The sequence below is a fragment of the Glandiceps talaboti genome, chromosome 1, assembly GCF_964340395.1.
Source record: "Glandiceps talaboti chromosome 1, keGlaTala1.1, whole genome shotgun sequence".
NCBI lineage: Eukaryota > Metazoa > Hemichordata > Enteropneusta > Spengelidae > Glandiceps > Glandiceps talaboti.
The window spans coordinates 19,352,342-19,410,832 of NC_135549.1; the positions used below are offsets into that span (position 1 = coordinate 19,352,342).

Here is a 58,491-nt window from a genome sequence, read left to right on the forward strand (position 1 = left end):
TGGAAGTGGTGTAGCGCATGATGGGTAAAAATAACTGTGAAAGCTCATTACGCAGTGAGCCTCCATTGTGTACACTTCGAACGTGTAGTACGTTTACAATGGTGGCTGGCTCATCAGTGCTCACCAGCCGTAGTTTGGGGCATCAACTCGCCGTAACTTTCACAATAATTCATCATATACAAATAGAAACAAAAAACTCCAGATCTGCCAGGGGGAAAACCCTTGGACTCCCTCACCCCAGAGGCAACTCATTCGTTAAACCAACAATAACATTCCCCAAAATTGGTAAAAAAAACAAACAAACCGTGAAACTTCAAAAGCTTCTAGGGGAGACCCCTAGGACACCCATAAGAGGTAGACATGTCCCAGTCTCAAATCAAAGTTCTTCCCTCCACCTCTTACAGTCAAGATGCTGTGAAACTTTATTTCAAAAATGTTTCAACCTTATGTAGTTGCTTTTTACATGTTAGAGCTGTCTTGTAAAGTTTGCAAATTATTGTCTGAAAGTGTCTGTGAATAGCCTGAAAATTGACTTTAAGAGTAAAAATCCTCCAGAACTATATATATATATATATATATATATATATATATATATATATATATATATATATATATATATATATATATATATATATATACCGGGTATATATATATATATATATATATATATATATATATATATATATATATATATATATATATATATATATATATATATATATATATATATATATATATATATGTACCACAGGCCAACGAAACTGACTGGTCCCTGACATGTGTTTGAAAATGTTTGTCATGATCTGACAAGTGTCCTGGTTGGAGAGGTACGAGCAGGTTGAACAGTACACTCGAACTTGTGCATACTTTCCCTGCCAAGATATTTTTTTTCTAGCAGCAGTGGTCCATCTTTTTTTCCATCACCCACTCATATCCGGATTTTTTTCAAGCAACTCCAGTTGGCATCTTTTTTTCCCCCCGAAATCTTACAAGCCCCCCCCCCCCCAGGATATCAAATGGTCTACCCCTAACCAATTCTTTGTAGGTTAAAGGTCTGTCAAATAAGTTTACATGAAGCGACCATTGCAGGGAACAGATCTACCAGATAGTCCAGCCCTTATATATCAGCCATTACCACGAAAAGCAAAGACAACAGATGCCAATATAACACAACACTATTAGACGACCACGGCCATATGATTGTCATCCAGTCACACGGGTAAATAGGAGTGAGGGCCCCAAATCCACAACAATATATAACACTCACACTCTCACTATATTTAACTAGATGAAATATATGCAGTTGTCGTTGCATAGACACATTGATATTGAATTGAAGTGAATTGAATTGATATATATATATATATATATATATATATATATATATATATATATATATATATATATATATATATATATATATATTGAATATCGTTATAGAATCACATTATCTTTCATATCTGTTATCTATGTCAATGATGATAAGTTTGTTTATTCGGTAGTGTTATGTAACAATTCAAGACTAAGGCCGACTGGGTCATTCTCTGCCGTTATATATTAAAAAGGCAAAACATATGTCGCGCACTTTTTATTTGCACCCTTTCTCTTTGCAGAACCTAGCTTTCTTCTTCTTTTTCATTCAGACACCACTCATTCACTCACTCACTCACTCACTCACTCACTCACTCACTAGTCAGTAGTCACTGTCCTTCAGTTTTCTCGGAGTTTACATGTAGGACAGCGTTATCGACTAGCGACTTGAACACGGTCATTTATAGTAGTTTCATGGAATTGCCACATTGTCATGGTTAAACATTCGTATGAAAGATAAGATAATACTAAGAGTTTTAAATTTGGTGTTGGTTTTGAGAGCACTGAAAAATGTCGTCTGCCACAACAATAGAAGTTGCCAGCATTATTTAGCGAAAATATGTTACAACATTGCTAAAATATCATTGTAATAATATGAGTAATGTTCTTTGATACACAACCAAGTTACTTTAAAATTTGTTCATGTCTACTACGTTTCGGCAACATGCATATGACTGTTGTCTTCCTCAGCTAGACAAACTGATGATGATTACTGTTCACCACTAGATGGCGGTGTGGTGAATAAATTGTCCCATAATTATAAGTGACTGAGTCGGAAACCCCTTCGTCCCTATTTTCATCATTGGGGAGGATTTGAGTCCTTATCCTGATGGCCTCCCTCATACATCGCATATCTTCCTGTCCTCATCACTCTTTCAACAACTTTGCCACCTTCCCAGTCTATAACACAATTCCTTCTGCTGGCATGATCTGTGACAGCCAATTTATTTAGAATTAAAATTAGGTCTGGAGAACACGTACAATTATATATTCCTATCTACATGTAATGCGCATGATTTAAACACTAACCTGTGATTGAAACTGTGGCCTTCAAAATGGACGGACGATAGCTGTGAACCGCGTTATCAACTGGGACCAGACTAGCTCGGTAAAATACATTCACACTTCATAAACAGTGATCCGTTAATACGACTAATCTAGTCCCTCAATCAACCTTCTCTGGTGTTCCTGAATTGTGATTGTGAAATCTCATTATGTCATAAAAAAGAAATTTAAAATAAGCTATCTCGAAACGCATAACACTAAGAGTTTCTTTTAACCGACTTTGATATTGTTATTTAATATAATATATAAAGAATAAAAAAGACACAACATATCATGATATTATAAATCACAACTTTTATTCAACTTAAATTTAGCAGAAGTATGAGAAAAGAATGCGTACAACTTCGATTCACAGGATCGTTCGTTCCCGTCTACAACGAGTTTTCAACAAATTCTGGATAAAAAATTGTGGTGGTAAAGCACTATGCGACTTGAACCGAAAAACCTGCATTACAACCAACCAATCAACAAGATCTTCAAGCGTACAGAGTATGACTGAGTGTCTAATTAGCTAGATAACTTTAAATTTACCATTTCTAAAAATAGACTGTACAGTGCAGGCGTTGGTGGCGCTCCACACATTGAGTGGACGGTCTGAAATCATACCTCCAAAGATATGTTACATCCGCATCATACGATCTAATATATATGTAGGCCTCTATTCTCAGAATTGCATGTTCGGTTGGCAGAAACCGCAGTTTATCCGTTTTCCTGCAATGACAAATCGTAGGATATAGACACCAATACTGCTACTCAGATCTGAACTATACAGACTCATCATTTCAACATTTCTAACACAGTGACTTTTTCCGTGTTCTAATGTACATACAAATTACCGATCTTCTTTTACCCTGGAAAAACTATCAGAATTATGAATTTAGAAAATAATTGTCAATTTTCTATTTAATCTAATTTTGTGTTTGTAAGAAAACATCAAGAGAGTTCGATCTACAAAATAGTGGCCATTGACGACATCATAATGGAGGGGGGAAGTACAAAAAACAGGTAATTATGTATTTTTATAATTCTTCATGGCCAGCTTCTTTTCCAGTTGTTGCTTCTTCGTGACTGGCTTCCTTGTCACTGGTTGCTTCATCAACAGCTTCACTTTTGTCATCACAAGCTGAATCTGTAAGATAAGGAACCATATTCTGATTTTAGACAAAGATAAAAGACAACGAAATATACTTACAAGCTAGGCCAACGTAGGTTTTCACCACAGGTAAGCAGACAGATTAACATAACTTACTTTAAATGTTGTGGGTTTTTTTAAATATAGCGTCCTCTAACAGGCATGTCCGCTAATTGTCTACTGCCATCTATTTGAGACATTGACTTGATATTTGAATATGACATCTAAATACGTGCTATTTTATTGATAGGTACTCACCACTTTGCTTCATTAAAGTCGGTACAAGTTGATTCCAGAATGCACATTCCTTGGCTTTCAAGGCTCTTTTAGTTGGCATGGATGGAGATAGTTCTTTGTACTGCAGCTCAGGAACGGTGAATTTAGGCCACTCGATGTCAGTAGCAGTGCCATCTTCATTCAAGTTTGGATTACTGTTGATATACAGCAATAAAGATATGTCACAATGTATGAGTTTGATGCAGTTGACATAAGGACTGATCAGTAATACATCGAAACCGTCAGAAAATCGTTACCTCAGTGAGAAATATAGAGGAGTGGTTGTGAGAATGGAGCATTTTTACCAACGATTTCCAGTCTTTATTTTTCACTTCCAACCCACACCAGGTACAAAGACACAGCGGACACAGTTGACACATACGCTAAATCGGATATCTACATTGCTGTCGTCAACTACTGTGTTAAACTTTTATCTTAACAAACAGTGAATAGAAAATCGAACAACGACATTCATAGTAAACTACAAAAAGTGATCAGGAATATATATTTCGGATCGCATGGTTGTTAAGGTTTTGATAAAATTACAGGGAGAACAAGTTGAAATTGTAGATATCGGTGTAATATTATAATGTCGTATACATACCCAGTTTTAGCAAAATTTGTAAAATATGTCATTATCTGAGAAGTCATCGCAGCTTCTTCATCAGTAACGGTCCACTTATCGATTGCGTCGTCTCCTGGTCGAATCTGAGCTATCAAATCATTACTGAACTGGTATTGCATTTCTTCACCATGAGCTGCTTTACACCACTTGGCTGGATAAAGTGATGTTGATGGATGGTGATCGAACTGGTACAGATACACGTTCAGTCCGGCTTCATAGTGTGCACGTGCAGTTGCATCTGCTGGGCATACGAACATTTGATCGCCAACTATCTGACTAAATGATTCAGCGTAATTAGCTTCTGTTGAATCTGCTTCTTCCCAGTTGGTGTACAACATCTTGGCTGAGTCTACAACCATTGGATAATTGCCAGGGGGTTTGAGTACAGACGGCGAGAGCATGGCGTCAAATGTTGCTTCGTCCATCATGACCTCACTGTCGTTTGCTTGATGTGCTAATGCCATCACGACGAACATCATTCCTTCATCTGCCGTTGTTCCGATCATAGTATCCACCTTGTTGAATGTTTTCTCGGAGATTGTTGTTTTTGGATGTTCTTTTACAATATGTCCATCAACAAATGGTAAGAAATAGGCATCGTGTCTTCCAGTTATATTGGCCAATGCTCCCTAAAGAGAGGAAAGTGTAAACGTGTAAGAAATCTACTTGCTTAAATAAGTGTGTAGTGAACATAATGCATCGTTATTGTCTGTTTTTGGAATGAGGGAGGCTTTTGAATAATGTCTAGATCACACGCATTTTTAACATTTGATACCATACAATACTGAACTTTCCTTATAGAAACGATCTTTCACCTGCATCGGACATGTAATAAAAAAAAACATTTCACCACTGTCCAAACTAAATACACTCAAAACTGTTAATAACAGTGACACACAATGCATATAAACCTTTGGCATTTAAAGTTAGTGAACAAATAGCAACCTATTATTTATGGATATGCTGATCAATTGTTAGTCTATGAAGATAGTAACTGTTATGAATGGTGTATCTACCAAAGCTGGGTCCTGTACGACTGAAAAATCCTCAACTGGTACTTGTCTCAGGCATTCCAGAAGTTCTTCAGAACTATCCTTATCGCATCCAACAAGTTTTCCAATACCATGGGCTTTGATATTTTCCATCTCTGCATCGTCCAACACAGAATTGTCCATAAAAGCAGATCCACTCTGAGATAATAACAAAAAAAAAACATGATTCAGAGTTTGTATTTACTTGATGAGTTCAGGGGCATCCTTCATCCTTGTCAATCGAATTAAAAGAGGTCTTATTGTGTATATTGTGAAGGTATACGTATTACATGTTTTAGCGCTAATGCATTGCATGCACACAACCAACCGCTGAGGAGGTAAGGCTTATGCTTACTGAAAACTATCAAACAAACCTTAAATGTATCAACATTGACAAAGATGATATATAAACTACACATATTACTATTAAGGTGTCTGTGGAAATATATTGTAGTCAGCGTAGAATAATATTTGTCTTGATGTCACCCAGCCTGTTCAATGGTGGGCTTCACAAACAAATCCACTCGAAGACATGAGCTTGTGGTCTGTACCAACGGACGAAGGTACCTGTGTTTTTTCACTAACCAATTCTTTATTGGTTAAAGATCTCAGTCAAATAAGTTCACATGAAGCGACCATTGCAGGGGACAGATCTACCAGATAGCCCAGCCCTTATATGTCAGCCATTACCACGAAAAGCAAAGACAACAGATGTCAATATAACACAACACTACTAGACGACCACGGCCATATGATTGTCATCCAGTCACACGGGTAAATAGGAGTGAGGGCCCCGCCAAATCCACAACAGTAGTATAACACTCACACTCTCACTATATTTAACTAGATGAAATATATGCAGTTGTCGTTGCATATACACATTGATATTAATTGAAGTGAATTGAATTGATATATATATTTTGAATATCGGTATAGAATCACATTATCTTTCATATCTGTTATCTATGTCAATGTTGATAAGTTTGTTTATTCGACAGTGTTACGTAACAATTCAAGACTAAGGCCGCTCTGTGGTTCAACTAGCAACTTTCATATTTTGAGGATTTTGAAGAAAAAAATGTTTAGCTTACGTTGATGGTTATTCGTCAGCATACGCCCTGTGTCATATTGTGCATGTCCGAATTGGGGAAAAAAATATGGAATTTATACCGCCTATATCAATGATTGGACAAATATTGGAGATTATTATATCTAGATCTTACCTCCATTATAGCCCGTTGAAATAGTCCGGTTGAAAGAGGTGACACGACATGAAAATGAACACTGAATGACCCTGCACTCTGTCCAAAGATGGTTATTCGGTCTTTATCCCCTCCAAATGCTGTCGAAAAAGTATTTGAACTTCAATTTCTACTGCCTGTACATTGATAACTACTGAATGGTTCACCTGTGGTAGCCTCCACAGGTACTCGATTCAATCTGTATGATTATAAAAAAAGTATGTATGGTAAATTTTTTTTTTAAAATCATACAGATTGATTCGAGTACCTGTGGTAGCCTCTGTGTATCTCCTGACTAGACCCTGTAACTCCACAACAGTCGTTAACTATCTGGTTATGCATACAATTATCTACTACTAAAATGGCAGTGGACTTCTCTTGAATTACTTAAAAAGATTTATTTGGAGCTCTCCCATAGCCCTACTAATCTCCCTTTTATTATTGAATGAATGAATGAATGAATGAATGAATGATTGGATGACTGACAGACTGACTGACTGACTGACTGAATGAATGAACGAACGAACGAACGAACGAACCAATGAACGAACGAACGAATGAATTAATGAATGAATGTGCTTTGTCCACGTGGTCATTCCTTTATCGAATTACATATTCAGATCCATCATCTGGGCTACTTCTTTTATGGAAACCGTTTTTTTTTTTAAATTTGAAACAGCATCGCCAGGGGCAACTATAACCTTACAATACACAACTTTATTTTTCTTGCGTGTGTTATCATTTTATTTAAGCATACAGGTCATAGTAAAATAACTTGTAGTGTAACAATTTATACTTTAATGACTATTCCAGTATTTCAAACATTGTCCGAATCAGAACAAATGTTTAAAACAAATTACAGTAAAGTGTAAGAAAATGGCATCAAACGCAAAGAAAATGTAGCAACGTAAGTATAAATTTTATCAGGGAAGATGACGCTCCATTTCAGGTATAAATGCTTTTCGTTGTATATGGCATTAATAATATTTAGTTAGCAACCTTACCAGCAATATTCTCGTTTACCCATTTCAGGGCCTGTATCTGGTCAGAGAGTCCATAATTTCCACTTGCCACAGAGTCACCTAAAATAACAATTGTATAATGACATTAGTCAAACTCTAAATTTCACATAAAAACTTCGAAACAAACAAACAAACAAACAAACAAACAAACAAACAAACAAACAAGGAGCAAACATATACACATGCACACGCTAGTATGTATGTATGTATGTATGTATGTATGTATGTATGTATATATGTATGTATGTATGCAATCTGATTAAAATCCGATGTGGTGAAAGCGGCTAGATGTCCTTATTTACCTCTATTCATCGTGTTGTGACGTTTGTTTTGTTCGGAGTGATCGCCGCCTTCGAAGGCGGCGATCACTCCGAACAAAACAAACGTCACAACACGATGAATAGAGGTAAATAAGGACATCTAGCCGCTTTCACCACATCGGATTTTAATCAGATTGGTATGTATGTATTGTATGTGTGTGTGTGTGTGTGTGTGTGTGTGTGTGTGTGTGTGTGTGTGTGTGTGTGTGTGTGTGTGTGTGTGTGTGTGTGTGCGTGTGTGTCACTTTCGATATATTGAAACATCACCTTGCATAAATTATTTGAATACTTGTGTTTACTTCTGACTAGAGTGATTACCTTTGTTTAACCACTCTGTTTATAAATCATAACAGACTTTTCACACATTCAAAAATCAGTTTTTGGGTCTATCACCTTTAAAATGAGTCACAAACTTCTCATGTAGTCTGAACATAGTATCTACTACGTTTAGACTACAAGTGTGAGTTTCACTCTGAGATGACACAAAAGAAGTGAAACTAATAAGTTGGATTTGGCACTCCATTCACACTGAATTTTGTACTTGACACATATCACATACCAAAGCCATCCAATATAAAGCATTGTTTTTCATGTAGCAGCAACGACGAACTTTAACCATGGAACCCTCTTTATCTAGAAAATTAAATACACTTATGTAATCAATTGGAATTTTGTGTCAGACACTAAACCACCATTGTATCTGACCTAAATGTAATCCGACTCAGTCGACGTACATACTTGGGAAGGGGGGGGGGGTATGTTATGTAAGGCTAGAGTCAACTCAACTGGCTACGTGAGAACCCTAGACTTGTTTCATGTTGTTGGGTTTTTTAAGCAGAAAAACACACTTAAATTGTATTGCTTATTGAAAACGCAAATATTTGGTGTGCTATCAATGTACCTGTGGATAAGAGTCCAAAGAGTCCAAGACGATAGTTGATAGAGACAAAGATGACGTCATTAAGAGCAGCCAATGGCGATGCTTCATAAAGTATATTGGAACCAGATCCGTAGTGGAGCGCCCCACCATGTATCCAGAACATGACGGCGGCTTTTGTTGGCTGCAGGTAAAAAGAAAGTGAAAAATAAGGGACGGTTAGTATAGGAACGCTACAAATTATGAGAAACCAGACCTAAACTGAATGCGTGTAAATCCATGTGAAAATGGTTGCTACTAAACACTGCTGCTATGGTCTGTGTCGTTGAGATCCTAGATACAGCCACCTTGAAAGAATAAAAGGTGTTTACTTCTTGCCTCTTGCAAATTAAAACCGTAAACAGGTATCGACAAAGCAACACGATGGGTGAATGCACGCGCACGCGGCAGGGATGATTTTTCAGTCAACAAGATCACCAAACATACACATATTTGTTCTCTCCACTTTGTTGGAGGAAAAGGGTCAACATTGGAAAACCAAGATCCAATTCCTGCGACAGCATCATTGGAAAGGGTATGAGACAACTAGTTGAATTACGATACATTTTGACATCATGTGGAATGTATAACCGTTAATGTGATAATATTTTGTAGCATAAATAATTCAAACTATTAAAGGAAATTGATTGTTGAAACGTTGTCGCTGTAATAACTTGGTCATGTGAAAAGTGTACAGTATTTCTTTTATATTTGTGACAAATAAAACAAAAGTGAGACTAAGAAAGTGTTTTTTTGCTTTGTTTAATATATACATTTTATTATATATACACAATGTGTTACGATTGCACAGCATTGTAAATATCTCAACGTTTTACTACAACTTAGCCTACGTACGCTGATATAAATTAATTGTGAAATCACCAGGTAGTACAAATTAATATGTTGACAAGTGTAAGTCGTGATCATATCTCGATGTTTGGAAAACTTTTATATCTACTCAAGATGTAGTGGTGGAAGGCGTCTTGGTATTATCATTTCAAAATATTCTGAACACATGCAGGTAAGTGTGGTTGAAAATATTCAACTTCACCTTTAAACGTTACCATAATTCTCTGTTATTAAATGAAATTTTTTGATAACAAACCCTATCTTTGACCATACAACAAAATATCCATGCGTAAGACCCGTAACCCCCATCTGCATTTGTATTTGATAATAATAGGCATGGTTTTCTTTCAAAAACATCTCATTATTTTTCCTCTTTAAGGCAGAAACCCGCCCATACGGTTTCGCTGACAGCTTTTTCTTGGCATCTTTGAGATGAATGTTTTCGAGGACCATTGGGCATTTTAATTCTAGAACTGAATATTTGTCAATGGTGTGTGATGGATCTAAGCATACAACATCTAGACTGGCGGCTAGTTCTGAGTTGGATGGGTTCACCCACATCCCCCGTTGATATGACACTGTATCCTGGATTGACTTTGTTGATTTCTTCAAAGAATGCTTTTCTTGTGTTTTCTTCATTTTGATGGCCGTACATCATAGCAGATGCCTTCGCAAGAAATTACAACTGTGCGACGCCGATTTCGTAGTGTATATTTCACTTCATGTTGATGCTGTCAAACGTACAGATCTCTCGAAATGCCACTATGTCGTACCCTGTAACAACCTGAAACGGAATAGTAGAATATATGTGTTCTGGAACCAAATTATTACATCGGAATAGATCATACAAGAAAAAATCCTCAACATATCATGTGGACAAACTATACTACGATTGATTTCCAGTGACAACTCTTATTTTTCAATAACAGTTTACTATCTTTCATGTCGACGATTTCGATTAGAGACAGAACTTTCAAATTCGAAAACAGTAAAAGTGTGAACTATACATAAAATTGTGAAGTTCATTTGGTGTATACATAAAAGCATAGACCCTACACGAAACCCGGTCGGGCGATTAGCAATCTTTACAAAAAACTCGGAAGCTGGATTATGTCGTCGGGCTTCTGTACTTGAGAAGGGAGTGCGGAAATTCCGAACGTTCGAACATGGCCAGAAATATTTGTTCATGTTAGCGTCATACTTACAGAGAAATATGACATCTCTATACCATCTCTGAATAACTTAATATCTTGCATTGCAGACTACTTGAAACAGAACTTACGCAATTTATAATGAATGGGTTAAGTTTACCAAGTCGAGAGGAACCGGGAATTTAGCATCTGCTTTTGAAAAAAAGACGCCGGGTGTCCGACTGTCTGGTGACTGTTTCAGTGAAGGGGACGCGACGCGGAGAAATGAAACGATCGGATTTTATATTAGTTCAATATGGACAAAAAGCAACAACACTGAAACATAACAAATCTATAACAAATTATATCCAGGTAAATACAAATGGCTACACATATCGAGCTATAGATCTCGGTATGAAAGAGTAGAGAAAACGAAATAGATAACATCAAACCACGGCAGTTCCGCCCACTAAAAATCTTTGGACGGACTACGACGATCGGCTTCATCATGATGCGCCAGTACTATACGTCACTTTTCCCATATAATTAAATTTTTAAAAGCATGCAGTTTGAAGGAAAATTATGATGCATATGGTGATTCTAATAACTAAAAACATTAAAAACATCAAAGGATAGGAAAATCGTGTAATTTGCACCAACTCTTACCTTTTCTCTAATGTTGCTTTATTTTCTGACACTGGCAAACCCCTGCATTCCAGATATCGCCACAATTGTTATACAGAGTTACTTTCAACATTACTAGTAAAGTGTGGCAATCTTGCTCCTGGGACGCTACTTTCTCGTAACTTTACTTGGAGAAATGGTTTTGTTGCAACATACATGTACGACCACATGGCATGGACCAATGTTTTTCCGACCTTGGCATTACCTCATGGCTCATGAATAAAACATTACAGGGCGTCATTTTTGTGACATCAATGCTGAACTCCGCTAAACCATAGACATGATAGACCCTCCATTAGTCGGATCAGTGGATGTTTACACTCACAGCATAATTCGTGGGCAAATAGTGAGTTTGTTCTAGCAAGCTATTAATGCAAACCTGATCAACTCAGAAAGAGTATTTAAAACTTTATTTGAAATATACAGAAAATAATATTAGAAATCCGGAAAATCGCGAGAACAAAATTGATTATTTGTCCTTTTCCCTATGTCTAAACTTTAGTCGTCGCTACGCTCCAATTCGGCGCAACACTGCTGCAGTACTAGTGTAATCGCATACTGATATAGAGGGCCGAAGGCCCGACAGATCGTGGACCAAAGGCCCGAGCCTTTGGCCCTGGATATCAGTATGCGATTAAAGTAGTATTGCGCCGGATCGGAGCGTAGCGACCACTTAAGTTTAGATAAAATGTAGGAAAAAAAAAGGCGCGAGCGACTGTCGACAGTCTATATCCATATAGGGAATGTTTATATTTTGGTGATTACTTGCCAGTGAGTCATCACAAGTTCTCCACCCCAAACATACAGTTAGTCATATGCAAAATAGGGTCCCAGGCACAGGCAGTCGTACCTTTAAAACAATACTATATTTGGTCATGGATGTGTTATCCATGATTTGGTATAGCCTGCAATAAACCGTTGCATTACTATTATATGTACCCATGGACGTATATATCCATGATGTATCTTACATCTGGGTGAACAACCGTCTAGTATATTTGTACAGTAACCAGTGCTTGTTCAGTCATAAGACCTACAGTATATACTGTGGCTAATGGGATGCATAGTTAATGTTCAAAAGAGAGGTCTACCCCCCCCCCACCCCCACCCCAACTCCCAGACTAGCACATACGTACCTATCAAATACTTACTTTTGGTTGTGGAACGTAGACATTTAGGTAAAGACAGTCTTCGTCCCGAGGTTCTAGATCGGGTGGAAAGATTGGCATATCTGGTTGCATACACACGTTCCTGAAGTACGTAGCATTATATTCGCCACTCCAGGGGGATTTTGGTACAGGTGGTCGAAATCTTAGGTTACCTATCGGTGGTTCAGCGTACGGTATCCCTCTGTAGACATGGACCGTATGTTGGATATCTTTATGAGTGAACTGCACAGTTGAGCCGACCAGTTTACCTGTGTTGGTTTCAACAGTAGGCGCTTCATCTTCGATAGACTGGACGACCGTTACAAATGCATATACTAATATTACTCGGCGTATCTGTACTAAAAGATGTTTCATGTTTAGTTGACCTATACCTTCACGATTACACGGAGAACAGGTAGAACATGTGTTACTGTCGGGGTCTTAGGCTCGTGTGTACATTGCTCAGATCAAAGATAACTAGCTCCCAGGGTTCCAGGTGTCGTCAGTCACGTGATCTGAGTAACCACAGGTCACAGTTATTTTTAGTCCGCCGTAAAATAGTTTCAGGTATATCACATGCGCGTGCTCTGGTAAAGCCCCTCCCCCCCCCCCCCACAGGCATTTGTTTCCCGAGTTATGGCTCAGAATATTTTCTATCAGAATACAATAAAATGACGATAATATCGTTAATATTGACGTATTAAACCAACACTATATGAAAGGGGTAAAATTACACATGTTTCTGTGATCGCGCAGTTTCACTAAATGACGTACTGTAATGTTTTATTCATGAGCCATGACGTAATGCCAAGGTCGGACAAACGAAGGTCATACGTACCATGGATGTACATCCATGGTCGTATAGATGCTACTGCCGCTGCGTTATGGCTGCAACAAAGACCATTTCTCCAAGTAAAGTTACGAGAAAGTGGCGTCCCAAGAGCAAGATTGCCACACTTTACTAGAAATGTTGAAAGTAACTCTGTATAACACTTACGGTGATATCTGGAATGCAGGGGTTTGCCAGTGTCAGAAAATAAAGAAAAGGTAAGAGTTGGTGCAAATTACACGATTTTCCTATCCTTTGATGTTTTAAATGTTTTTTAGTTATTAGAATCACCATATGCATCATACTTTTCCTTCAAACTGCATGCTTTTTAAAATCTAATTCTATGGGAACAGTGACGTATTGTGCATCATGATGAAGCCGATCGTCGTAGTCCGTCCAAAGATTTATAGTGGGCGGTACTGCTGTGGTTTGATGTTATCTATTTCATTTTCTCTACTCTTCCATACCGAGATCTATAATTTGTTAAACTTATAGATTTGCTATGTTTCAGTGTTGTTGCTTTTTGTCCATATTGAACTAAAATCCGATCGTTTCATATCTCCGCGTCGCGTCCCTTTCACTACTGAAACAGTTACACGACACCCGGCGTCTTTTTTCAAAAGCAGATGCTAAGGGACCGGACAGAATTTACGGCAGGGGGGGCCTGGGGAGAAATTGGGGGGGGGCATGAAAAAAATGGGAGGCTTGAAGGGGGGGGGCCTGAAAATTCTCATGGTTTGAAAGGGGGGCGAGCGAAATATTTCAAGTTGTCATTGAAAAAAATTAATATGTTAGAAAATTTAGCATTGCATGAGATAGCACTTGATATCGCCTTTAATATTGAATGTCTACACTTTCATTTATGTATTAAAATGGAAGTGTGTACGTTTGTATGTACCTATTTAGTGAAGCATAAAAAACACTACTCAAGATTAATTTGATACACCCTGAATTACTCTTATATACTCCAAGTTGTTCACACACACACACACACACACATGTATACATACATACATACATACATACATACATTTTAGCACTGGAAACAGGTTCAGTGTGTAATTAATTACCATCAAGTATATATATATATATATATATATATATATATATATATATATATATATATATATATATATATATATATATATATATATATATATATAGCATAGGACCTGCAATTTATGTGATACATTTGTATATATATATATATATATATATATATATATATATATATATATATATACATATATATATATATATATATATATATATATATATATATATATATATATATATATATATATATATATATATACATGTTTTACGGTTCTCAAATATTTGAAATATACAGAAAATAATATTAGAAATCCGGAAAATCGCGAAAACAAAATTGATTATTTGTCCTTTTCCCTGTGGTTGTAACAAGGAGTTAAAAGTTTTATAAAAATTGTGTATTTAATTTGTCTAACACCGAAATATCAGTATGCCATGGTACACTTGATGATTCAGAATTGATTTGAATCTAATAACAAAGGTATCGACAAAAGTACTTATTAAGGCTTTACACCTATTTCCTTCTTTTGCCAGGCAACTTGTAAGTTACACAGGGATAACTAGTGATTGTTTTAAAGCGACACAAGCTGGAGATAATGAGGTTCATACATGTATATGTAATTGCTTCATTAGCAGCTAAATCATTCTCGCAAAAACTGGAATGCCCCTTGAATTCTTTTTTTTTTCTTTTTAGGCGTAATAAAAAAAATGGTGTGGTTCCGATTACACTCAATTTTAGAATAGGTAGGGTTGGTAGGTTTTTTTTCATGTGTGTGTGTGTCTAGGTTCGGTAATTATGTGTTTTCAAAATGGTCTCTGTGTTTTTGGTTTCTTCCCATCTTATGTACAGCCATTACAGATGATAGGAAGAAGTTTTTTTATTGTCTTTTATTAGTTAATGTCAGTTTCCGTGTCCACTATTTCTGGCGAGACTTTACAATGTTCGTGATTTTGTTATTTTTATTCTCTCGAACATGTAAAAAAAAAAGTTTAAAAATAACCCAATCAAACTTCATAAATTGAAAAGCCTGATCGGCAGGGGGCGCTGTAACCTTAACCAGGAGTTAAACTATAATTACGATGTTAAGAATTCTCCAATGGATATAAGTACAGATACTACTTCTACTCATACTTTCAAGGCAGCCGTCATCCATTCGTAGGTTTTCAAATTGCTGCTGCTGCCTCTTGTATGCAAGAAGGAGTTTTCCAGTTTGCACAGGTAAGTATTAAAGTTGATGAGTTCTTATGATAACAATCGATTCACTATTTGAAATAAGGGAAACCCGAATTTCGTTTATAATGAAAACTAATTCAGTGTTTCTCTTAAGAGCTTGATACCGTAATCTGTTGGGTTGTATTCGGTCAATTGATACGTCATTGGTAATTTTTTACAGCAATATCGGGTTGATACATTATTGGTTCTTTATACATTATCAGTTGTAACAAGTCCCTCCTAGTTATGGTTCGCGAGTTTTGCTAAATTGAATGAAAGAGTTCTAGCCAAACCCTAATTTCTATCTCCCATTTTCAGTCATTCTGACAACGGATGTCGGGGGAGGGACATATTTTAATGTCTAACTTTAACATGCGCAGTTGCCAACGTAACACTCCTGATTGGCTACTCAAAAGCGGGAGCTTCAAACGAGATTTTCAATTACACAGGGTCAGATGTGGGAAGGCAGCGATCACCTGGAACAAAACAAACAACACAGAATGGTGGACATAAAGGTAAATACAGACATCTGGCCGTTTTCACCACATCAGATTGTAATCAGATTAGTTAGCATGCCAAACTACAGTTACCCTAGAAAGTGTTACGATATATGATTTATGTGATATTTACATGAGAATTCTAATATAAATTCGATCAAGACGAACTTGGGTGACAGGTATTAAACCTGCACTAGCTGCTCATAGGCCATTTTTGTTTTTCAAATAACCAAAGACATAAACTAAAATATTGGTCAATTACTCATAAAAAGACATTGTATCTGTTAATTAGTGGTCAATATAATCTGAAGGTAGCAAGTTTAAATCTTGAGCGAAAGCTTGAATTTGAAGTTGTGGCCATGTTAAAACTGTGCAAGATGAAACTGGTTAACACTCACCCTGGGTTTGGGTCGGTCATAGAAAAATCCCCTGTTTCCAGTGGGATTTGAACCCGTGACCTCCCGACTGCTTACCACTACGCTACAGGGAGCCGGTGTAACAAAGTGTTATAAAAGCCAAGAAAAAAAAGTTGTTTGGTAACGCCACCTAGTTTTGCCTGCCGACCCTGATTGAAACCCACTCATCACGTAGTTTACGGATTTGAACAGTTTCCAAAACAAACAGAAGACAATATTTATGCCGGTAGTCATTCAATGTGTCCTAGTATTTCAAAAGTTGATATTCGTTTTGTTCAACACGATTATCAGGCGCCACGTTTGATTTGTTGGCTATATCATGATCATAAACCGAACTCCCTAGCTCTTTGGAAAGGTATATGAGGGTTAAACATTATAATTACTGCAATTGGTCTTCGGAAATTTGTAAACGTTTTGATGAGTTGAATTTAAATGCATATTTTGATGTTTCTTTTTCCTCTTGATTTATCGTAAATTAGAACAGCATTTACGTCATCAGCATCAGTTAGTTTGGGTCAAAAATATCATTATCAACGAAAACCTTAAGCTTCGTACATACGTTATTTTCAAAGATACTTACATCACAGAACTATGCGTTTCTATGAGTCTTTCACGAAGTCAGCTATCTTTCATGGCAAAGTTTCGATCAGGGTTTTTAACCACTACGATTAGAAACTGGAAGATATAGAAACGAACCAGTGGCCGATAGACTTTGTGTATTTTGTGTCCGAAATGCTATAGAAAACTAGATTCATCTTATTTTATTTTACATTGAAGTCTTTATGATGACATACGTAATACTTATTACATTAACACAGAAAATAACATTGAATATATCACACTGCCAGACAATGAAATGTTAAAGTACTTGGTGACAAATCAGGTTACGAATACAGCAAAAGTCATTGAAGTCATTTTTAAAGACGGAATACAACTTTGTACCGGAATTAATTTATTTTCTTCACTGAATATACAATACCAATTTAATTTCTTCACTGATTATACAATACCAAAGTTGTTTGGTTCCGGTTACCCGACCCACCTAGTTTTTTCACGCCGACCCTAAACTTTTTTTAAAATCGCGAAAATCGTAAAGTCTCGCAAGACTCCGAAATAGTGAGTGCGGAAACTGACATCAACTCAAAAAGACAATATAAAACTATTCTTCAAATCTGTAATGGCTGTACATCTGAGAGGAAGAAATAAACAACACAGAGACCATTTGAAAAATAATGGAAAACCTGAACTAGACACTCACACATGAAAAAATAAAATAAAATAAAAAATCTACCTACCACACCTATTTTAAAATTGCATGTAATCGGAACCACACAATTTTTTTTACGCCTAATGCCAATATAATAAAATAATCTACTACTATAAAATGGATCATTGCTGATTAGCTTTTTGTCGATCCAGACGTCAATTTGCAACCGTTTTATGGTTTGGGGACTACACGTCTAAAGAATCTATGGCTAGACTCATTTGAAAGCAGGTCGACTGTGAAGATAGAGCGTGGGAAACGGTGGATAGATAGAGAAGTCGTTAAACCTAATTATACTAGTATCTGTTATTTGTTGAAACCAGTAAACATTTTTTCCAGACGCGATCATCAGGTTTTTAAACTTACCTCAGCAAATTTCCGTTTTACGATAGGGGTCCCTTCGGATAGACGCTGGTCTTGAAAATGTAATTAGAATATTCTTCAAAGTTTTGAGATTGTCGTTCCTACAGACAATTTATTGTTGGAATACAACAGAACATATGCAATACGTTTTTTTTCTCATTGATTGCTATTTGCCAATTGCTGTTTAGTGATCCCCTGGCCAACCACAACATGTAATGTGAAGCTTTATAGAACGTTGTAGCATAGCACTCACCGTAGAAAGAGTTTTAAAGGGCAACAAAAAAAAAGAAAATTGTTTCTGGTCAGCGCCCATCACTTAAGTACCCCCTTCCCGCGTCAATTTTTTTTCCATGTTTGTCCAGCCAATTCAGTCTGCAGATGAAAGGGAAAACACAAAAGTAACTCTCCCTACATTAAGCAATTTAGGCTTGGAGAGTGACGTTACATGAAATTATGGTCGTCTAAAAAGCTATCTAGTTTCAACTCTAATCTATTAACTCGTTTCCAAACGAAAATATTTCTTGTAATTCTACAAAATAAATTGGGCAATTTAACTCGAATTGTCCATTTTGGTCATGACTAGAGCATGTCCATTCAGATAAACATTTGCACACGACTATTAACAGTTGGGTCAGTCTTGTCTATACTTTTGAAATTCCATACAAAACATAGAGCAGAAATTGGGCAACAATTAGTTTACTGAACTACACATGTAAACGTCAACACTTCTTACATTACATAAGATGACTGATCTCACGTTTCAGTCATGACGCCGATAAAAATGACTCAGTGTTGGTTTTTATTGTCATTGCGTTTGTCACATTCATTCATTCATTCATTCATTCATTCATTCATGCATGCATGTGTGTGTGTGTGTGTGTGTGTGTGTGTGCGCGTGTGTGCGTGCGTGCGTGCGTGCGTGCGTGTGTGTGTGTGTGTGTGAACAACTTGGAGTATATAAGAGTAATTCAGGGTGTATCAAATTAATCTTGAGTAGTGTTTTTATGCTTCACTAAATAGGTACATACAAACGTACACACTTCCATTTTAATACATAAATGAAAGTGTAGACATTCAATATTAAAGGCGATATCAAGTGCTATCTCATGCAATGCTAAATTTTCTAACATATTAATTTTTTTCAATGACAAAATATTTCGCGGCCCCCCTTTCAAACCATGAGAATTTTCATGCCCCCCCCTTCAAGCCTCCCATTTTTTTCATGCCCCCCCCCCCCAATTTCTCCCCAGGCCCCCCCCCCCCCTCTGCCGTAAATTCTGTCCGGTCCCTAAACTCGAGGAAACGAAGAGGAGAGAAAATAGAGGGCGACATTTCTGATATGTGACCGTCTCGACTATTCAATTATAGTATACAAACAGCTAGTGCAGAGGATCAGCCGATCACCCATTTCTACCTGTATGTGTCTCGTACGTTTACCTGGCCTTAGCTATTATTACATTTAAAGTTTAAAAAGAAACGACAACGTCAACGGAATATGATTCTGTTTGTTGGATTCTATAAAGTTTAGTTAGCCGTCTCTTTTCTACACTTAAAAAAACTAGGATTGAAATATTTGCTGCACTCCGGGCCGTCTGTAAGTTAAGTGTAACTGCCAGTGGGACGATTTAAAAAAAAACAACTGTTCTGTTAGGTCATGGTTAGATATTATGACTCGCTCGTAATACACACTATTTTAAATGCAAAATACATTATGGATTTATTGTACATCGATAATAACTGTGATTATGTATTGTTCTCGATCTCACATACATTTAAATGCATTAGTCCCATCGATCACAATATAAAAAAAACATCATGAACATAGGCTAAATGTTGAAAGAAACGCGGGCGACCGTATAACGTCATGCCATATTACCATGGTAACCACAGTCCAGCATGCGCTGCCTGCATGTATGCAGTACATGTGCAAAGAGTAAAGTCTGTGTGCACTGATCAGACCACGAAATTTTTGGCTTGAGGTGTACATGATATGTAAATAGTTTGGATAACATTTCCTGAGCAGCACATCATGCAATGAAAGAAGTTCTCCGAGAGCTCGTCATAGACACATGATTTGATAATGTCACTTATTGCAGTAGTAAGTATAGTTATGTAGTAACCTTACACTATCTGGTCGTCTACCGAGTTCAAGTGGACCCAAATAAACAAACAGAAAATTGGATAACATTACTTGGAAGAGTGTGAGAGGCCAGGTAGGGTGAGGCGCTTGTTCTCAAAATTCAGGAAGACCGTTCCCCGGCACGACCGCGGATTTACTTGTAAACATACATCATGTACATGCATAGGGAGCTCGTCTTCCAACAGTGAATATGTTGCAATAATAAATATATGATGTAGAATATACAATAAAATGAGATAAAATGAATTAATACTTAGTCTGGGTTCTTTTTTGATAGATCGAGAATGAGCGACTTGATTACACATGTATTTAAGATGGATGAAACGCGTTTACAAATAATGACGTATGTGCGCACGTGCATACTGGGTTAGTTATTTCTAGAACGCCGACACCATTTCCACAGTGATGATTCTGCTGGCACGCGCAACCGCAACGTTACTGTCACCTGTACACATATTATAAAAATATTTATACCATTAACAGCTTGGCGTCGTGATACCAGTCTTAGAGATATGGTGGTACGTACAGAACAACGTGAATTGGAAGTTAATGCTGGTTCTTTTCCGTGCGATCGTACTCGATGTGGTACATGTCGTTTCACTATTAATACTAATCATGTTTTTGGCCCTAAGAACAGTGTGCCTGTTACAAGTAGATTTACTTGTATTAGTACTAATGTAGTGTATTGCATTACATGTCAAAAATGTGGTTTTCTATATATAGGTTCAACTGTACGTCGTCTTGGTGATCGTTTCGTGGAACATCTCCGTTTGACCAGACAAAAGAATCGTAACTATCCCGTATCTATGCATTTTATTACAAACGATCATAATGTATCAGATATGTCCATTTCAGGAATTTGTAAGGTTTCTGCATAGGGAGCTCGTCTTCCAACAGTGAATAAGTTGCAATAATAAACAAGTGATGTAGAATATACAATACATGCGATAAAATGAATTAATACTTTGTCTGGGTTCTTTCTTTTTTTTTAAAAATAGATCGAGAATGTGCGACTTGATGGGTACAAATAATGACGCATGTGCGCATGTTCACAACGGGTTAGCTATTTATAGAACATCGACATCACTCCACAGTTGATGATGGCATGGGCACGCGCTTCAACAACACTGTCACCTGTACACAAATATATAAATGTAGGAAAGGGTTGAAGCTTCCCAGGCCAAACAATTCTAGTCAAACCACTACAAATCAAAAACCACAAAATCAAACCCCAAATACACAACACCTTACTATCGACAACATAATTGAGTAACATCACAACTAAAATAGATAACACCAAGGACGCAATTTTAAAAGATACGACCAAAAGTATACTAATTTTTACCCGATTTTAGGAACGTTCGGGCAATGGTCGAGCTCTGTACAACATCCGGGTCTTATACAGTGTTCAGCGCGTACAAAGACGCGCACGACTACATGTGTATTTGCGATACCCAAGGGCCATGAGATGTTATTTATTGCTGAACACGTCAACATAAAGTCGTAGGAAGTTATAATTCCTTATAAGTTGTGGAAAAATCAACTAAATTGAACAATAGTGCAAATGTGCAACCTTGCTAGTAGCCATGGTGATTTGATAGAACATTCGCCATGGTAACTGTTCAACAGAGTAAACAGTACATCACAACTCAATTTTTACGCAACTATCATCATGCTTTAAGGAATTATAACTTCCTACGACTTTATGTTGACGTGTTCAGCAATAAATAACATCTCATGGCCCTTGGGTATCGCAAATACACATGTAGTCGTGCGCGTCTTTGTACGCGCTGAACACTGTATAAGACCCGGATGTTGTACAGAGCTCGACCATTGCCCGAACGTTCCTAAAATCGGGTAAAAATTAGTATACTTTTGGTCGTATCTTTTAAAATTGCGTCCTTGGTGTTATCTATTTTAGTTGTGATGTTACTCAATTATGTTGTCGATAGTAAGGTGTTGTGTATTTGGGGTTTGATTTTGTGGTTTTTGATTTGTAGTGGTTTGACTAGAATTGTTTGGCCTGGGAAGCTTCAACCCTTTCCTACATTTATATATTTGTGTACAGGTGACAGTGTTGTTGAAGCGCGTGCCATGCCATCATCAACTGTGGAATGATGTCGGTGTTCTATAAATAGCTAACCCGTTGTGAACATGCGCACATGCGTCATTATTTGTACCCATCAAGTCGCACATTCTCGATCTATTTAAAAAAGAAAAAAAAGAACCCAGACTAAGTATTAATTCATTTTATCGCATTTATTGTATATTCTACACCACTTGTTTATTATTGCAACTTATTCACTGTTGGAAGACGAGCCCCCTATGGTTTCTGGTGATGAGAAAGCTTTGAGGTTGAAGGAAGAAGAAATCATTTTCCGTCTTGGAACGCTGGAACCCCTTGGAATTAATAGATTATTCTCGTCTTTCCCAATCTAATTATCATGATTATTGGGTATTTTTTAAATTTCAGGCGTATTCTATTGGGTTCTATTAGGTGCGTGCGAATTTAAGAACTTATCCCACGTATAACCGTTTATTTATATCGATCACGCGCGGTTTTGTTCCATTATATTTAGAAATGTTCGGGTTTTCACCCACAGTCGCTTGTAAACTGTTATTCCTTTCCTAAATGGTTTTATTCTTGTCTAGTCTATGACGGTCCTAATACAGAACAATGACGTTATTATAGGGATTGGCGATATTCTTATAAAATCGGTAGCGATGTCATTTCCACAGTCACACACACACAGTCGCTTGTAAACTGTTATTCCTTTCCTAAATGGTTTTATTCTTGTCTATGACGGTCCTAATACAGAACAATGACGTTATTATAGGGATTGGCGATATTCTTATAAAATCGGTAGCGATGTCATTTCCACAGTCACACGTCACAATCTATCAAAACCCAGACTAAGTATTAATTCATGTTATCTCATTTTATTGTATATTCTACATCACTTGTTTATTATTGCAACTTATTCACTGTTGGAAGACGAGCTCCCTATAGTACATGTACAGTCCTATGAGATTACAATATAAGGCGATAGCGAAGGGCGCTTCGCGGTAGGTCAACTTCCGGTTTTCTTGTAATCGAAAATCGTGAACTTTGAACAGCAATAGAAGCATATCCTTTATTGTGCCCCATCCCAGTTGTACAGTCACTGGTAAAGGATGATAAAGTTCGTCCTGTGATTCGGCTTGTAAACCTTTCATACTACCGTCAGTCGAGTATCGCTAATAATGGTTTCCCGGCCGATATTAGCAGTGGTCAGCGTACTTTTCATTTTGCTTGTGTTCGTGTCGTCACAGGGAACTTCCAATGGTAAGTGTACATCTGTAATACTAAATAGTATGCTATTTCTATGCGAGTGTTATTGCTAACTCCGATCGAAGTGGCCATTGAGTGCAAGATAGGATACTAGAGTCGGTATGCGTTTTATTATTTAAAAAAAAAAATAATGTGTGTGTTGTTCAATCCGTAATCCACCGAATTCGCACTATGCACTATGGATGTACAAAATATAATTTGGGATATGTTACATGTACTGTATTTCGATCGAAACTGTAAACTTCTCGACTCGAAAACAATTGCAAATTTTTATTATTGGTATGAATGGTTGTTAAAAGTTTATTATTACTAAAGGTCGTTCAATTTCAAAATAAAACTTTAAGAAGAAATTAAAATGTTACTAATTGTTAATACAGATAAAGTAATTTTTTTTTAAAAGATGGTATACAATGGGGGAGCTGTCATTTATGAAGGGGGGGGGTGGTCACTCGAACATTTCAATGGGGGGTTACTGAAATATACGGTGTAAGAGAAACAGGGTGCTGGCTATTGAAAAAAAAATCATACTTGTGATCCACTATGATGTATACATATGTAAAAGCGGGGTACTCAATCAATCTATTGAATAACAACATGCCATAACAAGCATGGTAAAGCATACAAAAATAACATACAGAAATCAAGTAAATACAACGGTCATGGAGGACTGTTTACATCAACAAGAAATTTTCCAAGAGGAAGTGTATTATCAAAGGTCGAAATGTGTAAAAATTTACTTTTGTCATTTAATTAAGGAATGGAAATTTGAATTATCTAATGACAAAGGAAAAAAAGTGAATTTCTCTCATTTTTATGAGAACAAAGAATTAAATGATGAAATCTGTCTTCTACCATATTGAAACATAATTTACAGAATCTTTCATCTACACGAATCTGAGGAGTACACTGTCTTCCCATCTCAAAAATCTGAAATTCAAAATTTAGTCACTAGTTTTCTACAAAGAGGTAATTTGCAGAAGACATTTCTCAAAACCAAAAACTGTTTTAAACAATCTATGTTCTCATTTTGTTGTTACCAATACTGTTTCTTCTAATGTCATTATGTAATTCCCTGTACTAAGATTTACAAAATTCTTGACATAAATTATCATGAACCTTTTTGATTATAGAATTAAACTTGCAAAGATTTGACCACATACTGTTCTCACTATATTTATGTAAATGGCTTATATAAATGTCCCATTTTGAATAACGCATAGAAGACATGTAGGCTGCTCTCAATAAACCATCTCCAGCAACAATTAATCTATACCAATACTTTAACATCAGTTTAATTACAGTGAAATTAACGAAATAATGACCTAATTCTCCAACAATACCACATCTTAATACCTTCTGAGAAACCCAAAGTAGAAATCTACCTGTCGCGAAAGACTAATGTCATCAAGAAAATTTCTTTTGCTATCAATTTCATAACCCCAAACTTCACAGCCATACAGTGCAGCTCATATAAAACATCACCTGAGTGCACGCATCACAAAAGGATCATTCTTGCACAATTGGGGTGCTAACTATGCATTGATGCATTGTTGTTGTTGCATCATCAAAGCATCTGCATGGAACAATGCTTGCATCTCTCATACAAAATAAACAGCACTTTATGCACACATGCTTTGTGACTTAGTAATAATCATGTATACTCTTTAACAAATTTGTGATACTTCTATAAAAAAAATGACAATAAAAGCCTCTAGTGTGGGTATAGTAAGCATCTGAGTATGGGTACCAATAGTCAAGATATTACACATGGTATCAAATGATCTCTTCACCCCATATAGTAAAGAGGTATCTGGAGATTGGATGCATTAAATAGCACTAGACTGGGATACCAGGTGCTCTGTAAATCTGTCTCATCCCATTTCGTATCATATCATATCATATCATATCATATCATATCATATCATATCATGTATCATTTGTACAGAAATAGAATGCTTGTCACAACATGCAGATACTGCCTCCCTGACTGACTTCTAATTCATGAAATCACAAAATAGGAAAAAGGATATTCAAAAATATCCATACATGTTTGTTCCTCCATTAAAAGTGATTTGGGTGTGGTCATACACAATTTCCATTAAAAAATGATGTAGTTGAGGTCGTACACAATTTCCATTAAAAAATGACACACATTTTGTAGGTGAGATGATACACAATTTCCATTCTGATGAAAAGAAATAGACTTTTAAAATTAATGAGTTTTCTGAGTCATCATGTCCGTATATTTTGTATTATGTGAATTAAAACAGGCATGATAGATACATTGAATCTGATAAAAAGTTATAGCCGAAGTATGTAGGTGTAAAACTGTTAAGACACGATGGTTGTATAGGCCACATTGTTATGTGTTACTCAAGGACTGCAATAAAATCACTTGATATCACACCATATTTCACTCAAAGCTTGTGTTGTATGAATAAGAATTAGGTAGTATTCTCAACTATTTTTTCTTTGTTCAGCCAAGGAAAATGTGAGTGACCTAAGGGGCCTTGTCACTATGAGTAGTGACTAACCCCTTAGGTCACAAATATTTTCTGGCAGAATGAAGAAAAATATCAGGGAATGATAGTTCTGCAAGCTTAGATTTACAAAAAAAAAATCACCCAAAATGGCGATTTTATATGTTTTGAAATTTGAGCACAGCAGAACCAGTTATTTAGACCTGCAATGTCATTACATAGAATGACCAGGGTATAAATGCCATAGTCTTTGTTTGGATGGTTTCAGCTTGGTTTTCATGAGGTCTGTGTTGTAACTTGTAAAGCTTATCACAACAGATACAAGGTCAAACTTAAACAAATACAATGAACATATGTTTTATGGCTGAAAATTTATTATACAATGTATTTCAATTACGAAAGCCGAAGAACCAGTTTTTGTAGTGTCTAATAAAATGTCGTCATAACCACAGCCTCTTCTATGACACTGTCCAAGATGCAGTTATTGCGCTGTGTCGTGGAAGAAATAACAGCTCTGGTTTGTGAAAATGAAGTAGAATTATGTTGCTTGCAAATAATTTGAAATAAACACATTAGACACATCCTTAGACCTTAGCAAAAACCATTTAGATCTTTTGTGTCTTCACATCATAATTTTGAGTGATGTGTTTTGTCAAGGAAACAGCATACCATATTTTCCATGTCACACAATAATGAAAATATTTTTAATGAAATAATAATCAAATTATTTCAGATCTTACAGTTTTCTGTTTCTGTACACCTTGTCTATGAAGAGCACCTTCTACATATTTTGTCAAATACAGTTTTCTGTGTCTGTATATCTTGTCTATGAAGACCACCTACATATTTTGTCGAATATAACATGTACAACTGTATCTTGAACAAAAACTGAACCCTAACATGAACATTTCTTACAATCTTGGGACTACATACATGTAGATGTCTCAAAAGCAATTGTCGGTAGCACCATGACAACCCTAGTCGATATACCATGGCAACCACACATAAGTGCATCATATTAGTATCAGATCATATCAGAATATGACGTCTGTGAAGGACAATTTTTTTATATTATACCACAATGAAAATTTTAAATTTTTATTTTATCTGTGATAACAATCTTAATAGTATAGAAATATTTGTAATACTAAAACAGCTTGAATTTGCAACAACTTTCTGAGATATTGCATGTCAGTGGATTTTTACAGGGAAATTATGGATTGAAAAGTGATAAATTTAATTTTCAAATATTATAATTTTCTAAATAGATTTTTGAATTTATTGAAAGTTACATCGAAAGTTAAAGATAATCTTATCAGAGATAATTTCATAACCTGCTAGAATCACTAGATAGTATGTAGTATTTGATATTTTCAGATATAGGTACTAGTATATGTACCGCAGTTTTATGACAATGAAAGCCATTAAAATCAACAAGTCCATGTGTAATGTTTTCAGTCGAAATCAGTTTCTACTGCACTGTAAAAGAATAGCAATGCTTTTCAGTTTTCAATGTGATTTGGTAAATGATCCAATGATGGATGGTATGTTCCCCAGGGAGTTAGGAAAGTAAAAGGTCTTGTGTTGCTATAGATTCATGCCAGCGGTAATAATTGTAAAGCTCTTTGAGCACAGAGTGGAAAAGTTCTATATGAAAACCAACATTATTATTTATCCAGTGGTCTGTTTTATGTCTCAATTATTGATAGTGTGGGGTTGAAATGTGTCTGTCTTCACCAAGTCCCAGGAGTGAAACACCAAGCTTACATTACATCTTGTCTATTGTAATCGTAACTCCTATCACTCTGCATAATTACAATAATCTGAGGTAGACTGTCTAGCCAGTAACACTTTATCAGACATATTGATAATCATGTATTTATTAATATCTGTGATATTTATATATCAGATATAACACATATCATGACCTTGAAAAAAAAATGATTATAAAAAACTTATTGTTATGAGCATTCATTCATTTATCATACAAATCATTTGAAATTACTTTGGTCAGATGTAACCACCCAAAAATATTTTAAATTTGTGTAGGAAAGATATAGTTTTAGCTATAGAATTCATGATGGCATTATACAGTTCTAAGTAAATAATAATCCAGTAGCTAGAATGACCCTGAAGTATATTGTATGTACTGAGACAAAGAAGATTGGATGTTTTACTACTACTATTTAGATAACCAATATAACTGTAAACTTTTGAACTAGCACCCTCGCCTCTGCTACATGTATTTTCTGACCCCAAATAAATTGATCATTTTCTGACTTCACTTATAATTTATATTGTGGTATGTTCTGACCCCAGATAAATTGAGATATTTCAGAGCCCAGATAAATTGAGATATTTCTGACCTCAGATAAATTGAAATATTTCAGAGCCCAGATAAATTGAGACATTATCTATTGAAAATAAGTTACATCTTCTAATTCCAGATGTCTTAAGACATGTTCTGATCCCAAGTATGTTCAGACGTTTTCTGACTCCAATATATTAAGACATGTTCTGACCTCAAATCAATTTGTTCTGATTCCAAAGTAAATTGAGATATTTTCTGACCCCAGACAGATTGTGGTACCGTATTCTCATTATCTTTTGACCCCAAATATATTATCTGTCACTAGCTGACATGTCAATAATGCTTTGTGTTGTTAGATTGTAATGTTAGACAAGACTTCCATGTGAACTCTACAATGTTCTGTGTCAGATAGGTCATCATGCTAATTGTGAGCTAAAATTGAAATAGGGACATTTTGTAAACGATACTCCTGACAAAGTACAATGTACAGAGTTCATTTATAAGTTCCTGTGGATAAATAATCTAAAAAGAAAATATGGTCCCGTTATATTTGTCTAGAAATTCTTTTGATTTCCCGTGATATTAAATATAAATGACTTATGAACTTTTTAGGAACATAGCAAACTGGGAATTTGACTGAGAGATATGTCGCGTGACTCCACCCGACTCCACCCTCACTGGCCTGCTCTATGAAAGGGATTGACCGATGTGTGAGGGCGCCCTGTCACAATGTACCTTACACACTTGTAGCTGATCATTGACTTGAAAACAAAGCATGATTGATTCACATCAAGTTGTGAAAGACTCTTTACACAGCTAATTGCCGTAATTCTGTTTACAGCACTTTGCACACATTAACAATTATTTGTGGTCTTATTTGTAACAACAGATAAAGACCAGATTCATATCCCATCGGTATTTGTTGGGGAATCAACAGGAGAGGACCTCAGGACTCGTTACACATATGATAAGGGGTAAGTATGTAAAGTGTTAAAAAATAATTAGGGAAATATGAGATTTAGAAAATCATTTTACATGTAAGCTCAAGACTCACAGTGTTTACTTTAATATTGTGGTCAAAAGTAAAGTTATGATCAAAATATTAAAGCTTTACTAATCAATTGTTTTTCACACCTAAATTTGTAATCCCAAACTTGGCCTTTAAAGTGGCCATATGGATGAGAATTTGGTATTTATTTTGGATTTCTATTTGATAAAACAGCTTCACTATGTTTTTCTACTTGAAAAAATAATGTGAAATAACATATACTAAGTCTATGTTCATAACTCAATAAACTGCAAAACATTAAACAATGTATAAAATGTTTGTTATTGTACGTACAATAACAAACTTTTTACACTTTTTCCATCTTTTTGCAATGTATTGAGTTATGAACATGGACTTGGTATATGCTCTTTCGCATTATTTTTTCAAGTAGAAAAACATAGTGAATTTGTTTTATCAAATAAAAATCCAAAATAAATACCAATTTCTCATCCATATGGCCTTTAATTGCCACAAGTGAAGACAACTGCAAAACTAATTATGAACTAGCCTATGACATCTGCCCCACATACACACTTGCTGTAAACTACTAAATAAAAAGAACAGTAACTGCAATGATTAGTAGATTGATTAACATTTGTTGAGAATGTAAAAAAAAAAATCACATCGTCGCACCACTTTAGACAACATTTCCTGACAAGAAACTATTTTTTTCCTTTTAGTGGCCTGCCAAAATATGCCAATAACTTATTAAAACTAAATGCTACATCAATAATATTTTCAGGACAATTGCGCTTTGGTATCGCAAATGTATGTATCAAATTTTATTGAATTTGAAGCATGCATTCTTGAGATATAGCCTAACTACAAAAAACCATTAATTATGTAAATTGCTCGTTAATATTCATGGAATGTTTACTGAAACCTAATCAGTTCCTCCATTACCCTACGGAACATGTGTACAAAATTTCGTTTGAATTGAGCCAGCCGTTGTGGAGAAAACAATGACACAGCAGACACACACACAGACAGACACACAAATAAACACAGACAGAGGCTTTCACCCACTAATATATCTCTTCCTTACGGAAGAAAAAAACTACTAGAAACGCGTACTTCCTTAATTACCTTCCGAAGGGAAGGTTGTATTATGCTTTTCTCTGTCTGTCTGACGTCTGTCTGTCTGTCTGTGTGTGTCTGTGTGTGTGTGTGTCTGTCTGTCTGTCTGTCTGTCAGTGTCTGTCAGTGTGTGGACACAATATCTCAAAAAATCACTTCATCGATTCGTATGAAACTTATTTACTACACATCTTTCGTGTCATGAATATTAATGAGTAGTTTAGCTAATTTATGGTCCAGTTATTAGACCGTATCTTAAGAATGTATACTCCAAATTCAATATAATTTTGGTTGTACATTAACTATAGCAAGGCAAACATGTACGATAATACCTGTTGGCATAACTTTTATTTTTAATGAGTAATTTAGACAACGATTTTCTGTAATTAGGCTATGTCTTAAGAATACAAGCTTAATTTATTTGGTACATACATCAGTAATAACAATGTGCACATTCCAGTGAAGTGTGTTGACATAGCTAATAGTTTTGGTTACTGGATAAAAGTTTTGTAAAAAGTATAAAAGTTTATTTTCGAAAAATAAAAGTTTCTTTGCAGAAATTAAAAGTTCATTCTGAAGGAGGGACTAAATGGGGTCTGTCCATGCACGTGTTTGTCCGTTTGTAATACATCATTTCTCAGACACGCAAATGACTAATAAGGTATCATTCTGTTTATTTTGCAGTTCAACCAACCAAATACGGCTGTGGACTTTGAAGTGAACGAATCGGGTCGCTTAACATAATGCCAAGTTATGGTTATCATGTTTAGTCTAACAGGCAGGGGGATTCTTGTCATATACACAGTGAAGCCTTTAGTAGGCACCCAGCCAGGCCGTAATCATTCTTTGTATCATCATGTATATTTGATCTTGAGGCAGACTTTCGACTTGAAGGAAATGGCACCATGTGTGTATGAGTGTAGATCCAGCAAGCGAGTCAACTAATACACATGGTTTTTGTGAGGGGCCGTGTCATTTTAAAACTGACGCACGTCAAACGTAATTCCTTCGTGGTGGGGGGGGGGGAGATTTTCGTTTTTGCGTGCGTCAAAATCACTACAGGGATATTTAATTCATACTAAGATGGAATCAAAAGAGGCAATGCTATTTTTCTACTCTTGAAAAAATTAGTCAGAAACTTTGCCGACATACACGGAGAGAGATGCATGTGTTACAAAGTATATAACTGTATTATAACTTTTTTTGTGTTACAAAGTATATAACTGTATTATAAACACAGTAATTGTATCTAGGTTACCCGACCGTGTGAGGTCTAATTGATTAATGAGGTAGTAATACGAGCTAGGCCATGTTATTACTTGTAATTAAGTGAATGTTGCAAGTGTCACTACAAGTGATAAATCACAAATTTTAATGAATTCAGCCTTAGTAGAAAAGGGTATTTTCAAAATAGATTATCTCTGAATTAAATTAACTGTAGTTCATAAACACTTCCTATATATGGAAAAGAATTGAAGTTTACTGTAAACATGTTATTTACTAACCATATTTGTAATACGGAATGAAACTTTGAATTTGAATAAAATGTGAATGTTGGGTGTATGCAAGGGGGACAACTGATACGAGGGAGATCTTGCGGGGCGGAAGAGAGCAACACGTCCTTACTTTACGGTAACTGATCTGCGTCGTAGTAGGAATACTACAGAGAACTAATTGTTTCGATCTAGTCTGGACTGCTGTAAGTGAAGGAAAACGAATCCAAAGCTCTCGTATTGTTGGTTCAAGCATACACCTACTTCACCAAAAGTAATATTTTGTGTGCTTGTGAGTTTATCCCCTGAATACGTGTCCTGAGATTCTGGTACCTCTGAGATTGACTGTGTGCGTTTGAAGTTACAACTTGAATTTGGTCAATAACTATCAACACCAAACGTTTTTCAATGTTGCTACACATACATGTAGTTCCTAAGTGAAATGGTTACTTCATCCGATATAATCTTTGAAATGGCCTTTAATGGGATGTGGTGTCCTGCTGTTTTCAAAATATTCTGTCAAGTTTTGTGAGTGAAATCTATCTGTACAATCAATTTAGTCCAACTAGTTAACAAAGGCGATTCGTACACTTTGACGACCAGAGCTAACTAAGTAACTAAGTTCTGACTTCTATTAAATTTCAGAGGCTCAAAAGCCTTTACCGTTGGTAGAAAGTCTGTTGCCTAATTTACATCTAATGAAATCCCAACAGGAAATCAGTTACAAATCATAATTAGCTACAAATGTAGTAGCGACATAGATGTAATTATTATTAGCAGAGCCAGTTGTGCTACAATACCATTGGCGCCGTTTACTGGCTCCGTGTTGTCTTCACACGGTTCAGGCTTCTCCGGTTCCACATCTGTCAAATAGAAGAACATATTCAACATTCAATATAAAAGAAATATCATCTCTTGGAGTTTAGGCTAAAAAGTGACAATTTCAGTGAAATGTTGACATTTGGGTCTGATGTATAACTTCTCGCCGGGCTGGTCATTTTCAACTATCGAGCCATGGTAGCATGGGGAAGGGATCACTTTCGAATCCATTAAGCCTTACTTAAAGTGGAATATTTTGAAAGTCATCCCAACTGGTATTTTTATTAGCATTTTTTTTGTGGTATATGTGTATTTTTGTTTGTGTATATTTTCACTTTGGTGTCTCACAGGTAATAACTAATTTGTCAAAATGTTGTACACTTGGGGGAGGGCGGGAGGATATTACTCTAGTACAGTATCTATGTGACAAATTCGTATCTATTGTATGCACTAGACAATGCTACTCACCACTGTGCTCCATTATTATAGGCACATGTTGATTCCAGAATGCACACTCCTGAGCTTTCAAAGCTCTCTTAGTTGGCATAGACGGAGATAATTCCTTGTACTGCAGCTCAGGAACGGTGAATTTAGGCCACTCGATATCAGTGGCAGTGCCATTTCCGTCATTGTTGGGATTACTGTTGAGACAAAAACATAACATAACTTCACATTCCCTGCAATGTACTGTATAGTATGACATGGACCAACAGCACATATATGACGTGACATTCAATTCTGAAAGTCATTTTACAAGGCCTTTTGCCTAAACGTATAGTAGAAATGATGTTGGCTTGGTGTGGTAGACATTCGACTCCAGATTAACAATTACACAACACCCACAACGGAATCCATTGCTGAATCACACTCATTGAAAAGTGATAAGCATTGCTATTCTTTTACATTGCAGATTTCTAATGAAAACATAAATATAATGGTTTCAACTGATTACTTCGAAACATTATAACACGTCTAATTCTACATCTCTACTAGACTGTAAGATACGTCGTGACGTTTCGCCCTCACCGGCCTCTCTCACTGATGTTTGAGGGCGCCCCGTCACGGCGTACCTTACAGACTACATCCCTACAGGCACATGTATTATCTTATCTTTCGCATTTGAAGTTGTTTTGAGTGTGTGTCCAACATATCATATTGAATGAAACCCCAATGCAACATCGTTTGTACGGTAAGACTGGTGTGACTAATACATGTACATGATCACGTGATCAAGATACTCCCCTCCCCCATAAATATGGGGTTATTGGTTCGACCAATGGTGGTTATACCCTGAAGCTGAGCATTCTGACGCCATTGTCGGTGTCTCTAGATCTAGCTTTGCCTACTTTTGAGATATACTTTGGCGCGTTTCCTTTACTTATACACATCAATGTATGTTTACTCATATTTTGTACCTTGTTAGCCATCGTTATTAGACATAGATTTGTACCATTTATATATGGTTTCAAATAACAAAATTAATATGTTGTTGAAAATATGGTAGTGCCATGAACATTTCATTCACGTTAAAATATACGTACAGGTCAATAATTGGTAGTGTTTTCGCAAAGATGATAATGATACAATAATGAACTCCTAACATACCCAGTTTTGGCGAAATTTGTAAAATATGTCATTATCTGTGAAGACATGTCAACTTCATCATCAGTCATGCTCCAATTGTCAAACTGGTCGTCTCCTGGACGGATTTGTGAAGTCAGATGACTACCGAACACAAACGGAAGCTCATCTCCGTGACCTGCTTTGGTCCACACAGCTGGATAAAGTGATGTTGACGGATGGTGGTCAAAATGGTAGAGATACACATCCAGTGAAGCCTCGTGATGCGCGCGAGCAGACGCATCTGTTGGACATACGAATAATTGATCGCCAATGATCTGACTGAATGATTCAGCATAATTAGCTTCTGGTGAATCTGCTTCTTCCCAGTTTGTATACAACATCTTGGCTGAGTCTATAACTAATGGATAATTGGCAGGTGGTTTTCTCACTACTAGTGGCAGCAAAATATCAAACGTCGCTTTGTCTACCACGACTTCACTGTTGTTTATTTGATCTCTGAACAGTTCCACAACGTACAGCATCCCTTCATCAGCGTTTGTTCCCATGATTGTATCAACATTATGGAATGTTTTCTCAGAGATTGTTTTGCTTGGAAGTTCTTTTATAACATGCCCATCAACATACGGTAAGAAAATGACCTCTGCCATTCCAGTTATATTTGCCAATATTCCCTTGAAAGAAAGACGAGAGTAAATAGGGTTAATTGTGTCGATGTACACATGTGAATAGTGAACAAACAATATCAAGTCGTGTCCTTTGCATTGTCTTCAATATATTTGTTTTTTAGTTTTTGTTCTGTCCACACTTTGCGTCCATCTGGAGTATTTTGTTACGCATGTGTTTCACTTGATTGTTAGTTTCGAAGTTGGGTTCCAAAGTTGAAACACTCAATTCGTCACTTTGTTACAAAACATAACCAAATATTAGACCATCTTGAATAATCGAACTATTCCGACTGTGAAAATTATCTTGTTTCATCCCTTGTTTGAACTCGTGATACATTTTGCAAGGGGTGAATGTTTGATGTAATGTAGTATTATCAATTTCAAGGCATAATAAATTTGATAGGATATTCTCTACAACCAACAACATTATTATTATCATTATTGGCACAATAATGTATTTTATTCTGTATTTGTGTATGGAGACACAGTGTACATGTATATCTATGCTGGAGGAAACTCCGCTGTTAGCATGCCACGGCTGAAATTTAGGCAAAGATGATAACTTGTATACAGTGTATATATCTACCGAAGTTGGGTCCTGTGGAGCTAAGAAATCTTCAGCTGGTACTTGTCTAAGGCATTCCATAAGTTTTTCCGAGCTATCCTTTTCACACCCAACAGCTTTACCAATACCATGGGCTTTGATGTTCTCCACATTTGCATCACTTTGTGCCGAACCATCGATGATAATTGAGCCACTCTGAGATAAAATAATATAATCCAATGACATGTTGAATTGAAAAGGATTGAAGCGAATAGGCTCATATTGTATACACTGAGAGCGTGCATGTATTAGGGAGCCTTCAGTATTTACAGGGGGGAGAGGAAATCACACATGATCATCATCATCATCTTCAGTATTGCCATTATCATCATCATCATCATCATCATCATCATCATCATCATCATCATCATCATCATCATCATCATCATCTTTGTATTTTGGCATGTAAAGTACTCGTAAAAATAAATGTTGAGTGCTCATCTCACTTTTACACCTCAAAACACACAAAACAATTGAAAATAATTGAATCTTCAATTTGGTCACAAAACTACGGATTGTAAAATGTGACCCTCCCCCAAATATTGTAATGCAAAATATGACCCTCCCCCAAGAACAGGTTTCTAAAATGTGACCCGCCCACCCTCGATTCCTCCGGCCCTCCCCCTCTTGTAAATACTGAAGGCTCCCTTAGCGTAATCGATATTTTAACAAGAATACAACTTTTACATAAACACACAGCCAGTTTTCATTTTTGAACAGTTCATCTCCTAACACATATATTCTGAGGATTGTGACAATTCCTTTTGCTTTCTTTGATGTTTATGGGACAAGTACATGTCATACGCAAGCTTAAGTAAAGTTGTCCATGTTCGAAGGGAAAATACTGAACTTGTCATTATATCTCAAAGCAACGCACGCCTCCACCATTGGTTCGGACACAAAATAAAAGTAATTTGTTTTGATTCTTGAACTGGGAGGGGGTTGGGGGGTTGGACATTTACTTAAAATTGTATGAACTTTTTTCTGTGGAAATTTTTTGTTCGTTCATTAGTCAAACCATTTCAAGTACAAATAGAACGTTTGTATGCTCATCGTAATATCTATTAGGAATTCCACAATTGTCCCAAATTACAAAACATTCGACGATTTTGACACTTTCAGCTTATCTTTGAAATTTTGAATTAAAATCTTACCTGCATTATAGCCCTTTGAAATAGCCCGGCTGACAATGGTGATAGGATAAGAAACTGGACACTGAAAGACCCAGCACTCTCTCCGAAGATTGTTATACGATCTGTGTCACCACCAAATGCTGTAAACCAATACATCGAACTCTTCTTTATCCAAAAATCACATTTCTTTGTGAGTGAGTGAGTGAGTGAGTGAGTGAGTGAGTGAGTGAGTGAGTGAGTGAGTGAGTGAGTGAGTGTGAGTGCGTGAGTGCATGAATGAATGGTTGGTTGAATGGATGAATCATTTCATTGTACGTAGTGGCATGAGTTTTCTGGTCGCTTGGGGATTAGCAGCCATGGAATACAAATTCGACATTTGGATCAACTCTTTTACTTGAAAATATTCTTGTGGCCTGTCATCGAATAACCAAAATAGATCACTATATGTACCGATTGATATAGCCTTGAACACCTTCTTTACTACATGACATTTGGACTTAAAGAACTGTTACAGGACAGCTTACACATGCGGCATGAAAAGATGACAAGCTCTGTAGGAATATGCATATATATGTATTTAATATTTAGTTGACTTACCACCAATATTCGCATTCACCCATTTCAAAGCCTCTATCTGGTCAGTTAGAAAATAATTTCCTGTTGCCAAGGAGTCACCTGAAAATATTTTATATTGTCATCACAGTAAGTGATGTCCAATTATTTTACACTCTGTAAAATTGTATATTGCCAGTACGTTGCAAGATCTAGACGCGATGCAAGTTTGGTGGTATTGTTAGCTAGAAAGTGTGGTGTTCTCTATAGTATTCCAAAGTTCGTGCATAGAGAATACGAAGTCAAAACAAGTACCCAAGTTTTTAAAAAACTACGCATATTGCAAATTCAAAAAATGACAAAAAATATCATTGATGAGGTTAAAATCATATTGGAGTGTATCCTGTAGATCTCAAGAAGCAATGATAAAGTTAAGTTATTTGTTAAGCACAGTTGTTGATTGGTGACGCTGTGTCGTGTACTTGGCGTATCTGGCCTGTTTACGGCGCTGACGTCACACAGGCTTACTCAAGACAACAGCTTTTGTATTCCACAAATGCGAGAAATATTGGAGTAACATACCAGCGCCCGTAAGTTGACTATGTATCATGATATTTATGGCCGAAGAAACAATTTGAGTGGTTCCGATTACGCTCAATTTTAGAATAGGGTGGGGTAGGTAGATTTTTTAAAATAGATTTTTATTTTCATTTGTGAGAATCTAGTTCAGGTAGTTAATATGTTTTCCGTTGTTTTCGATATGATCTCTGTGTTATTGGTTTCTTCTCAATAGATGTACAGCCATTACAGATTGGAAGAACAGTTGTTTTATATTGTCATTATACGTTAATGTCAGTTTCTGCATCCACTATTCCTCGCGAGACTTCACACACTTTTTTGCGATTTGTTTTCTCTCATAAGAAAAGTTTAGCGTTGGCTGTGAAAAACTAGGTGGGGTCGGGTAACCGGAACCAAACCATTTTTTTAGGCCTAACATGTTTATGTGTTATAATTTGTACCTGTGGATAACATTCCGAAGACTCCAAGACGATAGTTTATGGAGACAACGATGACGTCATTAAGAGCGGCCAATGGCGATGCTTCATAAAGTATATTGGAGCCAGATCCGATATAGTACCCTCCACCATGTATCCAAACCATGACAGCAGCCTTAGTTGGCTGTGGATAAAAACGGACAGAACATTATCAAGGGACGCTGTAAAAGACGAAGGGCAATTACATTTTAAATCATAGAATGGTTTGATGTTTTCATTTTTTGCATGTAAACACGTATTGCAGTCACTGTGGTCAATAGTGTAATTAAATTACATTTTGAAATAAATCAATAAAGAATATTTACGTGGATGGTACACCTGATAATTTAATTAAATACATTTGTAATTAAATCAACGCTCAATGATTTATACGAAACAATGTGGATGGAATGCTGAGTAGTTAATTAGCTGGCGTTGTAATATGAAATCGACATACAATAACTAAATGTAGTTAGCGTCGATGTAAAACAGGACTTTTTACTTTGTAACTCCTAATTTACAATTTATTTTTTTCTTTCATCAAAAACGCAAGCGCAGGCAGCATTTCGGCGGTACTACGAAAATGTGACAGGTTACACCTTTTAATGTATGCTACATACATCCATAAAAGGGAATCATGCACTTTATTTTGTTTGTTTACCATATATGGTATCGTCAGCTGTCACGAGGTATATGTGACGTAGGCTTGTTGGCAGACTCTATGAGTCGACTCCTCAACAATCCAAAACTGCAATCTTTGCAACCGTTTTGGTAAATGTGTACTTGTGGCTTAGTAGTACAAACAACCTTCTATTGTGTCCACTGTTTATCAAGTGCTGTATATCCATCTGGATGCCAACGTGATTTCTAACTAAACCACGTCTGGTCAAGGTCCCTCAATCAGTACAAAAAGTTGTGAACCCCAACTGTTATAGTGACGAAAACAGTGTATAAGTAGCATCCTGAGCGGACAAATATACTATATTTGGACATTACTGCCCCAATAAACACTAACTTTATGAGGGACTGTGTTATTGGTTAGCATTTTGTGATTGATTTACAAAAGACATGATGTTAATGACTGTGTGGGTGTAGTCATTATTCTTGTATTTTTGTTTGATTTCTGTCACTACTGATGATTTACAACACGGTCGAGTAAAAAAAATTTAAAATATCATACTGTACGGATTAGATACTTACTGTTGGGTGTGGAACGTAAACATTAAGATAAAGACAGTCTTCGTCCATAGGCTCCTTTTCGGCTGGAAATACCGTCATTTGTGGCTGCAAACACACGTTTCTGAAGTACGTGGCATTGTATTTGCCACTCCAGGGTGATTTTGGTACAGCGGGTCGAAATCTTAAGTTACCTATCGGTGGTTCAGCGTACGGTATCCCTTTGTAGACATGGACCGTGTGTTGGATATCTTTATGAGTGAACTGCACAGTTGATCCGACCAGTTTACCTGTGTTGGTTTCAACAGTAGGCGCGTCGTCTCCGGTGGATTTGACGACTGTTACAAATGCATATAATATGCACACCCCAGCGAAAAGAGTGTTCATGTTTAGTTATGTTAAACTAAACCTTGGCGACAGCATCTAGCATGTACACTGTTCCTTCGACTTGATGGTGTCACATAATATAATCTTTATATTGGTTTTGTAAGTGAGTGTACAAACACAGTGACGTTACGTTGTTGAGTTCAAATGTGAATGGGTGTAGGAAAATCACTAGTCTGTAAGGTACGCCCTCACACACCGGCCAGCCCCTACCACCCCTGTGAGAGGAGGCCGGCGAGGAGGGCGAAACGCAATTACGTATCTTACAGTCTAGAAAATCACAACAGTAGCCAGTAGTCATATCACAGATGTGTCAGGATGAATTTATCAAAGTCATCACTGTGCTGATTTCAGTTGTAAATAATAAGTCGTTCGAAGTTGGTGTATGGATAGTGGCGAAACGAAATCTGTTCAAGCCCCCTCCCCGAGTTAAAGCTACTGCCTCACCCCAGGGCGCCCCACCCATTCTATCTACTCTTCCCGTGATCTTGTTTGATATGCATGTCCTCTACCAAATACAATGGAGCTCTCGCCACATCTCGGATCGTGATAGACTGGGGCACATATACATGTACAATGACTAAAGGTTTATATCATACATACTAGTGTTATGCTTTACGGTAGTCTAAACGAACTTTATATATGTAGTAAATATCTCAATGGATCTCACCCAAATTGTCTGTCTGTCTGTCTGTCTGTCTGTCTGTCTGTCTGTCTGTCTGTCTGTCTGTCTGTCTGTCTGTCTGTCTGTCTGTCTGTCTGTATGTATGTATGTGTCTTTCTTTCTTTCTTTTACATTTTATCTTTCTGTTTATATATTTTCATCTTTTAAAGTAAGAGGGGAAGTGAACAAACTTATGATAGAGAACAGAGTCCATCTCCAAATTTATCACTGGAAAGTACTATGGATTTTTAAAAGTTCTGAGTCTTGGAGGTGTGGTTTAATGAGAACAATACACAGACAAAAACTGTCTTGGGGTTGTCTTATCATGTTTATTTAGTTCCCCGAAGGAGGGACTAAATGGGATATGTCCATGCGTGTGTCTGTCCATTTGTAATACGTCATTTCTCAGACACGCAAATGACTAGTGGTATGAATCTGATTATTTTGCTTTTCAACTTAATAACTAAGTTTTAATTTTATTTAATTTCAGTGACTTTATAACAGAAAAAAGGCTCAAAAACCTTTACCCGTAGGTAGAATGTCTGTTGGATGGTTTATATCTGAAATATTGCCTTTCGTACAATTAGTTACAGATGTAGCAACATGGATATTATTATTGTTAGCAAAGTAAGTTGTGCTACAACACAATTGGCGCTGTTTACAGGTTTCCTGTTATCTTCACATGGTTCAGGCTTCTCCGGCTCCTCATCTGTCAAATATAAGAACATACTCAACATTCAATTTCACAGAAATGTTGCCTCTCAGGGTTTAGGCTCAAATTTGACAATTTTAGTGAAATACTAACTTTTAAGTCTGATGTATAGCTTCGCGATTAGGGCTTGACTTTTTCAACTATCTGGCTTTGTTCGGTATGTGATGGGGAGGGGTCACTTTTGAAACCATGACTTAAAATGAAATCATCTCATCAGGTAGTTTTGTGCGTGTATACTTTTCACTTACAATTGGTGACTCACGTGTAATACTGATTTGTCAAAATGTACAGTTGGGGGAGGCGGAGGGGGAGGATGCACCCTTTAGCGTAATATCTATGTGAATAATGTGCTTTACAAGACTAATTAAAGAGATGTGTAGTGATAAATGCATACTTGAAAGGAATATATTGTTTGTGTGCTCCTGACAATACTACTAACCAATGTCTTCCATTATAATAGGCACATGTTGATTCCAGAATGCACACTCTTGAGCTTTCAAAGCTCTCTTAGTTGGCATGGATGGAGATAGTTCCTTGTACTGCAGCTCAGGAACGGTGAATATAGGCCACTCGATATCAGTGGCAGTGCCATTTCCGTCAATGTTGGGATTACTGTTGACAACAAAAACACATAGAAAATTCAGATATTCCCAGCAATGTACTGTATAAGTTGAATTGAGACAACTACAAATATTTGAAGTGACATTTTATTCTGAAAGTCATTTTACAATTGCCTAAACGTACAGTATCAACCATGTTGGCTTGGTGTTTCACTAATGCTAATGGGAGATGATGTTTTTTTACTCAAAGCTGAGACATATTTCGAATCCATAGAGACACAGCACCCACAGCAGGATCCATTGAAAAGGGATAAACTTTCAGTGCAGACTTCTAATGAAAACATTACACTTGGACTTGATAAATATAATGTTTTCAATTGATCACTTTGAAGGTGATAATCAACATCATAACCAGTTTACCTCTACATCCCCACTGTGTGCGGCACCTGTATAATCGTTTCTTTGCATTTGAAGATTCTGTGTTTGTGTTTGTGTTTGTGTTTGTGTTTGTGTTTGTGTTTGTTTGTTTGTTTGTTTGTTTGTTTGTGTTTATGTTTGTTTGTTTGTTTGTTTGTGTGTGTGTGTGTGTGTGTGTGTGTGTGTGTGTGTGTGTGTGTGTGTGTGTGAGTGAAACATATCATCACATGAGTGAAACACCAAAGCACTATTTGTATTGTAAAACTGATGTGAATCATACATTATCAAGATGCCCCCAATAAATATGGGTTATTGTTTCGATCAATAGTTATTTTACTCTGAAGCTGACCTTGACACATTTCCTTTACTTACACGCATTAATTTTATCATTTTGAAAACCATGTATATGGTACAAATTTATGTAACGAAAATATGAGTAAGCATGCTTCGATTTGAAATGAACTCCTAACATACCCAGTTTTGGCGAAATTTGTAAAATATGTCATTATCTGTGAAGACATGTCAACTTCATCATCAGTCATGCTCCAATTGTCAAACTGGTCGTCTCCTGGACGGATTTGTGAAGTCAAATGACTACCGAACACAAGTGGAAGCTCATCTCCGTGACCTGCTTTGGTCCACACGGCTGGATAAAGTGATGTTGACGGATGGTGGTCAAAATGGTAGAGATACACATCCAGTGAAGCCTCGTGATGTGCGCGTGCTGACGCATCTGTTGGACATACAAATAATTGATCGCCAATGATCTGACTGAATGATTCTGCATAATTAGCTTCTGGTGAATCTGCTTCTTCCCAGTTTGTATACAACATCTTGGCTGAGTCTATAACTAAAGGATAATTGGCAGGTGGTTTGCTCACAACTGCTGGGAGAAAAATATCAAACGTCGCTTTGTCTATCACGACCTCACTGTTGTTTATTTGATCTCTGCACAGTTCCACAACGTACAGCATCCCTTCATCAGCGTTTGTTCCCATGATTGTATCAACATTATGGAATGTTTTCTCAGAGATTGTTTTGCTTGGAAGTTCTTTTATAATATGTCCATCAACATAGGGTAAGAAAAAGACCCCTGCTATTCCCGTTATATCAGCCAATATTCCCTAGAAAGAAAGACAAGTGTAAATAGGGATGTGTTCAGTATTCACATGTGCATCGACATGTGAATACTAAACTAGTAAATATGAAGTAGTTTTCTTAAATTAGTGTATTGTCTCTCCTGAATGACTTTAAGTAGTTACGTTATACATGAAGGTTTAAAGTTTAAAGTTCGAATTCTATACAATTTGGTATATAGATTGATGATGTGGGGGTGCATGTGTCTCATAACGCTTCTAGATGGAAGTGTTAGCTTAAATGAGTCATGGGCATAATTAACGATTTTCAGCAATTAGGCTATATGTCAAGAACATGCGTTTCAAATGCAACATAATTTGGTAAATACATTGATAATAACAAAGTCCATGTGCCATATAAAGTTTGATAATGTAGCTTTTAGTTTTAATAAGTCATTTGCATAATTAATTCTTTTCAGTAATTAGCCTGGACCTAAGCAACGCTCACTTATAATTCATTGTTATTTACTACTTCAATGGTAACAAAGCGCACAGCTTCTATAAAGCTTACTGGTGTGGCTTTTAGTCATAATGACTAATTTGCATAAATTGATTTTCAGTAAATAATTTGTATCTTGAAAATTCATGCTTCAAACTCAATATATTTTGGTTCTTACTTCAAACCTAACTAATCGCACATGTTCTGAAAAGCCTGTTGATGTTGCTTATAGTTTTAATGACTTATTTGTATAAGTACTGATTTTCAGTAATTTTGCTATATCTTAAAAAATATGGTACATGCCTCAAGCATAGCTAATCACATATGTTCTGAAAAGTTCGTTAATGTAGTTTCAGTTTTAATGAGTCAATTTGCATAACTAATAATTTTCAGTAATTAGGCTTTATCTTAAGAATGTATTTCTTCAAATTCGATACAATTTGGTACATACATCAACCAGAACAATGCGCGCATGTCCTAAACTATCTGTTGATGTAACTGTTATTTGTAATGTCTCATTTTCATAATTAATCATTTTCAGTAATTTGGGTATAGTTTAAGAATGCATACTTCAAATGTCACATAATTTGGTAGCATTCATGTAGCTTACTAATGTAGTTTTTGATTGCAATATGTTAATTAATAATTTGAGAATACAAGCGTCAAATTCCATGCAATTTGGTGCACATTGCCCTATATAGCAAAATTAATCATTTGCATAATTAATGGTTTTAAGTAATTTGCAACATCTTAAAGTAAACTTAAGATCTCTTATAGTTTGGCGTAACTATTTGCCAAGAATGGGGTATTTCATGTATAGCAGTTATAGCTAAGTATTTTTCATTCCCGTATGGCAGGCATTCAGTTTAAATCTGGTTAGTTCTTGTTCTGTCTGTGCACACTCTACGTCCATTTCTTACGCATACTTCAGTCGATTGTTGTTTCGAAATTGGTTGTAAGGTTGACACACTCAATACGTCATTCTGTACGTATATCCCCGGATTTTAGACCGTCTTGAATAATCGAAGTATTCTGACACTTTTATAGTGTTTCATTCCTTGAACTCTTCATATATTTTTATCTAAGGGGTAATGTTTGATGTAATACCATGTGGTCAACTTCAAGGCATAATACACTTGATGAGGTGCTCTCTACAATCAACAATTTTTGATGCAATTGTGTATTTTTTTGTATTTGTGTATGGAGACATAGTGTACATGTATATCTATGATGGCGGAGCAAACTCCGCTGTTAGCATGCCACGGCTGAAATTTAGGCAAAGATGATAAGTTGTATACAGTGTATATATCTACCGAAGTTGGGTCCTGTGGAGCTAAGAAATCTTCAGCTGGTACTTGTCTAAGGCATTCCATAAGTTTTTCCGAGCTATCCTTCTCACATCCAACAGCTTTACCAATACCATGGGCTTTGATGTTCTCCACATTTGCATCACTTTGTGCCGAACCATCGATGATAATTGAGCCACTCTGAGATAAAATAAGATAATCCAATGATATATACTTGCTTGTTAAATTGAAAAGTGAGCATCATCGACAATCGATTTATCAATGTGTATTGACTCGTACATAGAGAGCGTATTAGCATGAAATCCATATTCTAGCAAGAATACAGCGTTTGTACACACACAGCCAGTTTCCTTTTTGAACAGTTCGACTACTAACATATATATATTTTGAGTATTGTGATGATTCCTTTTGCTTTCTTTGATGTTTATGGGACACTGCATGTCATACGCAAGCTTAAGTCAAGCTGTTTGTGTTCGAAGGGAAAATATTGAATTTGTTCTATGTCAAGACAACGCGCAAAATACAAATGGTAAAAGTCATATGTTCAAAATATTGAACGGGGGGGGGGGGGGCGTACTGGTCATCTGCAAATGGAACATAAAAAATGTTGTTGTTTTTTAAAGTACACTAACTTACTCACAATATCTCACACATTGAAAAGTATTGCATCACCTGTTATTACGCGTATTTTTGTAGCTGTATACACGATAAAGACAATACAATTAAATTTTGGGTCCGCACCTGAAAGTTGGTGCCCTCAACGGCAATCAGTATTCCAAATTGTTTCTGTACTACTTATGGATAATATCGACCACTGATTAACATGTACAACGTCTAATTATTGGTATTTTAACAATTTTCAATGAATATTTTTGCTGTCTGATCGAAAAATAATACTCTAGTTACAACCAGTGTAGTTTTTAACATGATGATAGATTCAAAACTACGCCATCGCTCGACATTTAAAATTGCCACTATTTGACCTATAAATAATAATACTGACCACTAATTAACAGATACCATGTCTTTTTATTTAAGTAATTGGCAAAAGTTATGTGAATATATTGGGTTATTTGATGAAACAGAATGTCCTAGTTGCAGATATTAACTTGTTGACGAACATATAGCCTTATATTAAACGAACCAAGCACAAATGCAGTATGTGTATGCCCATCCCCAGATTTCTTTTAAGAATTCCATAACTGACCAAAGTACAAATGATGTGAGGATTTTGACACTTTCATGATTACTTGTTAAGTTTGGAATTAAAATCTTACCTGCATTATAGCCCTTTGAAATAGCCCGGCTGACAATGGTGATAGGATAAGAAACTGGACACTGAAAGACCCTGCACTCTCTCCGAAGATTGTTATACGATCTGTGTCACCACCAAATGCTATAAACCAAAATGTATAGGAAGTTTTCCGTATCAAAAATGTATTCTTTGCGAGTGAGTGAGTGAGTGAGTGAGTGAGTGAGTGAGTGAGTGAGTGAGTGAGGGAGGGAGGGAGGGATCGAGGGAGGGAGGGGCGAGTGGGTGGGTGAGTGAGTGAGTGGGTGGGTGGGTGGGTGGATGGGTATGTAGGCAGATGAGTGAGTGAGTGCACGAGTAAATGAAAGAGTTAGCGAACGAACGAACGGACGGACGAACGAATGAATGAGGGGGTGAAGAGTGAGAGAGAGTTGTTGTTTTTGTTGTTGTTGTTGTTGTTGTTGTTGTTGTTCTTGTTGTTCTTGTTCTTGTTTCTTTATTCCTCCTCAAGAAAGAGAAGAGTGAGCGAGTGTGTGTGTGTGTGTGTGTGTGTGTGTGTGTGTGTGTGTGTGTGTGTCACTGAGTGAAATGATGGATGGAGAAGTTCTATGTATTTATACGTATTGACGTGAGTTTCTGGTCGCGCGCTTGGGGATTAGCAGCCGTGGAAAACAAAATCGACTTCGCACACCTCTTATGATATTTGAGAAACCGAGAATATATATCCGAGCGGTTCACTTGTGGCCTACCATCGAATAACAAAATATAGATCACTGTATATGTACCGACTGATATAGCCTTGAACACTTTCTTTACTACACGGTATTTGGATTTTAATACCTCAGAGTTTTGTTACAGGACAGCTTACTCATACAGTGTAAGATGACAAGCCTAGGAATATATTTATTTAGTTGACTTACCACCAATATTTTCGTTCACCCATTTCAAAGCCTGTATCTGGTCAGATAGAAAATAATTTCCACTTGCCACGGAATCACCTAAAATAATTAATACCATTAAGTCCCAGTGAGTAATGTCCAATGATTGCTACCCCAGGTGTAACTTGATTATGTGTATTTAATTTACCAGTACATTGCAAGACGCGCTGTAAATTGGTTGTATTGGTAGCTGGAAACTGTGATTCTCTATATTAGAAAGTACTGGAATGTATCGTGTAGATCTCAAAAGGCAAAGCTAAATAAAATTATAGAGAAATCTATGTTATTTTTTGAGATCAGTTAATGATTGGTGGCGCTGTGTCGTGTTCTTGAGACGTGGCTTGGCGTATCATCTACTCGGCCTGTTTACGGCGCTGATGTGCCATGGTTACTCCGATATAATAGCTCGATCGTATTCCCCATATGCGAGAACTATTGGGGTGACACATCAGAGGCCGTAAATTGACTATGTATCCTCATATGTAACATGTTTATTATAATTTGTACCTGTGGATAACATTCCAAAGACTCCAAGACGATAGTTTATGGAGACAACAATGACGTCATTAAGAGCAGCCAATGGCGATGCTTCATAAAGTATATTGGAACCAGATCCGATATAGTACCCTCCACCATGTATCCAAACCATAACAGCAGCCTTAGTTGGCTGTGGATAAACGGACAGAAAGATATCAAGGGACACTGATGAAAAAAAAGACGAAGTGGCTGTGGATAAACTTAAAATCCTAGAGTTCGTGCGGATGGCACGTATATCTTGTAATTTAATTAAATGCATTTTCAATTAAATCAAAGCTCTATTCAGTCTATGTTAAAGAACGTTGTCAAAACAAATAGCCAAGTTTATTTGACTATTGACGATCGAAAACTGAAGACAAGGATATCTTATTTTAACATGAACTCCAGACTCCAAATAAACAACATGAATATTAACGAGGTAGCAATCCATGGTCATCTATCGATACCATACAACCAATAATAGCATTTTCCTATTCTAAGTCGATTCGAATTCGAATTAAACTGATCCGGATCATTTTACTTAGCATCGAATCGAAGCCACTTTCCGTCCCATTAAAAGAATTGACAGGTGGGTTCGATTCGAATACCTGCCCCCATTCGCATTATCTTCGATTCGAATTACTTTGATGCATGAGGGGGATAGGATTCAGCTGAGCGACAAGATCAATAGTTGAATGTAGGATAAAAAACGTAATTCTTTTAATTTGGGGGTGGGGTGGGATGGGGTGTTTGAACCATTTTGGTTCTTATCCGACAAAAACAATTTTACTTTTAATGGAATCTGAAGCTTACATTCTTAAGATTCGTTACAACTTTAAGCTATGTCAACAAACTTCATAGAACAGGTGCGCATTATTTTGGTTAATATATGCACCAAATTATATGAAATTTGAAGCTTGCATTCTTAAAATATAGCCTACTTACGGGGAAATAATTAATTATGCAAATTACTCATTAAAGTTTTATAGGATATGTGTGCTTTGTTATGGTTGATATATGGAATTTGAAGTTTGCATTCTTGTTATATAGCTTAATTACTGAAAACCTTTAATTATTCAAATTACTCATTACAAGTACAAGCTATGTCAATAAACTTTACGTGATTTGTGCGCAGTTGAATGGATGATATATGTACAAAATTATAAAGAATTTGAAGCTGGCATTCTTAAGATATGACCTAATTACCGGAAATCATTAATTATGCAAATTACTCTTTAAAAGTAAATACTATGCCAACAGGCTTAATATGGCATATGCGCTTACTATGGTTGATGTAAGTACCTAATGTTGCGGAATTTGAAGTATGCATTCTTTAGATATGGCTTGATTACTAAAATCATTAGTTATGCAAATGAACCATTAAAACCATCAACTAGGCCAACTAGCTTTCTCGGACATGTGTGCTTTGACATGTTGACGTATGTACCAAATATTGCAGAATTTGAAGAATGCATTCTTTAGATATAGCTTAAGGTAATTACAGCAAATCATTAATTATGTAAATTACTCATTATAACCATAGGCTACACCAACAAACTGTAACGACATGCGTAGTCTAGGCTACCCACCATACAACGCTACTGCGCATGCTCCTATCGCAAATGCAACACTGGACACCATGGCTATAGTTCCAACGCATATAACATAAATTGATTACTGCCAACTTTCCACGACAATACTTACCGTTGGTTGTGGAACGTAAACATTAAGATAAAGACAGTCTTCGTCCATAGGCTCCTTTTCGGCTGGTAATATCGTCGTTTGTGTCTGCATACACACGTTCCTGAAGTACGTAGCATTATATTCGCCACTCCAGGGGGATTTTGGTACAGGTGGTCGAAATCTTAAGTTACCTATCGGTGGTTCAGCGTACGGTATCCCTCTGTAGACATGGACGGTGTGTTGGACATTTTCATGAGTGAACTGCACAGCTGATCCTAACAGTTTACCTGTGTTGACTTCAACAGTAGGCGCTTCGTCTCCGGTAGATTTAACGACTGTTACAATTGCATATAATATGCACACCAGAGCTAAAAGAGTTTTCATGCTTAGTTCTGTTAAAGTACACAGCGTCTAGCATGTACACTGTGTTCCCTCGACTTGGTCTTTAATGGTTTAAGGTGTTCTTTATATTCGTTTTGTATAAAGTGAGTGACGTGCACAATGACGTTGTTGAGTTCAAAAGGTGAATGGTACGTGTATAGGAAAAAAGCAACAGCAGTAGTAAGCCTGTCAATACTAATGTCATATCACAGGTGTGTCAGGCCGACTTTATCATAGTCATTACTGGGCTGATTTCAGATGTAAATACTAGTATATGTCACATAATGTTTTTTGATTTTTCAAGCGCATTCAATACCATTCAACCACATCTGCTGGGTAGGAAATTAATGCGAATGAATATACCAGCTTCTATGATTACACGGGTTATCGATTATCTCACGAATAGGGCCCAATATGTTAGATTTCATTCACTGACATCAAATGACATTAATTCAAGTACAGGAGCCCCACAGGGTACAGTATTGGCACCTTTTCTGTTCACATTATACACAGCCGATCATAGATCTTCAGTGCAAACATGCCCTCTAATCAAATTTGCTGATGACTCTGCCATGATTGGGTTACTAGGTGATGATGATGATGACACCGACTACCTTCATCAAATAGATCGCTTTATTTTTTATTGAATATTGTGACCAAAACCACCTAATATTAAATGTTGCTAAAACTAAGGAAATGGTAATTGATTTTCGTAAAAGGCGGGGTGATCCCAGCTTAGTCTCGATTAAGGGTGCTGAGGTAGCCAGAGTTGACAATTATCAGTACTTGGGGCTTGGCTTAGACTGTAAACTAAATTGGCAACACCATATTGATATTCTTTCCAAGAAGCTTAACTCTAGGTTGTACTGTTTAAGAAAGTTGCGGTCTTTTAATGTTAATCAGGATATACTTTCGTTGTTTTATGGAGCTGTCATAAATAGTGTTATAAGTTACTGCATTGTTTGCTGGGGTGGAAATATTACACAACAAAATAAGAAGAGGTTGGATAAATTGATCAGTAAAGCAGGAAATGTCATTGGAAAGAAACAACTTAAGGCGGATGAAGTCTTACACGAGCGAATGGCAGACAAAGTGCTGTGCATAATGAGGGACGAAACAAACCCACTGAGAAAGGAAATCAATGTCAGGAGAATTGATAGGAGTGGTAGATTTAGACAGCTAGCTTCTCGTACTACCCGTTATCATGATTCATTTATACCTCAAGCCATCACACTCCTTAACAAAACTTTTAATAGAAACTAATGTATCGGTCTGTATTGTTAATATTTTATATTTTATATTTCTTTTAATCGCTTCACATATTGTTTTAGATTATAGTATTCATAACATCACTGTATGTACACTTTACTGTTTTTAATAATCTTTTGTAGCAGATAACCCAATTACCCTAAAAGGGACTCAATAAAGTTTTATCTTATCTTATCTTATCTTATAAGTTTGAAGTTGATGTATGGATAGTGGCGAAATGAAATCGGTTGAAGCACCTGAGAGGTGACTTAACTAAGCTACCACCCCACCTAATCTCTGTACTCTCTACTCAGTAACCACGTTCTAGTATGCATGTCCTCAACCTCAACCAAATACACTATATACTCCAAATCACACGATCTACATATATAATTTTTGACACTATTTGTCAAGTCATAAATCAGGCCAGGCTGCCAATAAAACCACTGCTTGAAACGTACATTTTCCATGACCAATCAGTCACCGTCTTGTACAAAGTAATAGAGCTGGGACATTGTCTTTTCCCTCGGTTCGAATCATGCTGGATATTTTCGATCGAGTTAGTCCTTTTTCCTCGTGTATATCTTCTCTTTCGTAGTTTCTACAGTTGGTCAGTTTGTAATGACCATTTCCTCGGGCATTTCCTATAAACTGCTAGTCCATCTAGCCATCAACGGTTACTTACACCGTAAGACTATATAAACCCACAAAAGGCAAAAGCCCGAAGGTATCCCAGGGCGGTGGTAACCACGAGTGAAAGCCCCCCCCCCCCCCAACGACTGGAGTCTGGTTAACCGACACAAGACAGTAGCCACTGAGTGGGCGTTTGCCGTATGTGGAACGTTTTAAGTAAGCAGTCAGCGATGTATGTATGTATGTATGTATGTATGTATGTATGTATGTATGTATGTATGTATGTATGTATGTATGTATGTGCATGCATGCATGCATGTATTATGTATGTATGTGCGTGCGTGCGTGCGTGCGTATGTACGTACGTACATACATACATACATACATACATACATACATACATACATACATACATACATGCATGCATACATGTAGGCTAGGCGGGCACTCAGACAGACAGTGACTTCATATATCCAAGGCTATTCAAATCGTTCGAGGTATGTGAAGCGGTCGAGAACCCAATTTGCCCTGACTGTTTCGAGTTGTATACATTCTTTGTTTTATTGTTAGTTTGACGTGCTTTGAAACAGTTACTGCTTCCTATCAATGTTGTCTTTTTCATTTCGATGCACTGTAATACATACCTCGCCACAGGAACGTGGAAATAGGCCCGCCTGATTAAAAACACCGCATTTGACATCGACTTCAGCAAGGGCATTACTCCCGCTGACAGCGTAATGAAAGAGGTGTAGATAGGAATTCTGTGTAATTACTGTACTGAAAACGTATTATCTAAGACACATACATCGACATGTCTCGGTGAATTGATCGCTGACCCTGTCCATTATCATTCAACGAACCAGTTTTATTTGAGTGGACACATTTAACACCTCACTTATGTGAACTCATTTCTCAGTGTTACATCCAATTTGGACTGCAGTCAAACGAGGAGAAATATATTCATCAGACAGTTCTAATACACACACTTTGGTGAGATACTGGCTTTTCAATCATTGATCAGTTCCGCCAAATGATGTAATGTGTGATTGAGTTGCCTGATATGACAGGTGTAAACTTTGTATCTTTTGTTCACAAACTACGTTTGGAAATATTACTATTAAATAAGTCTGCTCGTCAACAAGATAGTTCATTCAAAATTTCTTTCATAAATTCAACAAGAACACAAACAAGCTTTAATCTATGACAGTGTTTTGGCTGATTGGACAAATGGCCTCGGGGTGCATTCTTCCTAGTTAACACATTTATCACCTGATTTGGTTTGAGGATTCTATAATTGCATTGGAAGTGTTAAATCTGGAACAACCATATTACAAACGGCAGGTATTTTATCAGACGAGATAAAAACAACAACAACAACAACAACAACAACAACAACATCAACATACAACTGTTTCTTCGAAAAATAATCGTTAACACTGTCAGGGCTTGCCTTAAGCCAGCTTACAAAAATCTTCATAGTATCCATTTTTTTAAAAGCACTATCTGCAAATGTTCTGATATCAAAAGTACCATATATGTGAAGTTACTAATAACTGAATTTGTGTTGATATTTCTGCTATGCATATTCATCTATATACTGATCAAATTTCTATACGTTGATCTAGAATTATGGTGTAGATTGTATGTACTGAACTAATAAGTCCATAGTTACATATCTGGGAGGGAGAGTGTCTGAGTGAGCATTCTACGCTTTAATATATTACACTCGAATTAATCTGTCACCCTTGAGTTGCATTCACAGTTTTACATGTACCGTCGCCGCTATCTGCACTAGGAAATTAAAAGTGAACGAATTTCAAAGTAGATTAGTTGTCATTTACCGCCTTCCTCCATGCCACATCAATCATAGTACTTGAGCTAAACTGAAAGCCCAATGAACTTCTATGTCCTTGAAGACCATTCTTGCAAACCAGAGCTGTCATTTGTCTTCCGCAACACTGCGAAATAACGGTGTGTGGCGTGGACGGTGCCGTAAAAGAGGGTGTGATTTACGACGATGTTGAAGACATCATTGGTGTCTTCCACTCATTTAACTAAATCTAGAGTGTGAATTTGTAGCGTAAGGAAGTGGATTAGGTGTGACGATACCACATTATAGTAACACTTTGCAGTCATTCCATGTATTGGCATGAAAATATAAATTAATTTAGATGCGCTTTTATACAGTCACAGTTCGTGAGTATACAAATTGAATTTACAATTGGAAAAAAGGAAAAAAAACAGTCAGTGAGATACTGACTTTATTACATATTATGAATAGTTTAACACACATGTTTCGAACTATTTCAAATAGGAAACCTAATGCTGTGATTAAAAAAAAACATTTCTAATTAAAACTAAATTTGTAGAAACCACAAAACAGTATCACCATACGTGGGATGTAATATCCTTTTGCCTTCTCATAGTTTTAGAATCACACACCACAACCCAAAGTCTTCTTCAGTGCATTTAGAAATTTCTCCATCACTTTTTCTAGACTAACCTGTTTATTAGATCTTAATTGCAGGAATGTATTATTCAATGCGATTCTAACAATTCGCTTAGAAACGGAAAACAGAATAAATGGCTCCAGCCATACCACACCTTATAAAAAGAACACATGGTTGATGGTCTGAAGAAATATAAATTCCCCTTTTATGTATTCATTGTAATCGAGAGGCTGTAATATGGTCGGAAATCCAGCCGAGACCACAGTGTGCATTACTTACCAGGACAATTATAGTATCAACAAACTCTTTGGCGCTTTTTAATAAGTCCAACATCCACTCAACTACAAATTGAAAACGTAAACTTTAATAAAGACGTGCCAGCAAGCTCCAATTATTCCCATTGCTTTGTAAACAAACGCCGTGTCTCGAGAGACATCAAAAGATAACAACTAGCATGCATCACTGAATATATTAATTATAGCGTAGTAATTTCAACAATTACCCAGTGTTTCGATTATGGTTGTATTTTAATGCTAGTAATTACAATAATGATCTTTATAGGGCTAAATAACTTGGGAAATATGTTGAATGGTCACCACCGAACAACGCCACATAGTGCTAAAGAGTTAGGGAATCCAGAGCACCCGGGAAACCTGTTTTTTGGTGAGAGACAAACCGTGATCATCATCCTTCCCCTTGCAAGCAGGGTGATCAAATCTAGCCAGCGGTATTTGTTCGTATACGTATTTTGACCTATTGTGCGTACTTGCTCATGTATGAGTTTTTAGTGATCAGGTAAGAATTCATCGAATTAATTTATGATATGTTGACAGAAAAGTGCACTGGTCCGTACCTAATAACTATTTACATACTGGCATCATTGGCAATGCACGCAGTCGTATCAACGAACAGCAAGGATCTAATTCTGCTTTATCAGAAGAATTAAAATGTTTCCGGAAAATGTTTGGCGTATATATTTTTTCATAGGGTAAACAATCAAAGAAAAAACAGGGAACCCTACAGTTACAAAGAGAGACTTGTTTGTTTTCTATTAATATATTATTTGTTGTCATTGATCATGAACTTGTGATACAATCCCGCGTTCAATGTAAAGGGCACACGTTTCCTAAATAAGTGGGGTCCCCTGATAACATATTTAAACTAAGATTAAAAATAATTTGGTTTTTAAAATAAAACAAAACACTCTTATCTGTCGAAGGGAATCTGAAATGAAACGCTTGGAGATAACATGTATATCATCTTTGTGTACCCAATAAAAATCACAAAATACCAAAAAAAGACAAAATGTTGGGTATATTAGTTCATAGACCCTTGGTGGAGGGTCTGTGATTAGTTTGTAACAGGACTAACCCAGGAAAAATACTGCAATTAAACACATCGTGAATATCATCATCATCATCATCATCATCATCATCATCATCATCATCATCATCATCATCATCATCATCATCATCATCATCATCAACAACAACAACAACAACAACAACAACAACAACAACAACAACAACAACGAAATAAACTAACGTACACGAAATACAGCAAACGATTCTAACTTAGCAGTTAATTTCACTGTTTATTTACATCATTACGATATCCCTGGGTACTGCTAAAAGAAAACATATCCATTGCAACCCTTTAAACGTATTCAAGTCATACTGAGTGATCACACCACAGTTCAAAAATTACATGTACTAGTAAATCCACATTCATCCACTCACGTTCAATGATCTTCACTATGTACAAGAACGAGGGACACACGAATGCATTCACTGCGGCATATACCGGTACACTAAGATCTTTTATGATCAATTTATGAACGTATGATACAATTATATATATCTACAAGCTAGACACAATAGTTTCATGATCTACAGAGTATGATATTTCGATATTTTACACACATCTTCAGGGAGCCACAATACACATTCTCAAGTAATTCGATATGGGGAATTTGAAAACATAATTAAAGGAAGATATCGCATCCTGCAATTCAGTTGATGCTAAAAAGGTGGAGGTGTTCTGTTCATTGTAAGATCGTACTGTTAAAATTTGTAAGAAGTTTTGCACTTTGAACGTATAGAAACGTGCCTATATTATGGTGAAGTATAAAATTTAGCCGAGTTTTGAGTGTTTCTACGCATGACGGATTGGTTCGCTGGTTGACTGTATTTTGATCGACGGTTTCCTAAACGTAACAGAGTCTGAAACTTGCTAAAAGAAAACAAAAAGCCAGTGTATAAATTCGCATGTATATATAACAGTAAAGTGGTATGTACAGCGTGAGAGGTGATTGGGTATGTACGCACAGCGAGTATTATTATATTGGTAACAGACTGTGGATGTAATATTCAAATTTGCTGGGTACAAAAATCATTATATCATAATGTTATTTGTTAAGTTCGTATCTGAATACCTGTTGATTTTTTATTATTTTATAGATATATGTTAACATGATTTCAAAGTTGGAAAATATGGTATTTTAAAATGTAACAATTGTAACCTCTTAAAGTAAACATTGTACAGTTATACAGTCTGTATGTCTTTCATATTACACGTAGTAGATGTGGTACACTAGATATTCACATAAAGGCACTAAATTAAAGTATATCAGTCAAGCAGTGTATCATTCGCAAACGTACAAGAAATCTTCTCCGTCTACCTTGCCTTGCTGGGTATTACAGATATTTGAATGTGTCAATCACAAATACAGTAAAATTACTACTAGAGGATTCTGAACAAAATCAATCTTTAATGTGATTTTGAAGAAAAAAAGTACTCCCAAGCTATGAAGGTATTGAATTTTAAGTTTGCAAATTATGGTATTACTATCAATAGCTTCATATGTGTCCCTTGGTTGTTCACAAAAATAGGCCAGATAGTTTCAAGACAAGGAACGCACACGCTATCGTTTGAAATATTTAAACAATTGTATTCTCAGACTGTTTGATTTGTTCAATTTCTGTCTGTGCATTTGGCACACATGACTACATGTTCTGCAACACTAATTGCCTTAATAGCGGAACTGAAACGTGATGTACAACAGAAGCGAGTTGAATAGAAAAAATACCCCGTCGTCTGGCTAAAAAAAAGAGACCAACATTGCTACATTTTATCGTTTCGACAAAACTCTTACCGCCATCCTACCATTTTTTTTCCTGATTCGCTTGAGCTACCATTATCTTGCCAGCCAAATCGTATACTTAGTACATTGTAACGATATATAATCTTTTCCAGGCATTTCAGTAGATTGAAATGTTGCATTTTGTTCTGTTTTTGTTATGCTAGGCGATAGCATATCTGTAACAATGTTGAAATATATATGTAAGATGGATCAATGTGATGAGATTTTGCTGAACCCAGGCAAAAAATGTAGCAATGTTAGTAAGAATTTCTCTACCTAGCCAAACTACGTTTTCTTACTCCTCAACTAATTTTCATTGTAATTTGTGCCAGAAAAAAATTACTGAACTGTACTGTAACAAGTGTTTTTTTCTATTGAATTGGTTGTCTGTGATAAAACTAAAGTCTCGTTGGCGACTCATCTATATTCAAAAAGCCAACTTTTGTCTTAAACTTCGATGGACACAACTGAAATAAAGGAAAGTCTGGTGTTTCGCACTTGTGTGGTCATAAGGTCTTATCGCCGTTTTAATAACTTATTTCATTTCCGTCAACATATCAGTAATACGTGATGTCCTCATGACAAGTCGTCGGTGTTGACGTATCATGTATGGAAAACCCTAAAATTGTACTCTAACATACAAACGAAGACAATGTAAAACAATAGCAAAAAAATGATTTAAAAAAGTATTAGGTTAAATAATTGTATGGCTAATAGTGTTCTACATCCTCACTGGG

At 36.4% G+C, this 58,491-nt stretch overlaps 3 protein-coding genes and 1 long non-coding RNA gene across 5 annotated transcripts; 1 reads left to right on the plus strand and 3 right to left on the minus strand.

Annotated features, from left to right (window-relative positions):
• Positions 1–2,775: 2,775 nt before the first annotated feature.
• LOC144439187 (acetylcholinesterase-like) lies at positions 2,776–13,292 on the minus strand. The gene is made up of 8 exons (XM_078128461.1): positions 12,814–13,292; positions 8,985–9,144; positions 7,746–7,823; positions 6,724–6,842; positions 5,486–5,659; positions 4,449–5,098; positions 3,827–3,999; positions 2,776–3,565 (listed from the first exon to the last, which is right to left on the minus strand). The coding sequence occupies exons 1-8, from the start codon at positions 13,183–13,185 to the stop codon at positions 3,456–3,458; spliced, it is 1,836 nt and encodes a 611-aa protein (XP_077984587.1). The 5' UTR covers positions 13,186–13,292; the 3' UTR covers positions 2,776–3,455.
• A 10,455-nt stretch (positions 13,293–23,747) lies between these two features.
• On the plus strand, positions 23,748–31,826 carry LOC144443268 (uncharacterized). Its single transcript, XR_013481678.1, has 3 exons — positions 23,748–23,910; positions 29,597–29,681; positions 31,517–31,826. It is a non-coding gene; the product is annotated as an uncharacterized LOC144443268 (long non-coding RNA).
• A 1,160-nt stretch (positions 31,827–32,986) lies between these two features.
• On the minus strand, positions 32,987–50,068 carry LOC144438825 (acetylcholinesterase-like). Of its 2 annotated transcripts, none has more exons than XM_078128017.1 (8): positions 49,922–50,068; positions 48,209–48,368; positions 37,728–37,805; positions 37,152–37,270; positions 35,980–36,153; positions 34,750–35,399; positions 33,613–33,785; positions 32,987–33,188 (listed from the first exon to the last, which is right to left on the minus strand). In XM_078128017.1, exons 1-8 carry the CDS (start codon positions 50,009–50,011, stop codon positions 33,064–33,066), a joined length of 1,569 nt encoding a protein of 522 aa, XP_077984143.1. In that variant the 5' UTR covers positions 50,012–50,068; the 3' UTR covers positions 32,987–33,063. The 2 variants fall into 2 exon arrangements, with proteins under 2 accessions (XP_077984143.1, XP_077984134.1); XM_078128008.1 differs by lacking the exons at positions 48,209–48,368; positions 49,922–50,068 and adding exons at positions 38,702–38,861; positions 39,917–40,333.
• LOC144442620 (acetylcholinesterase-like) lies at positions 41,528–47,780 on the minus strand. The gene is made up of 6 exons (XM_078132003.1): positions 47,684–47,780; positions 46,789–46,907; positions 45,518–45,691; positions 43,104–43,753; positions 42,092–42,264; positions 41,528–41,649 (listed from the first exon to the last, which is right to left on the minus strand). The coding sequence occupies exons 1-6, from the start codon at positions 47,778–47,780 to the stop codon at positions 41,528–41,530; spliced, it is 1,335 nt and encodes a 444-aa protein (XP_077988129.1).
• Positions 50,069–58,491: the final 8,423 nt, after the last annotated feature.

What these genes read in the sequence shown, in the direction of transcription:
- LOC144439187 (XM_078128461.1), bottom strand. Translation starts at nt 13,185, where the DNA reads ATGAAACATCTTTTAGTACAGATACGCCGAGTAATATTAGTATATGCA. An exon ending in TCTACGTTCCACAACCAAAA is followed by an intron (nt 9,145 to 12,813) that starts GTAAGTATTTGA and finishes TTTTACCTGCAG; the next exon opens with CCAACAAAAGCCGCCGTCAT. An exon ending in CTTTGGACTCTTATCCACAG is followed by an intron (nt 7,824 to 8,984) that starts GTACATTGATAG and finishes TTGTTATTTTAG; the next exon opens with GTGACTCTGTGGCAAGTGGA.
- LOC144442620 (XM_078132003.1), bottom strand. Translation starts at nt 47,780, where the DNA reads ATGGTATTAATTATTTTAGGTGATTCCGTGGCAAGTGGAAATTATTTT. An exon ending in TTCAAAGGGCTATAATGCAG is followed by an intron (nt 45,692 to 46,788) that starts GTAAGATTTTAA and finishes ATTTTATCTCAG; the next exon opens with AGTGGCTCAATTATCATCGA. An exon ending in CTCCACAGGACCCAACTTCG is followed by an intron (nt 43,754 to 45,517) that starts GTAGATATATAC and finishes CTTTCTTTCTAG; the next exon opens with GGAATATTGGCTGATATAAC.
- LOC144438825 (XM_078128008.1), bottom strand. Translation starts at nt 40,279, where the DNA reads ATGAACACTCTTTTCGCTGGGGTGTGCATATTATATGCATTTGTAACA. An exon ending in CTTCGGAATGTTATCCACAG is followed by an intron (nt 37,806 to 38,701) that starts GTACAAATTATA and finishes AAATATTTTCAG; the next exon opens with GTGACTCCTTGGCAACAGGA. An exon ending in ACAAATTTCGCCAAAACTGG is followed by an intron (nt 33,786 to 34,749) that starts GTATGTTAGGAG and finishes TTGTCTCAACAG; the next exon opens with TAATCCCAACAATGACGGAA.